The sequence below is a fragment of the Macrotis lagotis genome, chromosome 4 (genome assembly GCF_037893015.1).
Source record: "Macrotis lagotis isolate mMagLag1 chromosome 4, bilby.v1.9.chrom.fasta, whole genome shotgun sequence".
Lineage (NCBI taxonomy): Eukaryota > Metazoa > Chordata > Mammalia > Peramelemorphia > Peramelidae > Macrotis > Macrotis lagotis.
The window spans coordinates 84405234-84472727 of record NC_133661.1 but is presented as its reverse complement, the minus strand read 5'-3'; the positions used below and the strand labels follow the sequence as shown (position 1 = coordinate 84472727).

Below are 67494 nucleotides of genomic sequence, written 5' to 3'. Positions count from 1 at the left end.
AGTTTTCCTTTGATTCTCCAGGTGGCATCATGTAGTATCAAGGCATTTAGTGAAAGGTGGTCTCTTTAACCTTAGCAACATTGGTAACCCTATCCATATGACAACTGTTGCAGAGTCTAAAAATTCTTGTGTTTAGATTCCTGGCTACCTAGCTACCTTTTCTGCTGTTGTGTTAATTGTATCCTAGACTTAGGAAAATGAGAAGTAAGATATAAATACTGTCCCTTTAAGATTTGTTGCAGTTAAGTCTGATCAGAATTGTAGGAGAAGCAATTATTGTAGCAGTTATACTTTGATTCAGGCTTTTTTTTTTTTAAGGTTTTTGCTAGGTAATAGGGTTAAGTGGCTTTGCCCAAGGCCACACAGCTAGGTCATTATTAAGTGTCTGAGACCAGATTTCAACCCAGGTACTCCTGACTCCAGGGCCGGTTCTTTATCCACTGCACCACATAGCCACCCCTGATTCAGGCTTCTAAGCAAATTGTGTACCTTTTCAATGTGTTAAGCTGTTAAAATACTGAAGAGAAATGAACATAGAGTTCTATTATTTCAGGACAAATGTAATTCATTCAATTGAAGACAGAAACTAAATTTTGATATCCTTCAAATAAGACAGAGAAAAATAGGATGAGAGGAGGTTGCAGGGTGAAAGACCAGATTTCACAATTGCAGGACCTAAGTATGAAACTAGAAGTGATGAAATTTACAGTTGCTAAAGACTATTAGCACTAATAGTCAGTTGTCCTGACTGAACAGAGGAAAAAACTGGAAATAGAGAATCAGAGAAGACACTAGGCAGATCAACCAGTTTGGCTGAGAAGTTAGACCCAGTAAAAAATAAATCAGATTTCCTTAATTTAGCCAAGGAAGCTATCCAGTCAGCACAGAAATTATATCCACCAAGGAACTTGGTTGTAAACTTGAGGTTTACATTTCCAGAGTTGTGAATTATCCTAAGCACATAGGTTTTCCTCACACATATTTTCTGGGCAGATTTCTGAATATGTTCAGTTCTTCTCAGAGATATTAAGTACATTGGTGGAATAGTGTGACTTGGATAGAATATTGTGACTCAAGTATAAATTGTGATGTGTTTATTATTCCTAAATTCAATTTATATTGTAATTATATCATGATATCAAATTGTTACTGTGTTTAAGATCTAAAATCATCATTACTGAGAATGACTGGCTTTGTATAAAAACGAACCACTGAAGCTTTGAGATAGTATAGAGAGGAGGGTAAGTGCATTTCCCCTCAAAAGAGTTAAAACTAATGCCCTGAGACTGAAGCAGGGAGAATTGACTTTGGAGAAAGAACTTTAAGGATTTAAAGGGAAAGAAATTTAAGGGAAAGAAATCACAGAAGGCTCTCTGTGGGTTAACAGGAGGCTAACAAAAGGCTTAAATTTTAATTCATAGGTTTTGGCAAAAATTCATAGGTTGTTATAAAAAATTCACAGATTAATTCACAGAGTTCTTTAGTAATGTAAAGAAAGTGAGTTTTCAAAAAGATAGCAAGTTTAAGCAAAGGAAACATACAAACTGAGCTGATGAGAACATCAAAGACAGTTAAGAAAGGGAAAGGGAAGGGAAAGGAAACAGCCTCAAGACAGCTGGGCTGGGATCTTGTGCATCCAGTAGTCTGCAGAAGAGGATAGGCAGAACCTTTACAGAGGATCTAACACACCTCTTGTCCAAGGAGGACTCAGAGGGAAGGATCAAAGTGTACATGACTGGAGTCAAAGGCTAAGAGCAGACAGGTGAGGAGAGATGGGGGAAGGAACTGGGATTGCTTTCTTAGTGAATTTACATTTGAGAAGTGGGGACAATAATGGAGAGAAAGTCAGAGGCCTGTGGAAAGGAAAATGCCAGACAAGCACAGCTAATAGTTCCCTAATATTACAGGAAAGGCTAGCCAAATATTTCTCTAATTTTCTCCTTCAACATGACAATAGTAATGATCCTTTATGGGAACCTATACCTGCTAGTATAGGAGCAGCTTAATTTGCAATACAGAAAGTAGGTTTGTTTTAAAGTAATTTCAGTATTGTCCGATTCTTCATTACTCCATTTAGAGTTTTCTTGGCAAAGAAGTGTTTAGGTATCCCCAAGCTCAAGTGAGAGGTTTGAGATTATTAAAATATGGTATCCTATGTACCCATTTCACTGAGTTGAGGTATCCAGATTTTATTTTTTTTTTAGGTTTTTGCAAGGCAAATGGGGTTAAGTGGCTTGCCCAAGGCCACACAGCCAGGTAATGATTAAGTGTCTGAGACTGGATTTGAACCCAGGTACTCCTGACTCCAGGGCCCGTGCTTTATCCACTGCACCACAAGCTGCCCCCTTTCCAGACTTAAGGAAAGGAAAGGAAAAATTCTCAGCAAGTTCCAGAACTCATAGAGAGAATGGTTTACTGACAAGAAGACTGGTATAAGTCTGACCATTTTACCAGTTAAGTTCTTTAACCAAGAGTTGTCAGAATAGTGCAGAACCAAAATGAAATACAAAATGTCTAATCAGTAGTCTTGCAAATTGTTTTATTGTTCTCTGAGATATGTTTCATCTCTTAGCATATTATAATAACTCATTGAATAACAGTAGTTAATGAATCTTGTTTTAAATTGCTGAGAATGTTTAACATCTATTATGCATAGAAATAGATTATCTGTCTCACACTCCATTTGTATTGTATATTGAGTTTTACTCAATTTTACTCCTTCTCCCCACTACACCCTCTTTTTAGAGGAAGACCTTGAAGAGAGCCAATTTATTCACTAGGATGGAGTATACTGAGCTGAGACAACTCTTCTCATTAAAGGTCAGGTTCCAACAAGACTATAAAGAGTCCCACCTCAAATTTGGGTCCAATGAAACAGCATTCTTCTGTGGAGGGAGAGGCACAATGCTCCAGTTGCTGTGGCTCCAAGCAGCAGTGCCTCATTGTTAGAATGTAAGTACCAGCTCACCTCTATTTTGTAGAATATTCACTTTAAAAAACAAACAAAAAAAAATATACAAAACATTTGCTGATCACCCCAATCAGTATAAATTAATTTCAGTTAATTGAAGGAGAAAGAGCTCCTTCAATTCACTTAAATTTATTTTTCTGTGGCATATTTTATTTTCTCAATAGAAGGCAAGGTACTCAAGGTCAAGGACTATTGGGTTGAGTTTTTTCCCTCTTTATTATCTCCAGTATCTGTGAGCCTTGATTTGTATCTAGCTAGCACTTAATGAATTCTTGTTGAAATTAATTGAATCAAATTCTAAACTGATTCCATGGTCAATGCAGCTATTAGTCAGTGAATCATTTATCCTCGTGTCAAGTTAAGGCTTGGTAAAAGTCCAGAGTCCTACTTATTTTCTATAGAGCTAGTATGCCACTCCAAATATCTTTAGCCATGCTCCTGAAATATCCCTTCCTTTTTCTAATATTCATTGTTTTCACTCAATTAGTCTGTATTTTATTCCTCTTTTTAAAAAGATCATAATACCTCTATTAAATCTGTTACAACCTAAACATAGTACTAAATATGTAACTACTATCCTGTTAAATAAGAATAATTAGAGCAGGAAGAGATCTCAGAAGGTGTCTAGTCCACATCATTTTACAGTTGGAGAAACTGAGACTATGGGAAGTGGTGACATTTCCAAAGTCATGAACTAGTTAATATCCTAGTCCAAATTTGAAACCAAATTCTCTGACCCCCAAGTCATCATTCTTTCTTCTGTAACACGTTTATATAACAATTGAATTTGGAGTCAAGGAGATATTGGTCTGAATCTCACTTCTGACACTTCATAGTCAAACAACCTTTTGGGAATGAATGACTTTCTAAAATTTTCTACTAAGTTACTGATGAGTTATGATCATAGACATGTGTAGATTATAATCCAGGTGTGCCTGTGTATACCAGCATGCCCAATCCTTCCTCTATGCCTGTTCATTGTTGTGATATGAGACACACTAGAAAAAGGACTGCTCCTTAATGTGCAACAAATGTGTAAAACTGTGTAATAAATATCCTCCTGAAAGTTTTGATTATTTAGACACTGTGGTTCTTCCTAATTTACTAAGAATCAGAATAAGCTCTCTTACTTTTAATTTTTGATTATTTATTTTATTTTATTTAAAATTTTTACTCCAGCTATGTGCAAGAAAAAGTTTCAACATTTACTTTCAAACCCTGAGTTTCAAATTCTCTCCCTTCTTCCCTCCTCAATCCCCCCACCCATTGAAAAAGCAAATTACTTGTTATTGGTTAAAAATATGTAGGTAATCATTACATTACTACAACAGTCATATTGTAAGAGTAAACATAACCCCCCCCCCCACACACACACACAAAGAAAGAGAAACCTCAAGAGAAATCAAGAAAACAAAATGAACTTCAGTCTGTATTCAGGTACCATCAGCTCTTTCTTTGTGATGGATAGCATTCTTTATCATAAGTTCATTAGAGAAATTGCTTTAATATTTTTTCCCAGTTACTATTGCAAGCTGTATTTCCCTTCATCCTATCCCCCCATACCCATTTATTCTATTCTCTCTCCTTTTGCCCTGTCCCTACTCAAAAGTGTGTTGTATCTGACTACCCTGTCCCACAATCTTCCCTCTCTTCTTTCACCTACAACCCTCTCCCCTCCCTGTTCCCCTTTCCCCATTCCTTTTCTCTCTCCAATTTTCCTTTAGGGTAAGATAGATTTCTATACCCAGTTGAGTATGTATGTCATTTCCTCTCTAAGTCACTTCCAAAGAGAGTAAAGACTTACTCACTCTCCCTCAACTTCCCCCTCTTCCATTCCATTACAAAAATTTTTCCTTATCTCTTTTATATGAAATAACTTAGCCCATTCTACCTCTCATTTCCTTCTCCTAGTCAATTCCTTTCTCACCCATTAACTCCATCTTTTTAATGTATTATACCTTCAAATTCAGCTCCCTCCTGTGCCTTGTCTACATACACTGCTTCAAACTGTCCTAATAAATGAGAAGTTCATATGAATCATCAGTATCATCTTTCCATGCAGGAATACAAACAGTTCAACATCATTAAGTCCCTCACAAGTTGCCTTTCCCAACTGCTCTCTCTATGTTTCACCTGAATCCTGTACTTGAAGATCAAACTTTCTGTTCAGCTCTTGTCATTTTAATAGGAAAGTCTGAAAGTCCCCTATTTCATTGAATATTCATCTTTTCCCTGAAAGAGTATATTTAGTTTTGCTGGGTAGTTGATTCTTGATTGTAATTCAAGTTCTTTTGCCTTCTGAAATATCATATTCCAGTCCTACAAGCCCTTAATGTAAAAGCTCTTAAATCTTCTGTTATTCTGATGGTATCTCCATGATACTTGAATTATTTCTTTCTGGCTGCTTGTAATATTTTCTCCTTAACTTGGCTATACTATTCCTGACAGTTTTCATTTTGGGATCTCTTTCAGGAGGTGATCAATGGATTCTTTCAATTTCTATTTTACCCTCTGCTTCTAGGATATCAGGGCAATTTTCCTGGAGATTTTCTTGAAAAATGAAATCTAGCATCTTTTTTTGGTCATGACTTTTGATACTCCAATAATTTTTAAATGATCTCTCCTGAGCTGTTTTCCAGGACAGTTGTCTTTTTCAATGAGATATTTCATATTTTTTCTAGTTTTTCATCCTTTTGATTCATTTTTTTTTTGTTTCTTGATTTCTCACAAAATCATCAGCTTCCCTTGTTTCACTCTACCTTTGAAGGAATTATTTTCTTTCTGGGATTTCCTTTTCCATGTGACCAATTCTGCTTTTTTTAGGCATTCTTCTCTTAATTGGCCTTTTGGACTGTTTTTTCCACTTGAACCAAAATGATTTTTAATGTTATTTTCATCAATATATTTTGTACCTCCACCAAATTGACTTGGTTTTCTTGATTTTTCTCTCATCACTCTCATTTCTCTTCCCAATTTTTCCTCTACCTCCCTTATTTGATTTTCAAAATCTTTTTTGAACTTGTCCATAGCCTGAGATCAATTCCTATTTTTCTTGGAGGTTTTGGATGCAGAAGCTTTGAATTTATCTTCTAAGTGTGTATTCTTTTCTCCTGTTGCTTGCTTATTTACCCAGCCAATGACTTGATTTTAGCTTTTTATTAATGCGGGGTTCTGCTTCCAGGATGGAGGACACACTGTCTCAAACTTTTGAAGGTTTTTGCAGCAGTTTTCAAGGGACACTCCTCAGGGACCTCAATTCCTCCAAGATCTTATAAGAGGCTCTAAATGCTCTCCTGGCCTGTACTCTGGCCTATGGAAGACCACAAGCACTCCTTTCTGCTCTAAAACTATAAGGAAAACTCCTTTTCCTGATACTGCAGCTGCAGACTGAGACCTGGATCTGAGTATGGGCAAGGTACAGTCCTACCCTAGGGATAGCAGAGTGACCTCTACAATCTCCCCAGACCACCTTGTAACCCATGGACTGAGCACCCTGGAAGCAGCTGCAGGGTGACTCTCCAAGCCTGCTTTTGATTCCAGAAGCCAGGGCTGTACTGGGCTCCGTGTGGCAGTTTCCCTACTGCCTTTCTCAATTGTCCATGGTACTCTTTGGACTGAAGTCTAGAAACTGCCACTCCTGCCATGGACTGGGCACTCCCAGGGTCCCAAGTGCCCTGCAGGCGATTCCTGGATGGCTTAAACCAGTTCACTCTGACCCCAGCAGGCTGTACTGCACTGCAGGCCTTTTTTTTTTTTTAACACAGGTTTAACTGATCTTTCTCGGGGATCTTCCAAGTTTTCTTGGGCTGAAAATTTATTTTACTCAAGTCTTTTTGTGGGTTCTGCTACTCTAGAATTTTGTTATAGTCATGTTTTAAAGGCATTTGAAGTGATCTGGTGAGACCTCCTGGGAGTACCTGCATTTACTCTGCCATCTTGAAACTTGAAAAAATTGTGGAATATTGTAGATATTTGGTGACTAGTTCTGTTCTTAGAATAAGCTATCTTAATAAATGGTGAAAATTGCATCCCCAGCCCCCACCCGCAAAATTACATCTTATTTACAGACCATACAAACCGCAAATCCAATAACAAAGACATTTAATTAAGGTAGAAGAGCAATGAAAATAATGAGAGAAATTCAAGTAAAACAGAAATAAATACAATAGATGCAGATGAGAGACAGAATACATAATACCAGAGGAAAGACAGGAGGGGGCACAGAAACCATCAATCATTCTCCTATCCTCTCTCAGCACCTTCCTAGTAGCCAACACAAAAATCCATTAACTTCTTATGGCAGGTAAGAATCTGCTTAAGGAATTGGCTTAGCTCAGGAGACACTGAGATCCCACCAGAACTCCAGGGTCCAGGAATATCATGTGAGCTCCAATTAACACATTCCCCCCTCCCAACTCAGCTGTCAGATCACAGCTGGAACACTGCCACTCTATATCTACTCATCAAAAGAAAGTAGCTTTTCTTACTTTTTTCCTCCCCCTTCTCCCCTGTTTTACTTTTTTCCCCAAGTCTGTGCCTCTTAATATGATCATTGTGTGTATAGGCACAAGTCTATACAGGAGGCTAATATCCTGGAGTTTTCTCCAGCTCCCTTTCCTTGCCACAGTTAAAAGGTATTTGAAGGCTCTCAAGAGAGAACTTCCATTAAGCTCTGGAAGTTCCTACCAAAGATTTCCACAGCAAAGTTTACCTAGGCAGTTAGTGTTTGTATTATCCAGGCCAGTGAATATATTATACAAATACAATATCTAGTGGATAAAACACCAGGTCTAGAGTCAGGAAGACCTGAATTCATATCTGACTTTCAATTATTTTATATCTTGGACAGATCATTTAACCTCCATTTGCTTCAATTGCCTCAACTGTAAATTCACTTACCTCCCAGGCTAATTGTCTGGATCAAATGAGATAATATTCATAAAGAGTTTAGCCCATCTTTGTCCCATAAAAGACACTAATATTCCTTATTTTACACTTTTTAAAGTTAATTCACTTTGCAAAGCCAGACAAAATCTTATCAAAACCTCAAAATTAATTTAGGAAAAAACCATCTGCCAGAAAATCATTTGAATCCGAAATTCCTTAGATTTCCCTACAGAGGGATTTTCTCAAAACTAAAATAATCCATGTGCACAACCTAGTGGTGAATCTTATCAGTTCCACAAGACTCTAGTCTGACAAGTTTCTGCTCACACTTTAAGAACTAACAGAGGGGACTTCACCAAGCTTCAATAAACTATAAAGACTATTCCAATTAAAAATGGGGGAGGGGTCTAAATGAAAAGGTAAAGTTCATTTTGATAAGTTTAGATAAGAAATAATACAGTGTGGCAGTAATGATATCAGAAATATAATGGAGAAGATAGTCCATTTAATTCAAATTCAATAGATATCTATTTTTATTAAGCACCTACTGAATGGTAAACACTGTTTCTTAGCAGGCGATAAAATAAAATTTGGATAAAAGTTCATCTACTCATGAGGTTTACAATATCATAGAAGAACAATAATATATAGGAGCTTTCAAAAGGAACCCAAGTACTATGTGAACCAGAAAGGTGAAAAATTATTACCAGATGGAGGAGAAAAAAACAGGGACAACTTTATAGATGAGTAGACCTTTTGGTTGGATTTTAAAGACTGGGAAATAATTCACCATTCAATTTGATAATCTAATAAGATTACTTACTATATTTTCTTGGCCAGCATACTATATTTTTATTTTCTGTAGTAGTAAAATGATATTTTAAAATAAGGATCAATAAACAACCATTTTGTAAGTGCTAACTATGTGTAAGATATTGTGCAGGACACTAGGCATGCTAAGATAAAAACGAGTCTTTGATCTGAAAAATTCTATTAGGGAAAATGAGATGAACATAAATAAATGTCTATAAAATTAACATCAGATAATTTTTTGCAGAAAGGAAAATAAAAACTGGGGAATTAGGAAAGAATTCATTTAGAAACTTGCATTTAAGCTGAGTTTCTTTTTTTTATTTGTTTGTTTTTTAGGATTTTTGCAAGGCAAATGGGGTTAAGTGGCTTGCCCAAGGCCACACAGCTAGGTAATTATAAAGTGTCTGAGACAGGATTTGAACCCAGGTACTCCCGACCCCAGGACGGTGCTTTTATCCACTGCGCCACCTAGCAGCCTTAAGCTGAGTTTCTAAAGAAATAAGGGGTTCTAATAAGTAGAGATGAGGAGGGAGTATATTTTAGGTATGGAGTGATAGCCAACCCCCAAAACTGAGCTCTCTGGGGAGCAGAGTGGTATGTGGAAAAAAAAGCAAAGAGGCTAGTTTGGTAGAACAGTATAGATGGTGGGCAGGGAAACAATAAGACTGGAAAGATAGGTTGTTGCCAGGTTGCAAAAGGTTTTAAATGCATAACAGGGGAGTTTATGTTTCATTATTGTGGCAATCAGGAGCAGCCAAGAGGACTCTCTCCACTTCAGATTCAGCCAATAGGACAGTGCAAGAACATCTGTATATGTTCTAAAAATCTCTCCAAATCACTTTATGTTTCATTATGGCTCTCCTCTCCTGCCTCCATTGACTCTTTCTCTTGGGGACTTACTTCATCAGAGAGGACACTACTCTTAGCCTTTAGGGTAAGTAGCCAGAAAAACTTCATGTGAGAGTTAGCCTCTTGAAGAAAGAAAGGGATTCTTCTGTAATGGGGGATGAGATGAGGAGGAAAGGTATGGCAGAAGCAATAAAAAGAGGCATAAGAGATGGAGGCAGTGAAGACAATAGAAAGACTAGTTGGATTGGGCGTAATATGTGAGTCTTGAAAGATCGACTGGAGCAGGAGGGAGAGAATTATGAACTCAAAATTTTAAAAATAATATAGAAGGAAAGGTTGGGGCCAAGTTGCAAAGGACTTTAAAATCTCAAAAGAGGAGTTCATTCTTTTTATCCTACAGGCAAGAGTCAACTTCATTTCTAGAGAAGGCATAGAGAGTAACTTGCCTAATAGCTATTAGCAAGTGAATATTTATTAAATGCTTACTAAGTGCCACATTCCAGGGGCCTGTGTAATATTAATCTTTACAACATCGGATGTTTATCTCCAGACACAACCACGACTGAACTTCTTTTCAACTTTGGCCTAGCACTTCCTTAATTTTGGAGTCACTTGGAGTTTTCCTCCAATTTTCCCCTGTAGTATATTGGAAGGGAAGGGAATAAATTTAATTCAGGTGCTCAATATACATATACTACTGTTAGCAAAAATCTCCTTATAGGAGCCCTCATAATCAATAAAAGGTTGAGAAAAGCAGAACTGGGATAAAAGTCAAAAATGACAAAATAATGTTTGAATCCAAGGCATTCATCACAGTAATATAAGTCTCTTCCAACCATCCATGTCAAGGAGGTAAAAATTGATGTTATTTGAAGATCTACAACATCTTCTAGAAATAACATATCTCTCCTCAAAAAAAAAAAGATATTAGGTTCATTTTAAGGGATTGGAATGCAAAAGTAGGGAATCAAAACATAAATGGAATAACAGGCAAGATTGACCTTGGAGTACAAGATGAAGCAGTACCGAGATTTAATAAACCTCTTAATAGAGGTTTGTCATAGCAGATCCTCTTTTTCAACAACTCAAAAGACATGGACAGGACATATGGATATCACCAGATAGTCAATACAGAAATCAAATTGACTACATACCTTATAGACAAAGGTAGAAAAGCTCTATACAATCAGTTAAAATAAGACCTGGGGCTAACTGTGGCTTAGATCATAAATTTCTTATTGCAAAATAAGACTTCAATTGAAGAAAATAGGAAAAACCATTAGACCATATAGGTATGACCTAAATAACAGGAGGAGTCTTATACTACCATGGGCAAGAATCTTCTTACAGGAAATGGAGAAGCAGGAATTAGGGTTGCCCAGAGAAATATCAACAATCTGAGATATGCAAATAATATTACACTGATGTCTGAAAGGGAAAAGGAATTAAGAAGCCTCTTTATGATTTAGTGTTATTAGAAAGCTATTGGAAGAGTATAAAAGCTGGCTTGAAAATTAACATTAATAAAAACCATTAAGATCTTGGTTACTGGTCCCATCACTTCCTGGCAAATACAGGGGAGAAGAAATGGAAGAAGGATCAGATTTTATATTCTTGGGTGCAAAGATCCCTGAAGATAGAAATGGCAGCCCTCGAATTAAAAGATGCTTGTTTCTTAGAAGGAAAGGCAGCTAGGATAGAGCACTGGCTGTGAAGTCAGGAGGGCCTGAGTTCAAATGTGACCTCAGACCCTTAATAATTCCTAGCTGTGTGGCCTTGGGCAAGACACTTAAACCCATTGCCTTGTAAAATCTAAAAAACAAATAAATAAATAAATGGAAGTCGTGACAAATCTGGAGAGCATACAAAGGAGCAGAGACATCACCTTTGCTAAACAAATTTCCCTATTGTGGGAGCTTCGGTTTTCCCAATAGCAATGTAGAGCTGTGAGACTTGGACTGAAGGAAAGTTTAGAGCTGCAGAATGGAAGCTTTTTTTTTTTTGCAAGGCAATGGGGTTAAATGGTTTGCCCAAGGCCACACAGCTAGGTCATTATTAAGGGTCTGAGGACGGATTTGAACTCAGGTCCCCCTGACTCCGGGGCTTCTATCCACCTAGCCACCCCGAATGTTAGCTTTCTAATTGTGGTGCTGTGGAGAAGACTTTTGAGGGTCCCTTGGAGGGCAAGGGGATAAAATCAGTCGATGTTTAAAGAAATCAATCCTGCTTATTCCCTGAAAGGTCAAATACCGATGCTGAAGCCACCTAATGAGGAGACGGGAGCCACTGGAGAAGGCCCTGGGTCTTTGGGGCAGATGCAGAGGAGGATGGCGGGGGGGTGAGGTGGAGACTTGCGGACAGTGGCTGGCAGGCCGGACATGACACTATACATGCGAAGGCCGAGGACAACGGCGGCCCGAGCTCTCCGGGGGCTCCCGGCCTGGGCGGGGAGACAAGGCGCCGACCGCCCCGGCAGGCGCGCTTCACGCAGGATAACGGGCGAAGGCTCCACAGAGGCCGGCTGCCGCTGGGGGCCGAACCCGCAACTTCCCGACTCGAAATGTCCACTATGGTACCAGGCGAAAGGGTGTGACTCGTGTGCTCCACCAGGTTGGCGCAGCCCTTCCTGCAAGGCGTGGCCGCACCATCTCTCCCAGGAGCCCCCCGGGCTGGCACCGACCGCCCCTTCCGGCACCGGCCGCCCCTTCCTTCCGGCCTGGGCTAGTCCGGAGCGGAGGGGGCGGGGCCGGAAGCCCGCAGAGAACTAGCGTTGACTTCCTGTTTGCCATGGAAACGAGGCCCGTGGAGGCCTGATTGGGGCGAGCTATGGTGTGGAGGCGGTCCTTTCTCAATGGTACCAGATTCAGGGAGGAAGGAAGCGGTGGGCGACTCAAAAACATTATTTTTTTCAAGGCGCCGCCTAGTGTAACAACAAAAAGTCTCGAGAATTGAATAGTATTCCCTGGGTTGGGGAAAAAGAACGGATAGACGGGAGTCTGGGTTGAGGCCAAAAAGGAACTACGATTCCCATAATGCAAGAGGGAAAGGAAAGGAAGGGGCGGGGTAAAGAGAACGGCTGCGCAGACGCCCGGCTGGTTTGTCACGTGATGCCGGCATGGCGGTGTTTGCGGATTTGAACCTGAGGAAGGGCTCTGACACGAGAGCGCTTAAAGGGCTTCTGGAGAACGCGGCTCACCGTGAGTGCCCTTGTGGGAGGCGGATGGGGTGAGCGGGCCCCGGGGGGCGGGAGCCCACCTGAAATAGTGGGATCCCAGCCTCTGCCCGGGGGGGGGGGTGAAGCCCAGGGGCTCCCGGGGGGGGGGGGGGGCGGCGGCACCGGCTCTGCCCGGGCCCTCGCAGGGACCCCAGCAGCTCAGCAGTCCGCCCCCCGGGTTCCAGCATCAGTTTTCCTCCCATGCAAAAGGAGGGCACCAGCTGCTTTGCCTCCCTTTTAGAGTTTGGGGGGGGGGAGGGTCCGGGGAGAGGCCGAAATCGTGGCCAGCGCCGACCGGCACCAAGGAGAAGCCGAGGCTGCCAGCAGGAGCTGCCCCTGGAGGACCGGGTCAACACTCCAGGGCAGGGGGGGCAGTGGCAGCGACGCCCCCAGAACTGCTTGATCCCTAACGAGGGCACCCACGCTGGCTCCTTGATCCAGCTGTTTTCTGGTCTCTGTATGGAGTCAGATTTTAGGATTCTCGATTAAAAAAGCCAAGTCGCCGGGTCTGAGCCCTTCATTTTACAAATTAGGAAACTGAGGCTCCATAGATGAGCCTGGAGGTCAAGTAACTTAGCAGCTCTCACACTGGAGAGTAAGTAAGCAGAGCCATGATTTGAATCTAGATTATTTGATTAAGCATCCTTTGCTCTCTGTCACACCATTTTCACTGGGTTTCCCTAGTTGAACATTTAGCTTTATGGGGTTTTTTTAATCACTGTAGTAAGGAACTATAAGGGAATTAATACAGGGATACTTTCCAAACATATCTGTTTATGAGAAATGGGAGATACTTGGTTTACATGCCTTTTCTTTTTTTTTAAGTTTTTGCAAGGCAATGGGGTTAAGTGGATTGCCCAAGGTCACAAGGCTAAATAATTTTATATATATATATATATATATATATATATATATATATATATATATAATATATATATATGTGTGTGTGTGTGTGTGTGTGTGATTATTATTTATATACATGGCTAATTAATTATTAAGTGTCTGAGGGTGGATTTGAACTCAAGTACTCCTGACTCCAGGGCTGGTGCTCTATCCACTGCGCCACCTAAGCCGAATTTGAACTAAAGGCTGGTGCTCTATCCACTGCTACACCTAGCTGCCCCCTTAATCATTTCTTTAAAAAACAAAATGCTGGGGGCGGCTAGATGGCAAGGTAGATAGAGCACCAGCCCTGGAGTCAGCAGTACCTGAGTTCAAATCCACCCTCAGACACTTAATAATTGTCTAGTTGTGTGACCTGAGGCAAGCCACTTAACCCCATTGCCTTGCAAAAAGAAACCTAAAAAAAAATGCTATTCATTAAACTTGTCAAGAGTTGTTCTGTTGACTGTTCTACAGTCAAATTTATTGATTGTACATTTTTATGCAGAAAATCGTGTTTGTTGGGGGTATGTAGAAAATAGAGCCCTAGTCTTCGGTGTTGTTCATGAAAGAAGCATAGTTTGTTTTCTTGCCCAAGGTCACATAGCTCAGTGTTAAGTGTTTGAGGTCCAATTTGAAGTGAGGTCTTCCTGACTCCAAGGCAAATCTCTATCCTCCTGCCACATAGCTGCCCCTAAGAAACTTGTAATTAAACCACAGTTGTGGGTTGATTAGTGCTGGGTCAGTGTCCTATAATCTTGAGATCTAGATGAGAATAAAGCTGGAGATTGTGTTTAACTTTGTCTTTAATTTTTTAGTTGGATTTTCGACTGTTGCCATTAATCATGTGGTGGACTTTAAAGAAAAGAAGCAGGTAAATTTCTCAGTGTTTGTATCTGAGTCACAAAGTAGTATTGGGTTTCAGCTGCTTTGTATTTTTGTCTGGTAGAAACTACTTAAAAAATAAACATTTTAATTAAACCCAGAAAACTTGGACTTTTTCCAGTCTTCCAACAAAGATTTATGAAGTCCCTAGGATGTATACTTACTTTGAGTCTGAGCAAAGATTTTAGTGTATTTAAAATAGAGATTAATTCAATGTTTCAAAATACCTGTGACATAATGAGGATACTTTCTCTACAAAGCCCAATCCCATACAAGCACCTTATATATGACAAGTACTGCCTTTTTCAAGAAACCCATATGACTTGAAAGTGACTCAGGCCTCCCAAAAGATAGACCAGTGGAATACAAGCTGTGGCACATCCTTGGGCAGACTAATCTAATGGATTTCAGGATGCACTGATAGAAAACAATGCATAAAAAGTGAACACAGATCTTTTGAAGTCTTGAAGACTACCTTTTTGTGACGTCTAACTATTCTGTGTATGAAGATGCTCACCCTTATCTGTTACAGGAATATGCATGCTAAATTGTAGAAAAACAACTGAGATAATCCACAAATAGATGCTCTTGTAACATGACTTATTAACTACAAGGTAATATATGATAGAACAATCTTACTAAAAAGTTTTCTGACTTAAGTCTTGGTCATGAGGACATATGCTGAGTTTATACAACTAGAAAATAGTTGTTGGAATGACTTATTAGGTTTAAGGAAATTTCTGAGTAAAAGTTTTTAATATATTCAAGGCTTCTCACTCTTGTTTACATATTAAAGAGCTAAGTATGATTGCACTGAATTTAAATTCTTTTTAAAATTCAAGCCACGTTGTTATTTAAATGTGACCTTCTATGTGTATTCAGCATTCATATTGTATTATAGACTATTCCTTTAACCTGAGAGTTATGGTCCTTCCATGTGGTTCAATTTTTCTCATCATCTTCTCTCATCAGATTTGTTTCCACTAATTTTTGAAAAGACATTTGGCAGTACCTAGTGAATGCACAATAATATATTTATCTTTTTTATGTTCTACATCTTAATAATACTTTTTGATTAATTTAAACCTATTTTTCATAGGAAATTGATAAACCAATAGTTCCTTCAGAGCTGTTTTCATCTTTGCCTATTGTACAGGTAGGTATTATTTTCATGTTCAGAGATTACTCTCATCTACAATGATTTCCTATTTTCTAGTCCACACAGACCCCATTAAATCTCAGCTTATTCAGTTAACCTCTCCCTCATGTTTTCTCTTCACTGTTCTCCTGTAACACTTATAGACTGTAGTACAAAAGATACTTAATCATAAAATCTTCCATATCAGTAATATATCTATCTACATATAGATAGGTATATTAGACTTTTGGTTATCTTACTGTATTGGATGAGTCTTGGGGATAAGAGTAGCATTTTATTCTTCCACTCTTCTCAGAGGCCTAATAGTTCAGTGCTTGCTCAATAAATGTAATAAATAATTGTTGATTTGCTTTCCTGTGCTGTTTCTTTTAGTTAATATGTTTTTTCTATTGAAGAGAAAAACAAAACAATTTCGCCTTGTACTTCTTTAATAGATTCTTTTACCTACAGGGGAAATCAAAACCAATTAAAATTTTAAGTAGACTGACACTTATAGTATCAGATCCATCTCACTGCAATGTTCTGGTAAGTCAGTTTTAGTTTTTTCCTCTCTTTAATATCCATCTCATGATATGCTCATGATTTTTTTCCCCTTCAAGTAATATTTGGTAATATTAAAAGAAATAGCTTTTTATCTTTTCATAGCTTTAAGGTATGTCTCTCATCTGTTCCACAAAGATTTATCTGACATCCATCTCAAAGTATTGTCTTCCTTCTCTAAATTCTTTTAGCATGCATTGTCTTTACCACTCACAGGAGAACTTTCATTGATCAGTAGATTCTCCTTTGAGTAGAAATTTCTTTGTGACAAAATGGAAACTTTTTTTAGTTTCATGAGTCAATTTGAAGTGGCATTAACTTGTAGCCTTTGGCTCACTGGCATGCTCCTGCTCAGCCATACATGTCATTGCAGCTGATTCGTTTCATTTTGCAGAATCCAACTGCTGTAGAAAAATAGGGAAAACTCAAATAGAATTGTGATTTAGGAAAAAGTTAGCACTTTCTGCCTCTTCACAGCATTGTAAAGTTGGAAGGAGTTTTAGAGAAGGCTTGATCAGTTTCCTCAATTGTGAAATGGGTCTGGGGGAGAGTTCAAGCCAGAGGATTGAGGTGATATTGCCAAGATCCATACCTGGCAAGCTGCCGAGCTTTCAAAAAAGCCCTGAGAATTTATTTAACACAGCCTAGGGCCAGACACGGTGCTAGCCACAAATGCAAGAAGTAAAATCATCCCTACTTTGAAGGGGAGACCATTATACACATGTCAATATATGCATAATAGATGTAAAATATGCAAATGCACCATAAATGTAAGAAAAATGCAATTGTACAAGGTAGCTGGGAAGGAAAAGTGTGCATTCCCCTGATTTGGCCTTTGTTTCTTCTCTCACAGAGAGCAACATCTTCTCGTGTCAAGCTATATGACATTGTTGCAGTTTTCCCTAAGACAGAGAAACTTTTCCATGTAAGTGAAAAAAATATTAAATTAGTTTTTTTCATTATGATTATACTAACTTGGATCCCAGTGCTATTTATTTAGCTTCTACCTGAAGACCACTAAATCACCAGGAGGAATCTTCCTTCTCCATGGGCCATACAGCCACCTTTTACTCAACTCTGATCATGAGAGGCAAGTTTGCCAGATTTCAAACCTGTACTGCTCTCTAACAACCTCTACATGTTGTTTGTGAAGAAAAGCAGAAATTCTCTATTCCCTTGGAGCTTTTCAAAGAAACAAGTCTTATCCCTCTTTTGTGTGACAGTAAGCTTGATCTCTCCAGTTTTTTCTTTCCTTGAGGCTAAATGTGTCCAAGGATCTTTATCCTATAATTTGGGACATTGTTACTTTTGGCTTTTACTGTTTCCATTCTTATTCTTTTCGACTATAACATCATTTTTCTCATCCTACTCTCCCCTAGGTCTTCTCCACCCTGCCATTTCTCCTTTTCTTCTCCCTTTCATTCCACTTTACCTTTTCCCCCATAACTAATTTGGATTTTTGGTAACATTTATACAATAATTTTTTATATTCCCTATTGATTTTAAAGGGCAGACTGAACTGTATTTTTCTCTCAACATACTTGAGTATACCTCTTAATAAAATTTGAAACCTTCCATTGACTTTTTTCTCCTCTCAGTTCTGTGACCCCTGATAGAAAAATGCTTTTGAATTCTTATGATATATGTACTCTGCTTGTTAAGAGATCATGTAATCAAAATCTGGGTATAAAAACTAACTATTGGGGCAGCTTGGTGGTACAGTGGATAGAGCACTGACCCTGGAGTCAGGAGGACTTGAGTTCAAAGTCCAGCCTCAGACACTTAATTATTACCCAGCTGTGTGACCTTGGGCAAGTCACTTAAACCCACTGCCTTAAATAAATAAATTTTCAAAATTAAAATAATAAGACCAACTGTTGAGGGTTAGTAGTCTTTCAGAAGCAAGCTGACCTTTTCCCCCTGATTTGCATAGTATACTTAGCAAGAGGGTCTTGGAAACAAAGTGGTCTCTAGTTTTTAAAAAAAAAAATTTCCCCCCTCTATCAATTAGCAATTATTTGGGGGTGAACCAGGCCATCTTTTTTCTTATAAAAGGGTAAGCTGCTTCATTCATACCTTTAGTATGAAATATTTTAAACAGGTTTCCTTCCCCTACTGTCTAGTTCAGAAAATGCTCTTTCTCAGAGGAAAAGATCATTTTAGATGATGGACCTCTTTGGGTCCATTTATTTTTAATATTTTATTTGTTTTTCCAACTACATGCAATGGTAGTTTTGCCAGTCTTTTTTTTTTTTTTTTGGCAAGGTTTTGAGTTTTACATTTTTCTCCCTCCCCCTAACAAAAAGTATTCTGATATAAGCTTTATATTTATAAGCATACTAAACATAGATCACTCTTGAACATGTTGTGAGAGAAAAATCAGATCCAAATGGGAAGAAAACATTAGAGAGAAGAAAAAGAGATAATATATAAGACAACTTTCAAAAATTGAAGATAATAGAATTTGATCTTCATTTAAACTTCACAGTTCTTTCTCTGGATATAGATAGTATTTTCCATCACAGGTCTTTTACAATTGTCTGATTACTGTGCTGCTGAATGAACAAATCCATCATAGTTGATCATCACCCCCCAGTGCTGTTAGGGTGTACAATGTTCTTCTGATTCTGCGCACCTCACTCAGCATCAATTCATGCAAGTCTTTGAAGGCTTCTCTGAAATCCCATCCCTCGTGATTTCTTATAGAACAATAATGGAACAAACGTTTATTAAACCTTTTCTTTATTCCAGGACCCTGGCAGATAGCTTGTTTGGTCCTCACAATAGCCCTTTGAGGTAAATGCTCTTTCAATTCAGGAAACTGAGACTGATAAAGGTGAAACAACTTTCCAAGCATCCCACAGCTAATCTGAGACTGGATTTGAACTCTAAATTTCCTTCACTGCAGACCCAGCATTTTGTCCCCTGCTGTGCCTGCTTGAACCTCTCTAAGATGTCAGACCAGGGATTTTGGGCAGCCAGAGAGATGTACCAGAGCACAGAAAATGGATCAGGGAGAGTTTACACTGAAAGAGGCTGGAGAAGAGACCAAAAGCAGCCTTTTGTAGGGGGCCTGTCACCCTAAACAGCTGAGTTGCATAGCCAGCATTAGGTTACCACTAAATTCCTTTAAATTACATTAGCATCATATTAAAATAATGATTGTCATTTTGAAATTTTGATGATGTTTCTCCAAAGATGTAAGCTTTTATTGTCCACTTTCAGATTGCTGAAAGGCAGAGTCTTTTGTAAAATTCTGAAAGTCATTCTAATCTCAATTTTTTAATTGCCCATCATTTAGCATTTGACATTTGACAAAAGTTTCCAGAAATGTTAGTGATAGTCTCTATATTTTTGTAAACCAACTCCTGGATTTTTAGGAGAGAAAAATAGATTTGGTTTCTTCTAAGCAACATCTGAGATTTTTAGTTAGCTCTCTGTTTTATCCAATAGATGGAGCTGTTATCTGAGAGAAGGTTGTATGATATAGTCAATTCTGCAATCACTGTCAACTCTTTAATTTTCCTTAACTCTGCTTACTGACCTTGTTTATTCCAGAGTATGAAATGGAAGTTTTTGGTGACCACTCCATGAGATAAAGTTTCAAGAAAAACACAGTTCTTCCTACCAGTTATTCTAGTGCCTTACATAAAATTATCCTTTTGGTAAAGGTTTATGTTCACTCTGAGTTGGTCAAGATCTTTGGAATAATAAAATAAATATAAAAATCAATTGGTGTGTCTGATCCCTCTTAGCTTGCATTATGGTTTAGACAAGAATAAGTATATTTTGTTAATACTGTCAATGATGAAGACTTTTTCTAAATGTTACAACTCTTGTAACATTCATATTAGTGGAGCTGTAGAAAGCCCTGATAAGACTACTGAAGTTCAGCTTTCCCCAATCAGGAATCTGGGCAAGGTGGGGGGGGGTATGCTATGCTCATAATTCTTGCTAAAATACAACTTTTATCCTAAAGTAGTTCAGGTCAAGCATTTTCTTCTCTTAAGTTTCTTTATCTTTTTATAATTAAAGGGTACTTCACATGATTTCAGTTGAACCTTTCATTTTGAGAATGAATTAATAAAATTGCAAGTTGGATTTTTAATACATTCTTTTTTTCTTTTATGGCAAGGCATTGGGGTTAAGTGGCTTGCCCAAGACCACACAGCTAGGTAATTATTAAGTATCTGAGACTGGATTTGAACTCAGGTACTCCTGACTCCAGGGCCAGTGCTCTATCCACTGCGCCACCTAGCCACCCCTTTTTAATGCATTCTTTATGTGACATGATGGGTGTACAGTGCAGCTAGGACCAGAGTAAATGTAATTGGGAAATGACTTAAAAGGAAGTAAAAAAAATACATCATAGATAATCTTTGTGGTTTTTTAAGAAAATGTAGAGCCTACAAGGATCCTTATGTTCAGTTTAGTGCCCCATGTCCCAATTTCAGTACAGAGAAGAGGCTGATTTGCCTTCATAGTGGAGCTGCCTTATCTAGTACTTCCCTGATGCCAAGGAAAGGACAGAGCTGGTCCTTCAAATGAACATCTCAGTTTGCATCATACTATTTGTCCCATTATCTCTTATTTAAAAATACATTTTAAAAAAAAAATCTTTATTCTGCTTATACAGGTTGCTTGCACAAGTTTAGATGTGGATTTAGTATGCATAACAGTAACAGAAAAATTGCCATTTTACTTCAGAAAACCTCCCATCAATGTGGTAAGTGTGCATACTTTGTTTTTTTCTTTTAGGTTTTTTTTTTGGCAAGGCAATGGGGTTAAATGACTTGCCCAAGGCCACACAGCTAGGTAATTATTAAGTATCTGAGGTCGGATTTGAACTCCAGTACTCCTGACTCCAGGGCTGGTGCTCTATCCACTGCGCCACCTAGCTGCCCCAAGTGTGCATGTTTTGATCAGAGCTGTGTTTTCTATTAAAGCAAAATTTAAGAATGAGTGAGTAGAAGATAATTAGAACAGAAGAGGATTATTCTAAAACTTCTTTTTTCTGGCTGAAGAGGGAGGAAGTTCAGCCTTTTAAGATATAAACTACTGATGTGAATGTGTAAAATAATGATATGAATAAGGTAACCAGTAAAGCTTCTTTAGAAATGCATTTCTTCAGAAAGAACTCAAAAATTATCAATATGTGGAGTAAGAACACTGGAAAAAAGAAATCAAAAGAGAAGGAAATAAAGATGCTTGGTCTTTCCAGACTGCCTGAGAATTTTTCGTCACCTCAGAGTATGGACAAGGGAGAAGCTCTGAGGAATCAAGATAAAAGGAGCAGAGATGCAGAGCTTGGTTGAAGGCCTAAGAGGGCAGGGTAGTTCAACTCCCTTGTTTCACAGATGAGAAAATTGAAGTTCAGAAAGATGACAGTCTCAGGTATAGTAGAACTAGGACCAAGCCTCTGTCCTTGCTGTCTTTGTAGCACAAAGAACTTCTTTCTGGGTCTTTCATCTCCAAATCCATGATCCTTTAAATCCAAATCCAGTGTGGTTTTTACTTCATCTTATAGGTGACCTTATTTTAAAAAAAAGTTTTTCCCTGGAAAAAACAACCCATGAAAGAGCTAAGAGCTAATGAAGTCGTAATATATTTTCTCTTACTCTGTTTCTCCTGGTTTTCTAATTTGTTTCCTGTTTTGTCCTATTCTGTCTTTTTCCTCCAGGGTTATATTTGTACCAACTGTGATAGAGAAATATTTATATAGATAGATAGATAGATAGATAGAGATATACAGCTCCCTATATAGTTTTACATATATATGTAAAAAAATAGAGCAGGGCTTTTAATTTATATAATATATATTTTGACAACTATTTCAGTATAAGTGATTTTCTTTGAAATCCTATGTGTTTCATACATTTAGAAACATTATTCTGGGAAGGTTCAAGGCTTTACCAAACTACCTCCTCTAGGAGTTCCCTATGCCAGTGATGTCACTGAAATAACACAATGAAAAAAGTTATTAAGAGCCCTTGAAGTCTTTATAGCTGTAGTTCAGTATAATTGGTTTCCATTATATAAATTTATTTTCTGTTCTGTATTTGAAAACATTTTCAGAAAGGGATCATTGGCTTCATCAGACTGCTAAAGGTATCTTTATTAAAGAAAAAGATTCAGAACCACAAATTGAAAAGGGATTAGGCAAGATTTTTTTTATTTTTCTATAACACCCGTTTTCATAAACAGGTATTATGAAAGTATAAGTCAAAGGTGAAATAAAAGGTGAAGGGCAAGTTCCCTTCTTTTGCCCTCTAATGAATTGTTTAATAGCATATATGAGCTGAAGACAGATATAGATCCTTCATCTTTGAAAGAGATGCAAGAGTGAAAGGAATGCAGCTTTGCTCATTGATTATTGTGATGACCGGTCAAGTTGTGTTTAGGGGATTCTCAGGATTCAAGGATCAATTTTTTCCTTTGTAAAAGTGGTTGGCAAGCTTTTCACATTAGCACATCCTTGTTAGTGCCTCATTAAAAATACCGTGAATCATTAAATAGTAACATGACTTGTTTCCTTTTGGAGTGATATTTGGATAAAAATAAAATAGACAATTTTTATTAGTCCAGTGGGCTAAAAAGAGAACCTTTGACTTTGAAGGAACCGGCATCCTAAAAGAGTATTAAAAATCACACTTTATTAGAAATAAAGGACACTGGATTTAGAGTGAGAAATTCTGGATCAGGATCCCAGCTATAGTACTCTTCTATTGATTATTTCCTATTTATCCTGTGTAAAGCATGCTTGTACACAGTTGATTGCATGTTGTCTCCCTCATTAGACTGTACTCTCAAGGAGTTGAGCTATCTTTTACCTGCCTTGTCTACTAGTTCTTAGCACATAGTGTTATTGTTCAGTCATGTTGATCATACTTCCTGAATCCACACTTTGCACTCTCTCCACTGTGTGACTGAGCTGCCCCAAGCACAATTAGACAACTGGTTATCTGAAAATGATCTGCGTGTTTGGTTGGGAAACTGTAGGTTCTGTGTGGGTCATCACCAACATCATGGGACTAGGCTATATTGAGAGGCAGTGTCCAGGTAGTAGTTGTTCTTCCTATTCAAAGAGGACCATGTCATTATAGATGATGACCTGACTTGCACATTATGTTTATTAGCATGAGGGGAGTGTTGTACAAAGACATCCTTGCTGCCTTTCTGTTTCACTTCTTGACCTGATTTGATAGGAAACAGGGCTTCTGGTGATGTCTGGATACTGCAGGAATCCTTGGCCTTATGGATATAGTTCCCTCGTTCCCTCCTATATTAGTGAGGCACCTGGTGCTCCAGCAACACCAGGTAAAGCACCAGCATATGATTTTCTGATGACAAAATTGTTGACAGCACAATATATTCAGGTCTTTTTTCCTATGGTCTAATCATCAGGACAGCCTTTCCTATCAGACCTGCAATCATACTCCCCCTGGAACCTAAAGACTTTGGTTTCCCGGTAACTGCTAACAGGTCAGAGGAATAATACCACCATATCACTAGTTGGCATAATTTATGATCAGAACTACAACGGTATCTGATCATCTTTGAATCTCCAACTTCTCATTCTTGATTAAGGATAATATTCTTGGCAAATGCTTTTGCAGGATCTGAGGCTAGAAAGATAGGTAGCAGGAGTACTGGACTCTGTTCCAATCAGACCACTGGGAGTATTGTGTTTATTTTGGGCCTCCATATGTGGAAGGATGTTGAAAATCTGGAGAGTGTCTAGAGGGTCCAGCCAGACTGGCAAAGAGTCATTGAGTTCATGTATCTGAAAGATGGTCATATGGAAAAGGGATTGTATTTGTTTTGACTCTGTAAGACAAAGCTAGGAGCTAAAAAGCAAATTTAGATTTGATATAAGGAGAACTTCCTAGTTAGTAGTACTAAGAGTTTTTCAAAGCTGGACCAGGTTGCTTCTGGAGAGGAGGCTAGACTTTCCTCTCCTTTGAGGTCTATGTGCCAAGGCAGGAAGACTATTGGCAGCTATTAGTAGAGAGGATTCTAACTTAGGGCTCCTTTGGAAGAGGTGGCCTGTGAGGTCTGTCCCTTCCAATTCAATCATGATCTTCCTCTGTATTTATTTACAGTTCAGTTTTATTGCTACCTAAAGATGGTTTCAAGTGTATTTAGCTTTTTCAATGATGGTTTGCATATTTACTTTCCTTCTCAGATTAATGCTTTCTTGTTATCAGCTAAGATTCCTTTCTATTACTTGATTAATTCTCTTAGAGATGACCAGGACTATTGAGAGAGCAGAAGTCTGAATCAAAAGAAGAAATTTATCACCTACCTGAATGCTGAAGGGATCAGTAGAGCTCCATTTTTCATTATATATAGCCTTTCATTTCAATTGAAGAAGTATATAGTAAACACCTACAATATGCCAGGCACTTATATGTTATGTTATTGGATTGATCCAAGACTGTTGATTTTCTCTAGAGCCAACAAACAAAAATTAAAGATTGCAAAGTAATTTGTCAAAAGAACATTATTTTTTTATGTAATGAGCAACTAATTCCTGTTATTATGGAATAAGCAATGCAGTACCCATTTTAATGTCATTTTTCTCTGAAGCTCTGCTTATTACTTCTGAGAATTTTATTACCAGTATGACTTGATTGTAAATATTGTGCACCTGTTCTGAGTTTATGATGCCTTCTTAATTCTTATTACTCATTAGGAAATAAGATGAATTCATAATGGCAGAACTTTTGGTCAATAAGATTAATAAAGACAAATCAAGCAAACGCATTGCCTCTGTTCATGGAGAGAGCCATTATGAATGATGAGCATAAAAAAAAAGATTGAATTTAAATGTACTTAAAGGCCCAAGGTTGTCAGTGGGTTTGTATTTTAACTCAATGCAACAAGTAAGATTATTTGAGAAATACTAACACCACTCATTAATACTTTATAAATTCTTTATCCCTGAACTGGATTTAGAGAATAGTAGTATGGTATATTCATAGTTTCTTAAGTAATAACAGCATTTCCTCCAGAGGAGGACCTCAAGGATCTATATTCAGTCCCATGGGGTTTAATATTTTTATTAGAAATTTGGATAAAGATACTCTTCAGATTTTCAGCTGAAACAGAACTGGGAGAGATTGCTAACATGCTGATAGTCATCAGAATCCAAAAAGATGTTGAGAAAAGCTAAAAGCAGTGGATGGCATTAATCTGATGGAATTTAGGGTAAAGTCTTACACTTGAATTAAAAAAAAACTCACAGGTACAAAATGGGGAGAGGCATGGTTAGACAAAAGTCCTCAAAAAAAAATCTATAGAATCCCAGGGAACTAAAAACTCAAAATGAATAAGCAAAATGCTGTGGTGTTCAGAAGAGCAAATGTGATCTTGGATTTCATTTAGTTAAGTATAGATAACTTTGTACTCTACTCTAGTCAGACTCCATTGGGAAACTTGTGTCCAGTTCTGGGAGCCAAAATGAATAAAAGGGATATACACAGAAAGGCAGTCAAGGTGAAGAACCAAGTCCTCTTTTGTGAGGTCACAAGAAGAAAATGTTGACCCTGAAGAAAAATATGTTCAGTGATCTGAAGAATTGTCACATGGAAGAGTCTGGCTCTCTAGGCCAAAATAAAAAGTGTTGAATAGAACACACAAAGATAGAACTTTAGGGTTGATGTCAAGAAAAATGACTTGATCCATATGAACTCTCCAAAAGTGGAATGGGCTAGATTTTTGGTAGGTTTCTATTCATTTGATAGAGATCTTTCAACAGGCCTCATAACCACTTGTCAAGTTGAATAGAGTAGGGATTCTTTTTGATTATGCTTTGGCTTAGGTGCCCATTCCCATTCTTGTTCTTTCCATCGTTCACATTTTGTGGTATTGGTTATAATGGGAAGAGCACCAAATTTGAATTGGGAGACCACACCAGCTGTGTGACAATTGTTACGTCCTAGCATCTTTCTGATTCTTTGTTTTCTAATCAGTGTAATGGTCACTTTTTTCCAACAACTCTGAGTTAAGAAAACATTTTATAATTCACAAAACCTTGTGTACATGTGAATTCATTATCATCCCAGGGAGAAAGGAACTTCCTTTGAACCATAGTAGTCATTCCTTAGTTTCATTCATTCATGTCAGCAATACTGTAATTTATTCTGTGGCAAGGCTCCAAATCCTTAACATATATTCCTCATTTTAGTCTTTTAATTTAGATATGCCTCTTGAAATTAGGTACTAAATGAAAAACAGATCTGTGGAATAGAGTAATGGAGTATTTTCTCATTATCTTCTTATTTTTTATCTTTTGGTCTAGGCAATTGAACGAGGCATTGGCTTTGAGATTACTTATTCTCCTGCCATCAAAGACTCCACGATGAGAAGATATACCATTTCCAATGCACTCAGTCTGATGCAGATTTGCAAAGGGAAGGTATGTCTGCCCTCTGAGAAAGTATTTCAAATTCTAGCAGATTAAGTCTTCCTGACACAGTTGGATCAAATTTCCTGCCTTTATACCTATAATCTAATGCAAAAAAAAGTATTCAGGATATAAAACTAGGTTATATCAATTAAAACTTGATAGGTTACTTTTAGGTTTTAATGGGAAGAGAAATCTTGAAGAGCCTCATTCCCAGACAAAATCCTGAAGTTACCATGCCTGCAGGGAGAATTTAGTATTGTGGGGAAAAAAAGTGGAAATGTTAGATAAGAAACAGTGTTTATCTTTAGCAGACCAAGTTATAGTCATCTGACCTTTCTCAACCTTATTGAACTCATGAAGCCTTTCTGAATTTTTCTGTTTGGAAAAAACCTATTCTTATTTTCCTTTTGTGAGCTATCTTTATTTTCATGTTCTTTTCTTCCCTCCCTTTGATACTTACCTTATTTTTCTAAAAAAGTCTGTGCTTGACTCACAACTGATAAAAGTCAGATTATTTTCATTGAGCTTGAATAATATTGTATATGTTTAATCAATTATCTGAAATTAATTTTGATGACTTTTATTTTGTAGAATGTAATTGTGTCTAGTGGTGCAGAAAGGGTAAGTATCATTTTGTATTTTTTTCATGTCATGGCTTAAATTTTTGAAATATTACATTGTAAAGAACAAATTGAAGTAAAAACATTATCAATGTTGAGGGACCTGGTCCTAGTGAAAAGAGTCCTTATTCTCCTTGGATTCAGAAATCCCAGGTTTAAGCCCCAGGTCTCTGGGCAGGTCACATGGCCCCATCTCTAAAATGGAGGTGACATTCAAGTTCCCCTCCTCACAAGTATGTAGCAGGGGAAATTTTTTTTTTTTAAAAAACCGGAAGTCTCAAATAAATATCAGGTATTGTTGTACCTGAAATGATCAAATGAAATAGCAGTCAAAAAGCATTTATTAAGAACTTAATTTGTGCCAGACATATGCAAAGTAGTTTGCTAATCATTATTTGCTATAGAAATGACAGTTATGGCATAAACATGTTATTTTTGAAGCCCTTTATTTTTTTCAATAGCATTGCCTAGATATCTCATGTAAATTTCAAAGAATTTGTGGATCCCCGGTAGAACCCTGGAATTAGAATTAGAACCCTAGAGATCATCGAATCCAGTCCCTTTATTTACTCTCATAATTATGAAAAATCACAGCCAGTATGATAACAGTGGTATTATTATTTTTCTTGTCCTAACTATTGCCTTTTTGAGTACTCAATTATTTACAAAGCAAATTGTTGAAACGTTATAAATGGCCTTATCATAATTTTTAAAATTTTGTTTTTCAGCCTTTAGAAATAAGAGGACCCTATGATGTCGCCAACTTGTATCCTTTTTCAAAATCATTGTACCATTACAGATTTTGATTAGTAAGTAGAAATGGTAATGTAATCTAAAGTATTTCTTCTTCTTCAACATCTTATTTAAATCCTTAACATCTTCTAGTATAAGTGTAAGTTATTGACTCGATATTCAAATTATTTAATAGTTACTATTTTTGCTTAATTTGAGGATTAAAAAATATGTTATGCATTCAGTTAGATTATTTTAAGAAAATCTTTTTTCCAAAAAGTTCAAGATTTTCTTTGGGTGTTATAGGGGGATAGGTTGTAAATGGATGGAGATTGCCAATTAATGGTTTAAAAACAAACAAACTCAGACTAAACTCGCGTTATGAGTTTTATTTTTGAGTTCTAGCCCACGTTAAGGCATCTTTTGTTGGTGTGACATTGAGACCCTTAATGAAATTGGCAGAGGATTATTGTTCGGGCTTTCTGAAAGTGATGCCAAGGCAGCCGTGTCCACAAACTGCAGGGCCATGGCTCTTCATGGAGGTGAGTGGGGGTGCCGATTCCCAGACTTTAAGTAGACAAGAGACCTGTATCTGCTCAGAGGAGCCGATTAGTCAACAATCAGCAAGCATTTATTAAACACCTGCTGGTTTTCAGGAACTGTGCTAAATTCTGGGGATCTAAAAAGAGGGAGCAGATGTCCCTGTCCTCCAGGTTTGGTCTCTGGGCTTTTCCCTCACACAAGATACTCTCCTCTTAGGTTCAGGTATATATACTAGACAGTTTTCATTTATGATATCTTGAAATACGGTGTCCTGATTTAAAATTCCTAGGGCTTTCAGGGAGTCCTATAATTCTCAAATTTTATCTCCTTGTTTTGTTGGGGGGGTAATTTCAGTTATTTTTAATATGTCTTTTTTTAGCATCCATTTTTCAGACTTCTGATTTGGTTCTAATATTTCTTGCTATCTCATAGAGTCATCAATCTCTGCATTTTATAAGTCTTGTAAGAAGTCCATTTTTTCTTTGAGCCTTCATTTGTGGCTATTCTTATTTTTAGGGACTCTCTGGTCATGCAATAATGTTTTTATACTAACCAATTTCTTTGTTTTTCTCATCTCCCCAGCTTTCATTCTTAAAAATTCAGTCTTGATGCTGGGGCCAGACTGATCCTATTATTTATGATTTTGGGGTAGGATGATTGCCTTTACATGGGCCTGGTCTGAATCCCCTTGGTTCTTGCCCTGACTCTTCTGCCTGGACTTTGGCCTCTTTGATGCTGTGAGTTTGAAGAGCTTCCTTGGGGGCCTCAGAGCTCCTGTGCCATCTGGGGCTGAGCCTTGACTAACGTGCTGTACTGTACTGGTCATTTTCATCCCCTGAATCGTCCTGGTCACTGAGCCATAAGGGCAACACATGTGTCTCTAACCTCTCTCTTCTCATGTGTAGAAGCTGATAGCCTTGACAGCCCCCATTGCTGTTGCCCGGGGCTCCTGGCCAACTTCTTAGGCAGTACTTAATGCAGTGACATCATACTGATTCCCTTGATCATTATCCAATCTGCTGTGAATTTCAGGTTTTTTGCTAGAGTAGGTTGTGAGAACAGGACTTCCTCCATTCAGGGAGCCATGTTGACTGGAAATCTGTTATCGATTAAAATCAATGAGCCATTGGCTGAAAAATAAAACACTTTTCAGTCTTCCTCACTTGAATAAAAATCTGCCTATATGAAAGGTAGCATTTTCATGTGCCTTATATATTTAATGTTGGAAGGGACCTTAGGTGGTGTTATCTGGTCCAGATGACCACCCCCCACCGCCCCACCTTTATTTTATGTTTGAGGAAGCCAAGGCCCAAAATCACACAGGAAATACAGCACTAGAAGCCATTTGAGAGTATTTGCCTGAGTTGGCAAGTTTATTTAAAGAGTTCTCCATCAAAACAAACAAACTTCTCTTCAAAGTTTAAAATTAAGACTTGTAATATTTTGGTTTTTTTCCAAATATATGTTAAAAAGAAATTTAACCATTTTTCTAAAAGTTTTGATTTCCAGCTTTTCTTCCATCTCTTCCCCTCCCCTATCATTGAGAAGGCAAATAATTTAAGATTCTACATGTACAGTCATGCAAAATGTTTCCATATTAACCATGTTGCTAAAGAAAATACAGACCAAACAAAAAAAAATGATAAAGGAAGTAAAAATTGTATGTTTCTCTTCACATTCAGGTTCCGTCAGTTCTTTCTCTGGTGGTGGATAGCATTATTCATCATAAATCCTTCAGAATTGTCTTGGGTCTTTGTTTTGATAGGAATAGCTATTATGCTCAGTTGATTATTATACAGTATTACTGTTATTACGTCAGGGTTCTCCTGGTTCTGCTCACTTGATTTCATATCAGTTCATGTAAGTCTGCCAGGTTTTTCTGAAAACATCCTGCCCATCTTTTCTTACAGCACAACAGTATTTTGTCACTAAAGAAGTTGATATTTTATATAGTAACTAGAAAATGTTTAACTAAATAAAAAATTTTAATTTGTGCCCAAGTCAATATACTACAGCCAGGGATCCATTTCTTTTAGAGTTTGACACTACTAGTATACCCTGTTTAAATCACACATCTGAATCAAGAAATCAGTCAATAAACAAAACTTATGCCATCTAGAACATTCAGCCTGTTGTTTTTTTCTGTGTGTGTTGAAAGATGGCATTGAAAAATTATTCTTGGTAAATATTTTGTTGCAACTTGGGTACTTTAATTCTAAAAAGCGATTTAAAAAAATCTGCCAGCCTCTGACAGTCTCAATATAATTGAGTTTTGTGTAAATTAACCTGTATGTTGAATATGTAAAAAAAAAAGCAGTCTAACCTCTTTTTTTCAACTTATGATGTAATGAATTTTGATTATTCTAAAGTTAGTTCATAAAACCAAGAGAGGGTTACATTTTAAAATTTGCTACTTTTAAGATGAAATTCTCTTTTTTTTCTTGCAAGGATGCTATCCAAACCTAGAAACACTAGCAGAATATAAAAGAATCTTTTCTTCTCCATAATAAGCTAATTTCATGCTGTCTTATTTCATTTTTCACAAACCTTTCTAGGGGAGCTTTTCTGCAGTAGATTCTTAACAAGACTGTTCCTTAGACAAAACTTAGTGTGATGAGAGGGTGCTTTTTGTTTTCCTTGCTCATCTGCAATAATACAGTTGATTGAAGTATGAGGGTGAAGGGACTATTATGATGTAGAAATGGGGGTGGACTAGAGAAAAGTAATGCTACCAGAAAAATCCTCCTGCAGATCTTAAGAAAGAAAAGAATTGCTTCTTGGTGAAATATAGACTATTTCTAAAAGAAAATTTTAAGGTAATTTATTTAATTAAAAGTGAATTTTATTTTTTTACTTTTACAATGTTGGTTTTAATACTATCTATTTATTTAGCTATTATTCTGTTCCTCATGGTCTTGATATTCTGAATAAACATTTCCAAATTCAACATTTCCACTTTGGAAAATGGAAATCATTAACATTCCATTTATTTCAAAACTTAATCCAGAATTATATGTTGTATTTTAATATCTTTGTCAGAGACTGTATCTCTAATATAAATCAAAGGCCATTTAAAATGAATGATGGGGTCTTAGATCCAAACAATGCCATGTTAAATGGTAAGGAAGCATTCAAGCTTTTCTTTGTCATTTTTTTTCTTATCACTTAAAGAATAACATTTAAACAGATCTGTTGTCTTCAACAGTTGATAGTGAAGGCTTACTGTATATAGGGCATTCATTGGGTTGAAGGATTAGGAATCATGGAAAGTATAAAATGGACAAGTGTAGAAAACCATTGGTAATGCAGTATAGTATCTATGCTAAATACTATCTTTCCTTGGTAAAGACATCAAGTGCTATATAGATTGCTCTTTATTAAGCATTGCTATGCTTGCCATAGGCCTCATGATTAAAGTGGAATTTAAGGTGGAGCTTAAAAGGAAGAGATGGGCTTAATAAGTGGTGAGGAAAATCTTCCCATTGGAAGAAATGGTACAGAGAGTAAATAGGCTTTCCATTGCTGAGAGGATCAAATCTGATTTCCCTCACTTGGCTTTCAAAGTGCTTTAAAGCTTTAGTCCCTATATTGTCTTTCAGTATTCCCTTCATAAACCCTGTACCTCTCCCCAGATTCTTTTAAGGAGGAAAAAAAAAAATTAGAATCAGAAGCAGAAGCCTCAAATTCAGAAATTTGCTGGTTGTGTAACAAGTTACTTAACCTCTCTGATCTTATCTATCCCGAGAGCTTAGCCCAGTTCCCAGAGACACAGAGACAGCACTCAATAAATGCTTTTGACTATAAGAGAATAACCACAAAGCAAACTACTTGTGGGTTGTTGTAAAGAAAGCTCTTTGAAAATGTTAAACATTGTATTAGTGATCTATTTTTCCCTGAAGTAAAACCCTTGAGATTGGGGACCTTTTTAGACATAGTCTGCACTCAGTAAGCGTCTCATTTATGTGGATCCTCACAAAGCAGTGAAGGGAGTCAGTACAGTGTTGGGACCTTATCAAGGAATGCTTGAGAGCTCAGGAATAGACAGACATTAGGCAGTGATTTTGGATAGACAGATATCAGCATGAAGGCCCAGAGCAGAGAAAAAGGCAGTGGAAGAGAGATGAAGGGAAGGAACTGGGCTGCTGACAGAGATATTACTGTTCCTAAGGCAGGTTCCCTTAATTTGGAGTATTGATCACATTCCATGCATGAGTCAGTATCCCTGCATAAATGGGTGTTGCTAGGACTTATAAGGTTGATCAGGGTCCTATTAATCAGATAATGATGATAAAGTGCTAGTTGGTGATGGATCTCTTATGATACCTGCTTAATGCTGTGAAACCTGATAGAATGGATGTCATCAGACCCATAGCAGTTTTTCATTCTAACTATATATAGTAACTCTTAGTAGGCTACTGGTGTTTTACTAGCTCTTTCATGTATAGGTTAAGTTCAAGCAGCACTTTTATGTATTTTTTTTTAATTTAATTCTAGAAACAAGAAAGACTGCTTTTGGTATTATCTATACAACAAAGAAGCCAAGAACAAATGAAGAGGATGAGAATGTTCCAGCTTGCAAAAAAGCCAAGTGTGAGGACTGAGTGAAAGGTATCTTGACTTTCACTAACCCATTCCTCTCCTTTCAGTAACTGTCAAGAACAATCATGAAGAAAATAATTTACCAGGCTCCCTGCTGGAATGTTATGTTGGAGTTAATTTGTTTTATAAACCTTATTTTATGTCCCAGTCAATAAAAAAGGAAATGGACTCATGAATCACTTTTGTATCAATTTAGTTAAACATTGTTTAAAAATAAAAGAATGACATTGCTCTGTTTGCAAGTTAGGCATTGTAAAGGACATAAATAATTGACAAAAATTTTACTTTATCCCTTATCTCTAACTCTTGTTTTTCAAATAATTTTATACCTTTTTATACAACAGTATTAGTAATTTATTTTTTCCATATCACTACTCAAGATTAACAGTGTACTTAGGGGCATATTAATGTTTGTCTTCTCAGTAAAACTTTTGGTAAATTTATTTTGAGATGCACTTGTCCTTTTTGGGGGGGATCTTTTTTGTTTTAAAAGTTTGTTGCAGAAAAAAAATAGAAATTATTTATTTTGAAAAAAAAATGGATTCTTTCCAACAAATATTCCTTTAAAAAGAGTATTCCCAGGGGCAACTAGGTGGTGCAGTGGATAGAGCATTGGCCCTGGAGTCAGGAAGACCTAGGTTCAAATCTAGCCTCAGACACATAATACTTACCTATCAGTGTGACCTTGGGCAAGTCACTTAATGTCATTGCTTTGAAAATAAAAGTGTACTCCCCTCATGTCCAAGAAGCCAGATTCATTATTAACAAAAAAAGGAAAGAGATGTCTTTTAACTTCATAAAACTTAGACTGACCAAAGTCAAGCAATTTGTTTTTTTCTCATTGACTTTCTGTTGTTGGAGAAATCATGTACATGTACCTCAGCCTTCCTCACTTCATGTCTTCTTAAGTCTTCCCATGTTTCTCTGAATTCTTCACATGTCATTCTTTACAGTGCAGTGCATTAGTTCATTATATTTTTATAACATAATTTGTTCAGCCATTTCCTGAGCATTTGGTGTGCATTCTGTTTCCAGCTTTTTGTTATCTTAAATTATTTGACTTTGCACATTTTTTTGTACATTTAGGTAATTTCTTGCTTTCATTAACTTCCTGGGGATATTGAGTCCTTGTATTGGAATCTTAGGGTCAAAGTTGTATGAACATTTTAATAACTTTCCTTCTATAATTCCAAATTATTTTCCAGACAAATAAGTGAATTCATAGCTCTACCAGCAGTAAACTAACCTGCTGAGGTAATAGTTATTTGAGGATCATTAGGTTTTTGAGGATTATTGATTAGGTGTTGCTGTCAATAACCACATCAGCAATGTAGATAATAGATATTGCTTAGCACAGGTTTATTTGTATTAAAATAAGAAAAGCTAAATAGCCTAGATCATCAGTTTTAACAACCTCATATAGAATGTGAATATATAAACAATATGGTCAGTAGGTGACAGTGGATAGTGTCAAGCCTGGAGTCAAGAAAATTCAGCTTCCTGATTTAAAACTGGCCTCAGACATTAGCAAATGGGCAAATCACTTAACCCTGTTCACCTCCATTTTCTCAGCTATAAAGTGAACTGAAGATGGAAATGACAAAACATTCCAGTAGCTTTTCCAAGAAAATTCCAAATGTAGTCATGAAGAATGGACACAACTGGAAAACAGCAAACAGAACACAAAAGGGGAAGATGTTTGGAAACAAGTAACAGGAGCAAGACAACTGGTCAACACAGGAGCTGTGGCTTCTTTCCCAGCTTTGATTGTGCAGATGTCATAATCTGAGTTTCCAGGATCATCATCTGGAGACTGGAAATAGACTGGGACCATGGCCTCTTCTCTTGGTGGTGGCAAGAAGCCTGAGCCAGTTTCTCATCACGGTCTTTCTCTTACCACAGTAGCAATAGAATTGAGCCAGAAAATCTCTTGGCTTTACTTCCTTTCTGACCCAAACCATTCTGCCATTGGGTTTTCCCATCAGCTAGGACTTTTACTAGTTTGCTGAGTAATGCCTCGGTGTATTTGTTTGCCTTTTTTTAGTGATTTAGAGCATTTTTAGGTAATTATGATAGCTTGTGGGTTTTTTTGAAAACTTAGGGAATGGCTTATGATCTACAATTTGTATATACTTTGTAATATCTGTAGTTTTTTATTGTCAGACTTTAATATAAAAAAATTATTCTTACCCCCCACCCCCACCCTACCACGCCATCTGTCTCTTCTGATTCTGGTTGCATTGCTATTTAAATTGTAAGATTTCTCTTCCGACCCTCATTTGGTTATGAATTTTTTTCTCATTCCATAATTATGAGAGTTAACTTTCCATTAGCCTCTAATTATTCTGTGATTTAAAATTCCATTATCCTCTAATTTTTCCTATGGTTTGATTTTTTAATGTTTAGATTCTTTGTTCTTGTTTACATACTACTCTCGGTTTTACAGGTACATTAATATCCTCCCTTCTGCCTTCTCTGGCATTGTTGTCAGTCAACATACATTTAGTAAATCATCAGCAAACATTTGTTAAATTGTCTTAACAAAAGTCAGTTCCCGTACTAAGTGCTGGGACTACAAAGAAAGGCCAAGAATACCTGCTGTCAAGGTCAACATACTATCAACTGTGTACAAACAAGATTATATACAAGATAAATTGGAACTAATCTTGCAAGGAAGGCCCTAGCATTAAGGAGGATCAGGAACAGGTTTTGGTAGAAGGTAGGATTTTAGCTACAACTTGAAAGAAACCAGAAAAGTCAGGAAGCTGAGATGGGGAGAGATTCCCCAGGATGGGGAGCACAGCTGGTAGAAATGCCTGGAACTGAGAGGCAAAGTGTCTAGGGGCACAAAAAGGAGACTGGTATAACTTGATCCCAGAGTTTATTGGTGGGAAAAGAGTGTAAGATATAAGAAGAGTTGGAGAGGGAGAAGTACATTATGAAAGGGTTTTAACAAAGGGTTTTGAATTTTATCCTGGCAGTGATAATGAATTGAATAGGGTTGGGAGGAGGGGATAGTATGGTCAGATCTTCACTTTGGGAACACCTCTTTAATACCTGACTGGAGGATGTACTAAAGTGGGAAGAGACAAGACAGAGAAACCAATCAGAGGGCTATTGCAATTGCCCAAATGATGAAAACCTGCACCAGGATAGCGGTATTGTCTGGGAAGAGATGTTACACAGGTATAATCAATAGGACTTGGCAACGGGTTGAAAATGGAGTGGGAAGGAGGTAAGAGTGAGGAATCTATGATGTATGTAGATGGCCAGCCTTGATAAGTAGTAGGTCACCTTCAGCAATAATAGGAAAATTAGGAAGAGGCAAAGGTTTGGGGGATAAAGATCATGAATTCTGTTTTGGACAAGTTGAGTTTGAGATGTCAGTAGCCCATACAATTTAAGATGTAGAGGAGACAGTTGGAGGTGTGAGAATTAAAGTGGGGTTATTTATCTTGATAAATAAATCTTGAAAATCATCTGTATAGAGATCATTGAAATTGAAAACACAAGAGTTGATATCACCCAAGCAAAATAGCATAAAAGAGACAAGGTCCTAGGACAGAACCCTGACTTAATACAAGCTTAATTGGTCTCTAATTTCTAATCTCTGCCTCCCTGCAAACCATCATACCACTGGAAAATTATTCTTCTAAATCAGTTCTGATCCAACCATTCCCTTACTGGGAATTTTGAACCTTCATTCTAACCATATTGGAAATTAGATATCTACTAAAACCAGGCCATTTGCTGCTTTTGCACTTTTATTTAGGCTTTTTTTTCCTCCCTGAATTGTCCAGCTATCAAAATCCTACTCATCCTTTAGACCTAGATTCCTAGTTTAGACCTAGTTCTACTTACTACATTAAGAGCAGCATGACCTTTCAACATGACCTTCTAAAGGCTAATAGTGGTTGATTTATACCTTTCTTATGGTGCTAATAAGCCACAAAAACTGCCCTGTTCATATTTATATCTCATTGTGAATACAGTAGCCATCAACTAAGTATTTGTTGAAGTACATGGAAAGCTATTCACAAGCTGGAGATAATAAATTTCTAAATAATTGAGACTTGATTGTGTTTGAAGAAACCCTCAAAATGATCCTTTGGCAGAACAAGAAGCTTACAAATCTAATAGTCTTATTCTTTTCCATTAATTTCTTCCCATTGTATGCTATATAAACAGCTTGTTTCACTTTGGGAATATTATTATTAGGATAATTCAGTGTTTTTTCCTTGTATGCTGAAAAAGCATGAGATGTTTCATAAATTAAAAACTACATAATAGCAGTCATGAAAATTGGTATTGATTGGTTATGGTCCCAAATTTTATGCTCATTTGAATTAGAAAATGTCTCTGAATCTAAAGAAAATAAGACTGGGAAAACAATATTCCCCCCTCCCATTAAAATTCAGAATAATTTTCTCTTGATTCAGTACTCAGAATCCTCCAACTATACTCAAAATACATTTATATTCCCCTGAGAAAAAATACTCTTTAGTACTTTAAGTTGCAGACTCACCTTGCCTGACCATAGTTCTGCACTGATGCATCCCATAGTGTTATACTTTAAAGATATTGGTGAGAATGTGCATCTTGGCAAAATCAGAGTACTGGACATGTGGAACTTACCCTGGGAGATCATTTAAAATTCAGGGTATTTAGGTGATGTCCTTAGAAATTTTTTTTTGGCTATACTATTTTATAGATTAATTATTAAAAAAGAATAATTATTGGTGGGGGGGTGGGGAGGAGAAATCATGAAATAAACCAAAAGAGATTGAAGTGAGAGTGATTATTAACATTCCTTAAAAATATCCTAGAACAATATAAGCAAACTAGAAGTTCAAAGAGTAGTTTACCTGTCAGATCTATGGAAAGGGAAGGAGTTTGTGATCAAGGAAGAGATGGAGAACATCATTAAAAACAAACTAGATAATTTTGATTACATTAAATTAAAAAACTTTTGCAAATCACTAGCCAAGATCAAAAGAAATGTAGTAAATTAGGAAACAGTTTTTACAAAAATATTTCTGACAAAGGACTCATTTCTAAAATATACAGAGGATTGAGTCAAATTTTCAAAAAAGCAAGCCATTCCCCAATTGACAAATGGTCAAAGGATATGTGAAAGCAATTTACAGATGGGGAAATCAAAGTGATACATAGCTATATGAAAAATTGCTCTAAATCATTAATTATTAAAGAATGCAAATTAAAGCATCTCTGAGGTACCACCTCACACCTCTCAAATTGGCCAATATGACCAGAAAGGGCAATGATCAGTGTTGGAAGGGATATAGGAAATCTGGGAAACTAGTGCATTGTTGGTGGAGTTGTGGACTTATCCAACCTTTCTGGAGAGCAATTTGGAATTATGCCCAAAGGGCAACAAAAATGCACATTCCCTTTGATCCAGCAATATCACTACTGGGTCTATACCCTGAAGAGATGATGAAAGAGGGTAAAAACATCATTTGTACAAAAATATTCATAGCAGCCCTGTTTGTGGTGGCAAAGAATTGGAAATTAAATGAATGTCCTTCAATTAGAGAATGGCTTAACAAACTGGTATATGTATGTCATGGAACACTACTGTTCTATTAGAAACCAGGAGGGATGAGAATTCAGGGAAGCCTGGAAGGATTTGCATGAACTGATGCTTAGAAAGATGAGCTGAACCAGAACATTGTACATGCCTAACAGCAACATGGGGTTGATGATAAATCTTAATGGACTTGCTCATTCCATCAGTGCAACAATCAGGCACAATTTGGGGATATCTGCGATGGAGAATACCATCTGTATCCAGAGGAAAAGATTGTGGAGGTTGAACAAAGACCAAAAACTATTACCTTTAATTTTTTTTAAAAAAAAGCAACATTATCTTATGTAATTTTGCTCTCTCTTATACTTGATTTTTTTTTCCTTAAGGATGTGTTTTCTCTCTCATCACATTCAACTTAGATCAGTGGTATACCATGGAAAAATTGTAAAGACTAACAGACTGCCTTCTGGCGGGGGGGGGGTGAGGGAAGCAAAGATTAGGGGAAAAATTGTAAAACTCAAAATAAATAAAATCTTTCTTTAAAAAAATCCTAGAATTCTCAAGCTAGAAGTGACATTAGAAATTATGTAATGTAATCCTCTCATCTTGCAAACAAAGAAACGGAGTGAGAAAGGGAATGTGACATACCCAAGGATATAAGAAAGGAATGGGATCTAAATCTTTTAACTAATGATCCTGTTACGATTCTGAAGGTAAAACATTATTATTCTATGCTTCCTAAATGAGTCCAAACTTATTAATAAATAGAGTGAATAGTCCATGGAAGTTGTAAAGTGTAAATGAAAAAGAAAGCTATTATTGCCTTGAAGTTATGTTCAATTAGGTCCAACTCTTCATGATCCCATTTGGAGTTTTCTTGGTAAAGATCCTGGGGTGGTTTGCTATTTCAGCTCATTTTAGAGGAAACTGGATTAAGTGACCTGCCCAGAGTCACCAAACTAGTAGAGGCCAGATCTGAATTTAGGAAGATGAGTTTTCCTAATTCCAACTCCATATTCTATCCACTTGAAGTACAACTGGGGATTTTGTGAGTATTCTTTCCTATTAACACTAAAAAGAATAGTTAAGAAACTGGTCAATATTCTAACTGCCCACATAGATTTAAATATGTTTGTAAGGTACATTTTGAGCTGTAAGACTAGTCATAGGATCATAGAGTTTTAGCTAAAGGGATCTTAAAGACCATTTCACATATGAGAAGAATGAGGTACAAATTGGGGAGGAGACTTGTAAAGTCACCACTAGTATGTGTATGAAGTGAACTAAATCCAAGGATCCAAACCCAAGTCCTCAACTCAGGTACAGTGCCCTATCTGTATGCAGCCTTCTCATTTCACAAATGAAGAAACTCAAAGCCTAGAGATGTTTTGATTCACCTAAAATTGCACTGGTAGTGTCATATATACAGTATGTAATTCTACTGGAAAGAGTAATGGTAGCATGCTGAAAGGATGTGACTGTAGTTAAGGAAGTCTTTAGTCTAATCCTGATTCATCTGTATAACCCTAAGCAAACCACTTTGTCTAGATCTCAGTTTCCTCAGACACAAAATGTCATCAAGGTTAGAAGGACATTAAGAGGACAGATAACTAACATCCACCACTGATGGAAACCATTCTGGAAAACAATTTAAAAATAAGTGAGAAAAGGTACAAACTATTCCTAAATCCTTCAATTCAAGGATCCCATTATTGGGTTTATGTTCCACAGAGATCATTGAATTAGAATTAAAAATGTTAAAAGATTAAATAGCTTCATATTTAATAAGAAAAATCTAGAAGTTCATTGGAGAATAAATGCTGAACAAATTGTGTTAGGTGAATTTAATGGAATGCTACAGAGAAATAGGATGACTTAAAAGACAGGAAAATCTGTTTGTGTGACCTTGAATGAATTATTTAAGACCCCTCGGGGTCTCGTTTTTCTCATCTATAAAAATAAAAGGTTGAACCAGTTCTTTCAAAATCTGCCTTTATGGTCCTCTGCAGTATAGTGGGGAAAAGTAGAACCAGAAGAATAATGTACACAATGATTGCAACAGAGAGAGTGCAACACAGAGACTCCACTAAAAGGAAACGATTCAGGTCAAATATCGTAGTCAATGTTAGTTCCAGATGACTGAAGCTAAAACACGTCCACATTTTCTGTTAAATGATAAAATCACATATAAGAATGGAAAGTTTTAACTTTATTTCAGGGGTGAAGCAGGTGCTTTGCAAAACTTTATTAGGAAGTGACTGATAGGCAAAATGTATCAGTAATTTTTTAAACAGAATGAGTTTGGAGTCTAGAACTAAAGATCTCAAAGCCCCTTCTAGAGACATCATAGGTACACTTTAGAAAGCACTATTTTGAAGTCAGAGGACCTGGGTTTATCCAAGTTTTGGCCTCAGCCAAGACCTTTTTTTAAAAGCACATTGATCCTCTCAAGTTTCCTTATTTGTTTAATAACTTATCTGAATCTAAGTCCTAGGCTATGATGTTTTATTCTACATATTTTAATGCCCAATGTGACTTCATACACCTCTAATTATGATACATCTAACAAGGGAGTTTGTTTTCCTTCAGTAATCCATGCCAGACTCCATCCTTTGTATGTCCCTTTGTGGTGTTCAGTAAGTATTTTCCAACTTTAACCCATAGCAAGGAATTCTTTCTTGGGTTCTCTTTCTTTTCTTTTTTTCTTTTTCTGATCATTCTCTTTCCCTACCACTAGATGCCTCCTGCTACCCATCTCTGAGGCTGCTATGGGTCATTGTCATTCTCTGTCAGCCTGTTGGGGTGAGAGGTGGGAAGGAGGCTGCCTCTGGTTCTATGAAATGTCCTTGTCTTTTTCTGAGTTAATAAGGACCGAAAACTAGGATTTTACAAGAGCATTCAAGTTTATTGTTGTAATTAAGAATACAAAATGTACATCCAAAGCAATAGAAATTTACACATTTACAATTTGAGTGCCTTTATGTTGTGTTTTGCATTCCTTGTGTAATATAACACTTTGGCTTTGTTCCCTTCCCCTGCCTAAATACTCACATTCATAACAATCTCTCTGAATGAAACACTTCCCTGATCTCACTAAAGATTCCTTAGACTTGATCAAAATACCAGTCAGTCTAGTCCATGGAATAAAACTGCATATTTGACTTTTAATATTCTTAGACTTTAATCACTTTCCTTTCCTTTTTCAACCAGTCTCCTTTCACTTCCCCCCCCCCCCGAAAATAGCAATAGCAGAAAAACTTCAGGAGAGAAAACAGACCACAATGCCCGCCTTGAAGTTCCTTACACTCATGTTGGCCAGGAAAATGGCCACTGTCTAATATCAATGGGCGTTTGTAATGCCACTGGCTAATTAGATTTAGCAACTATGTACCGGAACTCTCTGGAAATTTTACACAATAATTAAGCTTTGATCACCAAAGCAGTGATCTTGAAATCTATGGCTCTCACTAGCAACCAAATAAATAAATAGGAATAAATAAGAAAAATAAATAAAGCAAATTCACATTGACCTAAATGGAATTTTTACATGTCTCTCTCTTTTTTGCAAATTGTGCATCTCGTTCACATTTTAGCACTTTCACTAAACACTTTTGTAAAACTAGATATGTAAGGTGAAACAAATTTCCTGGGGATCCATCCAACCCCACTCTCAACAGTCTGGCAGCTCTTGGCTCCTTAGAATGTGGATATGCGAGAGGTTTTGTATGAGTTCTCTTTGAGACTGTCAAATATCGCCTTGGTACCATTCTGCCACTGAAGAACAAGATCCATTGGGGTTTTCCCATCCTGTTCAGAACAGAAAGGAACATTTTACTTCCAGGTGGAAAGAACTGATAAATTCACAGCTACAATAATTGTTTGCTGTTTCACAGAGCAATGAATTATGGTTCAGTAGAGATACTTTGCATGTTTTTCATGATGTGCACTTTACAGATTATGATGTTCAATCTCACAGTCCCATATGTTTACATGATTCCTTTCTTGTAAATTCGGGTCCAGAGAAGTACTTTTGAATTCCTCCAAGCCATTTAGGCAACAAAAATTCTAAAGCATAGTTTTTTCCCTTTTTTCTTTTGAGGGCTCCTACACTGGTGCTAAAATAGGTTAATTCATGTAAAATTATTTGGACTTACTATTACAAAATACATACATTTAGAAATTTACTTCTATCTTGTAATTCACAAATCATGTTTTTATTTCTGCTACTGGAAAAATAAAAGTAGTATTTTTTTTAGTCCACATGTAAAGATGAACCTTGCTTTAAGAAAATCTAAACTTAATAAAATAGATAAAAATCTAAGAAACAGAATACTTTGTGAGAACTGTGACTTATGAAGCCCAGGAATATGCCTCTGAGAACAACTTAGAGAGGATTATCTTCCCTCATGGTATCAACTTCCAAAGATTTGAGTCTATCTCAGAACATCTGTATTTTTTTCTCAGCATCCTTAGTAGCTGGCATTATAGGAGTGTGTCACCTTGCCTAGCTAGTAAACTCATTTTAAAAAATATTTTTATAAATTTATATATATATATATATATATGACTGGTTTCCTATATAATCCTAGGTTTTAGATTCTGCATTTCAAAACATAATTTTGAGGAGTCCCTAAGTATTACTGTATTTGCCAAAGGGAAAGTGGTTATTTATTTGACAAAAGGTTTTCTGCTCTACCAAAAGATTCTATGAAATAATGAGTTCTGGGAGTGCACTTTGATTTTTCAAAAAGGCAATTTTCACAAAACTTTTCTGGAGGGAATAAATACATTATGTAAAGTGAGGTACTCCTGTGGTTTAGGAAATGTAAAATGTTTTCAATAAATATGACATTTAGGGGATGTTATTTTTAATTAATTGCACTAATTAAAGGTAATGAGCATGACAAGGTAGCTCAAGGGTAGAATCATTCTATTTGTTTTACACAAATGAATCTACATAAACTAGGTCTCAATATTCCCTTTTTATATACACCTACTTCAGAATTTATTTGCAAAGGACAAACATTTAAAATCTAAACCATTTTAAAAGGAAGTTTTATCTTGTAGAAATAGTTCATCCTCCATTTTTGATATCTGTTTTCTAGGTGGCATTTTGACATCTAGTTTTAAGGGTCAGGATCATGCCTTTTTTATTTCTTGATTAAATTGATATAGTCTCTCCCCTACATATCGAGCACTGCCAAAGATTCTCAAGGAGTCCCAAAAATAAGACATAGCTCTTTTTTTAATGTACCTTGCAAAGGATGTAGATATAAACAAATAATCATAATACAGAATAAAGTAGAAGAAACATACAAATTAGTTGTACATAGTATGTATACAGTAGGTGTCTGATAAGTATTGAATGGATAAATTATGTTTACTTTTAGAGAAGATGATTCTGAGGAAATAATAGATACCCAACATTGCCTCATGTCAGGGAATTAGAAGGAGGGATGATTATATACAAAACTTAGAAATTAAATTAATAAATTATTTGTAGAGGGGAATGTATTTAACTCAAAAGGGGGAGGTAATGGTTTTTTATGTTATTAGAGGATTTGTCCTCTTAAAATAATTCACAGGGTTGGGAGGGGGTTCAGTGCTAACATTTCTATCATCTTGTTAATGGAATATTTAAGGGGTACCTGAAGGCAAGTTGAAATTGAGGATTATGGCAGCTCTCTCAAAATATAGACAAAAGAAGGTCTGGGGAGCTAGTGGCAAGTAGGAATAGGGCAACAGGGAGGATTGAACCTAAATTATTTAACTTGGATGTTAACATTAACTGAAATTCATTGCATCATTGCTCTGCTCTCTCTAAAATTTTTGAATATTTCGGGAAGAGAGCAGGGGTGGGAGGGGGAGCTATTTCTCCAAATGCCCCTTAGGCTTAACTCAGCTGTTCATATTGGAGTCAGGCAGTATTTCAATGACTCATGTGTTTTTCTGTGAAAATGAATGCTTCTGATTGCTCTCTTGTCTTGAAGGCCAAACTTAGAGTTGGGAAGGAAATATTTTGCATAAAAAAGAAGCCACTGTTGAAGTGGAAGCAGTCACTGTAGAACTATTCTTTTGTTGAATAAAAGACCAAATTAAAAGTCATCTAAATATCAAATGAAGGATTCACTTAATACTAGAGCAAAGTTTTTTCCCACCTCTGGCCAACTGACCTAAGTCTTCCCCACTGTCACTATGGAAACCATTGATGATTTTGGAAGCGACTATCAATTCTCCTGAGAGGGTCACAGAACCCCCTAAAACATATAGCTACATGAATTGTTTAAAGCCATATTTAGGACAGTGGCAGGAAGGGCAGGGCTCTTGTGTACCCTATAAAAAGTGTGAAAATTGTGCATGCCTTTTCTGTGTTATCATTAGTAGAAGCTTTGAGATTTTATAACTCTTTAAAAATATATTATGTGGCTATAACCCGTTACTTGACTTATCATAAAACAGAATAAATACATATTATAAGGGATATTCAAAGACTCTAAAATGTGTACTTTTAATATAAAAAGTAATATTGAAAAGTATTCTTAATTACTCTTGCCCTACTCCCCTTTCCCCTCAAATATGCCCACCGTGTGTTACAGTTTAGGTGGTCTCCTATTCTGCTCTACCCCAGCCCCAGTCCTGATTAAAGGGAATGGTCTACCAGAAAGCCTAGATCAAAACAAGAGCCTGGAAAATATATTTCAGGAAATGATCAGGGAAAACTGTAAAACTGTCCAAATCTGCTAGAGCAAGAAAACAAAATAACCATTGAAAGAAGACACAGGACTCCTCCAGAAAGAGACCCCAGGATAAAAACTGATTAATGATGACAAATGATATAACGGTGTACGAAGTACTCACGCAGTTCTTAGCATTGAGATTCGCTCCATACATAATCAGCAGTCTTATCATTTTGTAACGGTTGAGCCTGACAGCATCATGCAGAGGTGTGTCTCCTTCCTAAGAGAAGTAGGATAAACAAGCTAAAGGAAAGATACAACAACTCCTTATCCAATTGCAGTTAGAAAATCCAAGGGTTTGGAGGCAGAATTTCCATCCTTTTGACTTACCCGGTCTCTGGCATTAAGATCAGCTTCGCATGCAATGAGGTGTTCCCCACATTCATACCGGCCGGTCCTCACAGCCACATGCAGTGGGGTGCTGAGCAACTGGATAATCATAAGGGTTGACAAGTGAGAGATAAAGAGTAAGAAAAGAACCCACACAAGCTTCCTCTCAGTCACTAGTCTACTATGGCTGGAAAGAGGAGCCAAAATCGACAATAGAACTTTCATTTAAATAGTATGACTTTGGGGGAGGCTAGGTGGCGCACACTTAATAATTACCTAGCTGTTTGGCCTTGGGCAAGCCACTTAACCCCATTGCCTTGCAAAAAAAACCCTAAAATAAATAAATAAACAAACAAATAAATTAATAGTATGACTTAGAATAGGGGTTTCCATTGATAAGCCAATAAGCAATTGTACCTTAAGTAATATGATCTTAGAATAGGGTTTCTGTTGATAAACCAACAAGGAATTGTACCTTATCTCGAGCATTGACATTCGCTCCTTTGTTTAGCAAAAACTTCAGAGCATCCAAGTTCCCACCACGACATGCCCAATGAACAGCAGTGGACTCAAGCTGCATAAAGAAAGACACAGAATATGAGATCCTATATGCTGAAAGCAGCACACACAGGTGGGGCGAGGTCCCTAAAAATCTTGATGGCATGACTGTTGGAGGGGGCAACAGTTGGCATATAAGGAGACAGACCCTTTGTGACATTGAGATACTTCAGGTTGTTGAGGTCTTATTCATTCTTTTCATTGTGGTAGATGTTTCTCCTCATTTTTAGTTTTTAAAAAAAATTATGCTTCTACATATTAAAAAATTGTGTGTTCTGTACAATAAAAATACATAATAAATGCATGTTCCATAAGTTTAAAATGCACATTCCATATATTTTAAAAATTATGTGTATTCTATAGATTAAAAAATTTGTGTATTCCACACATTAAAAAAATATATATTTGTTTTCCTATCTGCTGGGCAGGTATCATTTCTATTTCTAAATATCTGAACAGCCACAGGCTCTTAATAAATGTTAGTGATACATAAGTAGACAGAGTGTGTACTCTCAGAAGTGGTTGCTAAAACACATAGAAGCTTAGTACAGATCTTAACTCCAATCTGACACTTTGTGCCTGCTCACTCTTTCTCTCACCCAATTCATTGATAAAATTTTCAGTAGTCAGGAATGCTGATGGCTTCCAGACCTTCAATTTACATTTCCTGCATGTTATACATGCTAATAGATCCTTCCACAACAGCAGCTAAATTTAATGAGATTTTGGGTTTTGGAGCTCCACTTGCACTCAGTGTTTAGTGTCTACATCCAAATTTCATTTAGGGACCCAGCTGCCAGTGACTTTTGTTTTTATTTGTTTGTTTGTTTATCTGTTTATTGTAATTTTTATGTTTCACTTAAAATTGAATGCAGAGATTTTTAAAAAATCTATTTCCTCCCACCCTCATTGTTACATACTGACCTACCTTTGTAACATACTACCAAATTCATCTTTGTTTAAAGAAAATATCATTCTCCCACCTATTGAGCAAATCTATAAAGTGAATCTTTGCAGAAATCACAGCCATTAAGCTACTGAGGCCTCTAGATGGGACATATATCACAAACCCATTTCATTTAGCATACCCTAGAGTTCAGAATCTCACTGATACATTAGCACATATGTGCATATGAGTGTACAGCCTCCATGTGCTGCAGATACCAGGTCAGCATTGATGAGTAGATGGTGAGATTGTATGTTATGAGAGGACAATGTGCTGAAAGGGATTTTTTTCTCTAAAGTACCACTGACTCAATCATGACACAGTGACCACAATAAACATGGCTCAAAAACAGACTTTCCTTCTTCCCTCTAAATATTCCTTCCTTTTTGGTTAGATTGTTAAGAAAATATATTCCCCATGTCTACGTTCAGCCACTATAGAAGAATTCCCTTCTTTATGATCTGATCTTTCTCAATTTTCTCAGACCTTTCAAGTCAGATTTTTCCACTTGTTGTAGCTTGTTGTTTTCTGTTTGTTTTATTTTTTTTTTTTTCCCTTAACTGTCAAATTCTCTTTTCATATTTCCTAAGTTTAAAGCCATGTGGCCTTGGACACAACTTGAACCTTCCTGGTCTTTGATTTCCTCATCTATAAAATTAGGAGGTTGAACTAGATAACTTCTGAGGTTCTTTACATGGAAGGAAGGAAGGAAGGAAGGAAGGAAGGAAAGATGGAAAGGAGGAAGGAAGGGTAGAAGGAGAAAAGGAGAAAGGAAGGAAAATATTTACCATATCACGGAATTCAATTTGGGCTCCAGAATTCACTAACTTTTCTATGATGGCCAGATGTCCTTGAGAGCATGCTCGGTGAAGAGCTGTCCTTTTGTACTATTGAAAAAAGACAAAGGACAAAAGAAGAATGACAATAAATATGAAAGCTCTGCAGAAATTCATTCCTTCCTCCTCAAAGTGATAGGTTACTTAACTCTTGAGTTTTCTAGTGTTTAAGATGTTGCTATCAAATTTGCTAAAATTCCGTAGCAAACTCTAAGTACCAAATTGTTTCTTAAGCATATAACAGTTAAGGAGTTGAGGTCTGTAGTGTGGCATCCAAATTTAAAAGTTTCAGCATTTACAGTTTTTTTTTCCTTTACTGTATATTGTAAATTCATTGTTTATTCAGTTCTTGCCATAAAAGATCAACCTTCCATCTTGGAATGTGGTTATGTCAGATGGAAGATTCATATTGTAGCTGAACTCAAAGACTTGTCTGTTTAATTTCATCATCACAAAAGAGAATTTTGAAGAATTTTCATAAAAATAATTTACATTTATATGGTGTTTGGTGATTCTTATACACATAAGCTCTCAATCTTATAATTAGGCATTACAAGTATATGATGACTTTAATGGTTCCTCCATTCTCTAAATATATGATTCCATGATCCCAATTTTGTAAGTAAGTAAAGAAAACAAATCTTGGAGAGTTTCAAGGTTTTGGTCAAAGTCATAGCTAATAAATGGTGCATCCAAGACTAGATTCTGTTTTCTGAATTGTTAAACTGCTCTATCCATAATTACTGATTGCCTCTGGAACCATACAATCTAGAACCTTCCGGTGAACTTGTTTCATATTTGTAGATTTATCTTCCTGGGAAGATTAGTTTATTTTAATCCGATTCATCTCTTTCTTTCTTTCTTTCTTTCTTTCTTTTTCTTTTTTTAGGTTTTTGGAAGGCAAATGGAGTTAAGTGGCTTGCCCAAGGCCACACAGCTAGGTAATTATTAAGTGTCTGAGACCAGATTTGAACTCAGGTACTCCTAACTCCAAGGCCGGTGCTTTATCCACTGTGCCACCTAGCCGCCCCTCCCTGATCTCTTTCAAACAAAGATGCGGCATAATCTATAATTGACTTGATTGGTATCTCCCTCTTCACACGTCTGAAGGACCTTTAAAAAAGTTCAACTATATATAACTGTTTCACTTTGTTAGAAGGAAAGGTTCCTTGGGTAGGTATATGATGGAGAGTAGAAGTAAAAGACTGATGGAAAAAAAAGCAAATGCATCAATAGAAAGTTAGTTTTTCAAAAAAATATTAAACTATTTCTAGAAAGTCAGACAATGGCAAGTAAGACATAAGGAGGAGAAGAGCGCAGATCATAGTGCAAGAAGAAGATAATTATTTGGGCTTTTTAAGTTCCTTCCTGTTGCATCCAGCTATTGGTGATAAGATCTGGTGAAAGTGTTTTCAGCTGCTAAATTTGGGGGTGCTTCCCAGTAAGGTTGTGATGAAGTATTGGAAACAATAAAGGGACAAGATCTGTGAAGAGGGGAGGGAAGTAATGAAGCAGATTTATTAAAGCATGGCTAAAGGACTTACTTCATCACAAACATCTGGATCCTTCTGGTCCGACAAGAATTTTTCGATTACTGGCAGCTTGTTCTCCAGCGCAGCCTTCAGAAACGTCTGCACATCTACAGGTTCTGTCTAAAGATCAAGAAAATTCCATGTATGTTATTGTGGATGCTCCAACAATCAACCAGTCACCAAGGATTTATTAAGCACTTAATATATGCAAAGTAATGAGATAAGTGTGGGGGAGGGGAGGGATTAAAAAAGGGCAAATATATAGTCTTCACTCTCCAGGAGCTTACAGTTTAATGGGGAAAATATGCAAATAATTATGTTCATATAGAAATACATAGTGTGAATGGAAAGTATTTTTGAAGGAACAGGCCACATCACAGGCTTACATATATTATCATAACAACGATTCAGATACTGGACCACAATTTTTACAGCATTCTTATAGCCCTTACTATAATTTCTGGTTCAGGTTCCTTTAAAACTGGAACTTTGATTTTCTTGTATTTTTTTCTCTTCTTTAGTTGAATGATAGTTTCAAGGTCTTGTAAATTTTCAAGCTTTGATCTTTGTTCCAGTTTTTTCTTCTTGAGCTGAAAAACATAACAAAAAACCTAATATTGCTTTCTCTGGTTACTCTTCTGCAGAAAGCATCCTAAGGACCAGTGTTCTGCACCTTTTTTGGAGTCCTGGTCCCATTTGACTAACTAGGGTCCTTCTCAGAATAATGTTACATATATATATATATATATATATTATATATATATATATATATATATATATATATCTCATTACAAAGGAAACCAATTATATTGAAAATTTTTCAAAAACATTTAAAAAGAAAAAAATCATGTCACAGGTAAAGCACTCCCTTCTCTATATACATGTAGAAGATAAATGATTAGGAGTGACTATTTCTATAGTTCAAAGAAATTTTGTTTTTCCCTTAGAATAGATATTTCCAATTAAAATAGAAGTCTGGACTTTACTTTTTTGGATAGCTGTCTCCATTCCCCATTTTACTCTGCATGTCTGTGTTTGGCTAAAGTCTCATCCTTCCATAATAGAATGTCCCCAGGTCTTCACAGAAATGGTTTTAGGAGGTCAAACAACCTAAAATACAATTTTGCCATTGTCTCTATCTAACTGTATGATCCTGGACAAAATGCTTAACATCTCTAAGTTTCAGTTGAACTGAAGAGATTGGGTTCCTTTGGGTCCCTTAAAACTCTACCACAAATTCTCCGAAATGCACTTTCCTTTTCTTTATTGCACATTTGAATTGAAAATACATCTCAAATAATTTTCAAAAGAAACCTGGTATCTCAGGACCTGGGTTAGAAATCTAGTTCTTCATTCATTGGCAGTTACCTTGGATAAATCATATAATAATGTTTGACTTCAAATTAACTCATTTATAAAATGAGAGAGTAAATTTGGATAATTGCCATTACCCTTCCCCCAGTTCTAAATCTATGATTCCATACCCTACTCTTTAAAACATATTTAATCCTGTGATTCTAACATTTATCTGTGTCTTCACATTTTATATCTTTACCAGTAGATTAATCACATTTGAAATGCCATTCTGTAGGTTGGTTTTCTACATAGGCAGGGAAATCAAAGAAAGCATTATCTAGACTCTTACTCTAGTGGACAATAAACCATGTAATTCAGGGCAAAGTCATTGTCTTGATTTGAATTAGTCAACCTCTGCACCTTATCACCTTCCCATTTCATTTTGTTGTATGCAAATGTGATCATAGAATATGTCAAAGGTGACTTGAGGTCCATGGTTATAGTCTTGTCTAAGACTACTTCTTAGACTATGAGGGAGATTCTTAACAATTTGTCTCTATTCAGACGATTGTTTCCATTTCTATTTTATTCTGCATGTCTGTACAAGCACAGAAAGAGACTGAACACTAAGTGTTGGTACTTTCATAGAAAAGAGACCTCAGGTCTTCACAGTTATTATCAGCAGCATACAAAGTGTGATGCAGTGGGCAAAAAAAAGTTTGAAGAAGTCAAGTAAACTAAGATACATCTCTGACTTTGCCACTATCTATCAAGCTTTGGGTATTGAACAAATCAATTTATTTGCCCATTTCAAAGAGTTTTTTCAAATGATTCTGTGCTATCTTAGGCAGGGGATTTTATAAGGAACTTTAGAAATCATCTAGTCCAACTCTCTCCTTTTCCAAATAAGTAAACTGAGCTTTAAAGAGATAAAACAATACACAAAATCAAGCAGAACCAGAATTCAAACCTAAATGACCAGACTCCTTCTACTCCTTGTACTATATCACATTATGTTCCTGCTTTTAATGATTTTCTTGTCCCCACTTTCACACAACTAAGATTCAGGAGGATAGAAAAAAAAATTATAGGATGCCACCAAACTTTTTTTTTCCTTCTTACCTCTGCCTCTCGCTGTTTCTCATTTTGCAAGGTTTGACTTTCCCAGTTTAATGAGTGCCTTGGAAGTGTCTTCAGGTCCTCTTGCTTCTCCAATGTCATAGCAGCTTCATATTCTCCATTTCTGAAGTCCTCTGGGAGGAAGTCCCTGGTTTCCCTGATGTCATTCTTCCCTGTCACCTACCAAGGGAAATGCAAGATTAAAGGCAAAAGGGCATTGTCTCAGGTAAATTCCCTTTCAAGGATGCTGAATTCTCTACTTGCTGATTGCCTAGGAAAATTCTGCCTTGGAAGAAAAAATAAACCTTGATTCCAAGATTAAAATATTTTGATGAAAGGGCTAGCCACAAATATTCTCAGGTTGTCATGAGGAAATTCCTTTTCAACATACTGAACAAATGAAGATATGATGTTAAAATATTTTGTTTTGCTTGCATGATCAGTATCACTTCATCCCACTTGTTCCCAATTATTAGGAATTCATAAATCTAATTCTTCAAAAATTTTACCATTGAGTTTTAGGCTGTTTTTAAAATGTTGTATTATTTAATTCATCCCAACCTGACTTCTATCAAGGATATCCTTTTTTCCTCAGATATTTTGATAAATATGAACATTCAGTTTTCAGCAACAAATCAAAAGAGGTAACCATAATTCAAAGTATGCCAATAATTTACCATCAAATTTCTTCATTTCCTAATCAATGCCATGTCCTATTAGGTTATAATAAACTTTTTTCACTTATGGTTTGGATGTATGAAAGAAAATGGCATCCTCTTTTCCCAATAGCAACTAGATCTGAGCCTCTAGTCTACATTCATTCTAAAAATAGGTTTTAAAAATTACATACAAACATATATACATACATATATGTTAATCTGTACCTACCAGATCCTCTACTTTCAGCAGCATCATCTTTGCCAGTCCTTGGTTTTTAGACAACAATCTTACTAGATGACCCCCTCAAATCAGTTCTACTGAGACTCACTCACCACTTAGGCCTATATATATGATGGAAGGAGGAAGGCTGAGTGAGATAATCTTCCAACCTGGGAACCCAAATAACCTCCTTGCCCCTCCCACCACTAGTCCACTCAGAGGCAGGTGAATGTTCATACCAGACCCAGTGTCTGGAAGTCAAGAAAGCACAGGGAGGGAGGGGTCTTGCAGTCTAACCACACCGAATATGTGAATCAGAGGGAAATGTGAGATGCCCATTCCACTGGCAGTGACCACATAGCTCAGCAATGCTAGTCATCTGATCCATCAAGTGCCCATGGGACAGCTGTCTGTTGATATTGCACCATATCTCTACATTTTTTTCCCCTTCCTTGCCAGCTTTTGTAGGAGTAACATATCAAGAAAGTGTAAATGTCCCATGTATCACACTCACAGTAATATCTTTCTGATAAGCAGACTTATCAGCACTTCCCTTAAGGGAAATGGGGCTTCGGGACATGTAAACAACTTTAGAGGACAGGATTGAAGTTCCTGATGGCACTTGTCTATATCTGTTTGGAATTCTCTCGAGGGTTATTGAACTAGAATGATGTCTAGGGCTAAAAAGACCCCATGACATGATACACTGCCATCATTAGGATAACTCAGAAGGATCCAGCTATGCATTTTGATTTAATGTTGTCACTGGACCCAATATAGCACACTGAGACTTTCAATCTCTGTATTCAAAAAAAGAAAAAAAGAAACATTTTGCCCTTTAAAAATATTTTCTGAGTTGATTCTATTGATCTATGTTGCCAGCAAAGAAATTTAGAACTGGAAGGGACCCTTTGAGGTCATTCCAACACCCTCATTTTAATGACTCATCCCAGAAGGATTCTTTCAGTTTTCCCACATACTTAAATGGAATTGGTGAAGTCCAAAAAAGGAATAGTAAACCCATTCTAGTATTAACCAGGGCAAAACTTTAGACTGGTGAAAGATGAAATGACTGAGGAAAAAAAGGTTCCCACTCCCAAGTATTTCAATTTATTAAGCAGCTCATACCAAATGTTTAATGAATTTGCACCAGGCCCTTTCCTCAACTTAGAGCTAGTCCTTAAAGACAGGGGAAGTCAGACTTTTATATATTAAAAAACTTACTCAGATGAGGTTAATTCATTAAAAGGAAGCAATTAACCAGGATACAACTTTAGGTGATCTGATTTCTAACTGGAGAAAAGATTAGAGACTTTCTAAGTTGGGAGGTGGAGAGTAAAGAGTTGGAATTCCCTGAAATCAGAAAAGAAGGTGACCCACTCCCCTGTCCCATGTCTGACCAATCAAAGGAAAATACAAATTATAATTAATTGATCATAACAAAACCAGTTTTCAGATAAGATACATGAGTTTCTTCAGATGTACCATTAGGAGAAAATTCCCTGCATCAATCTTCAGATCCTACTAGGTTTCTGGTCAGTATAATCCAGGTCCTTACTTAAGGGTCTCTAATCAGCAGGTAGAAGTGGTCCAGGAATAGATTAAAACAATGCAATAAGGTTTTCTAACTTCCCACAACTGAATAAAATTTTCTCACAAGACAGAAATTGGTCTAGATCTAAAATTAAATAGATAGGAAACTGATGTCTTATGTATTATGTTCGGTTTTTTCTCTCATGTATTTTTCTTCTGTTTGGATTTGATTCTTTTTTTCACAACATGATTATTAAGGTTATACATGGAGAGTCTATATTATTTTGCTTTCTGTCAGGGGGAGGTGGAGAGGGAGAAAAATATAAAACTCAAAACCTTGACAAAAATTATTGATGGAAACTATCATTGCATGTAATTAGAAAAATAAATTTAAAAAATGTAAAAATTTCTTTTAAAAGAAAGGGAATTGAGCTAGATCCAGAAATGAGTCCAAGATGGAGTCCCTGTGGTTCACTCAGTTCCTTGCAACCATTTGTTGCGCCAGTTCCCTTAATCCCCTCAATTATCAAGGGGCAAGATGAAATTGGTTCCTGAATAGCTTTGATTTCTTAGACCGTAGATTCCATGAGAATAGAGACCATGTCTTATCTAAACTTTGAATCTTCTTCAGAACAATGTTCTGTCCATAGCAGGTACACAATATTGAAGGAGGATTCCTTGAAAAAGGCTACTGGAAAGTTGCGTAGAAAAACTACCATAGGGTGAGTGTAGTGAGGCATAAAGCCATGGTTGTGAGAGACTTGAAAAGTCCTGGAGGGAATGTAGTTCATGATCCAGAGCAAATAACATAGTATATCTCGCCTACATATCCAGGCAAGCTTGTCCTGGAGCCAGACAGAACCTGTTGTGGAGCCAAATATTGAAGTTTTGGTATGAGCATTTGCACTTTGGAAAATGACAAACGATTCAAATCAGGGCTTGATTTCTTGTTGGCATGATTGTCTAGACTTAAGAAAATGATCAGAGAATTTTAATAATGTCGGTTAAATATCTACATTTTTCCTCCCAGAGAGTTGGTTGTTAAACATGTACTAGCATACCTCTGTCCAAGGAAATTAAGTCAAAATGAATACAAAGGGAATTATTTAATGAGGAAAGAAGTCAAAAAGGCATTCAACCATAGGGAAGCATTATGGAAGGAAGAGAAGCTAGTCTACCAATGTTGTCTTGTTGAAGGGAGAAAAGGGAGCGGTTATGGACTAATTGTGTTTTGATGAGTCTAGGTATTTTGTTTTGGGTTTTGGTTTGGTGGTTGTTATTTTTTTAGTATCAGTGGGCAGAGCTAATTTCTTCTACCAGTTGCTTATTTGAATCTCTTCCAATAGATTGGGGCTATCACTCTATTTATTATACCCTAGAGAAAGCTTTGAATGGAAGAATGTTTCCCAGTAGTCATTGCTTCACGAATAATATATCTTAAAAGCAATTGTATTGGAAAGAATGGTAAATTAGTAATCAAGAGACCATATATTAGTACCCAATGTTACCTTGAACAGATTTCTTAATTTCTCTAAGAAGTGAAATTGTTTTCTCACTTATAAAATAGATGTGTTATTATGGTATAAATTATAATTTTTACCAATGACAAATATTAAGGCATAAATTATTATTTGTATTTATTACAAGTTTTAAGGTGTAAATTCTTACTTATACCTATTATAAATATTAAGGTGTAAAGCATTATTTAAATCCCATGTATCTCCCATGGTCATCATAAATATAATAGGAACTCATACAGGGTTGTCCTAGCTTCTTCCCACTCAGGCCCCTACCTAAAAATGCATGGGTATGATAATATATTGCTCTATGGTTTAACTTTTCATTTCTATGATTCTCTAGACTAAAACTCCCTTCAATGGCTGTTATTCCAATGTCTGGGTTATATCAATCACTCTTTAAAAATATAAATTTCTTAAAGGCAGGAATTGTCTTTGTTTTACATTTTCATCTACACGGCTTATAATAGTCATTTATGTACTTTTTAAATTCATTCATTCATTCATTCATTTGGGGGTATTCAAGATATTGGAGAGTTGCATACAGTTGGACAAGGATGGATGTGAGGGGTCCAGAGTACAACTGGGGAAAAAGTAGAGTGCTCTTACTGCCTGGGTATGTCCCTGTAAAATGAGAGTTCTGCAGAACTAGGGTGCAAAGGGAGAACATTTAATTGAACTCTTTTTTTTGGGGGGGGGAGATAAGACATCAGAGTTGGAGTCAGAAAAACTAATGAAGTATACCTCACCTCTTAGAGACAGCTTTGCAGGAGGACTGGCCTGACAGGTACCCTACTGGCCTGAAGTGGTGGGAAAGGATCAACAAAGAGGAACTGAGGGAGATTTTCACAAAAAGTGGGGGGAATGAAGTAACACTATGCGGAAATAGACAAAGAATTTATGGGAAAGCTGCAGGAAGAATGAATTGGAGGTTCCTGAGGAAAAGAATCTGACCTCCTCAATTAGAGACATTCCAAGCTTCCAATACTAGAAAGATAATTTGGGAGCAGCACAAATAATTGATATTCTAGTTTCTGGAGAATTGTTTACTGAAAAGCATCTTTATCACTAATTGACTATAGTGGGGGCAGAGCCAAGATGGCAGAGTGAAGGCAGCATTTCCTGGGGAACCCTGACCCCCAACCCCCCCCCCCCAAAAACTAATTGACTATAGTACTGGTTTGTTTTTATTGACTTGTATTCATTCTTTGGACAGGAGAAAAGAAGGGAATAAGCTTTAATGAAATGACTTCTGTGTTAATCCAGTCACGGGGTTAAGTGATTTACAAATATTATTTCATCTGGTCCTCACAATAATCCTGCGAAGAAGGCACCCCATTTTACAGATTAGGAAGCTGAGGCAAACAGAAATTACATCTCTTGCCCAGAGCCATATCAAATTGAAACCTTCCTATTTCCAGATACAATGCTCTATCTACCCTGCCACTTGACTGTCTTAGACATATTGCTAAGTAATATACACTGTTCCAGAAGTGATCAATCAATCAATCAATAAACATTTATTAAGTCCCTACTATGTTAAGTATTGTGATAAATGCTAGGGCTATAAAAAGAAGCAACAGAAGAAAAGGGAAAAAGCAGTCTCTGCCCTCTAAGAGCTTAAAATTGAGTGAGGGAGGCAGCATGGACTTTTATTTGAAAAACTCAAGATTTAAACCAGTTATTCTTCTACAGAGTCTTCCTTCCAATTCTATGACTAATTTCTAGATATTGAATTTTGGGATTGCTATGAACAATTCAATGTATATGGCTTGAAATAAAAAATAGCAAGACTCCTTTTGAATAAATTGTAGCTGGGAAATGGTTTCTGTTTTGTCTCTTAACCTCTTCAGCCTCAGTAGCCATCCTCTTCTCTTCTTTCCCATTGATTGTTGAGTAAGCTGTGCCTGCCAAGAACCCAGATCAGACAGACATTTGTCACACAAATAACAGTCACAAAAGCCAAGCAAACATTGTTAAAACTGTTTTCATGCTATTTTCCTGGGTGTGAGGGAATTGGGAGAGATAGAAATGGAAACTGTTGTTCGTTAAAACTGGGAAGGGGCAGTTAGAGCAATACTGTGGCAGTTTTCCTGCCTAGTCTTCCTCCTTCATTCCCAAAAGACAGCATATGTACCAAGTAAATGGTACATTTATTTCAGGATTTAGAATGAGAAGTAGAGTCTTTAGGGGAACTCCAGAAATATCTTGTTTTTCTCTTACTTCTTTACTTCATTCATTCCCTTGAAGCGAAGGCAGGGTATGGATGGATAGAAGGCAGAATGACATATGGTTAGAATAAAAAAGCACTGAACAAGAAATTTGGAAACCAAAGCTCTAGATGATTTTTCTATTGGTTTGTTAAATAACCTTGGGTAAAAACAATATAACACAAGTCAATCAACAAAACATAAAGCAACAACAGTCACCAAATAAAGCATCTGTACTAGATCTGGGAAGGTACAGATATAAATAAAACAAATGTCTGATCTTCAAGGTGCTAAGAATTTAATGGGGGGGGGGGTTAAGGGGAATATCCTGCATACAGATCCAAGAAATCATTTGACCTGACCCTGCCAAGGCAACCAAAGGTGGGACTCAACATTCAATAAATCTAAGAGGTTTTTTTTAATAGTTAAGTTAATTAAATGTCTGATCAAATAGAGCAGCCTAATTTTTAAGTTGATAATTTTGTATGCCCCATAAATGATGCTATAAATATCTAAGCCAATCTTGGCAAAAATAAATTGTTTGCCACCCTAATAGTAAAGAGTTAAGATAGGAGCTCAAATAATTATAATACAAAATTGAATGGGAGGCATAGGGGAAGAAATAGTCACAAGTAAAACAAACTTCCAGATCCTGAAGGGGAGACTAGAAGGAGGGGGGAAAAGAGGGGAGAAAAGAAAAGCACGAGAATTTAGTGGGATTCCTACTTAAATAATTGGAGAAGTTAAACAATTTGTATACCACTGTGATAGAAAACTATTGTACTACAAAGAACAAGAAAAGATGATTTGAGAAAATCCTGGGTAGTATGAACTGATACAGAGAACCATGATCAGGAGAACAATTATACAAAGACATCTAGGACTCTGTTGGAAGCAATAACTAACCATGAGATATCTAAGATCAGACTTGTTACCCCTCTACTGAAAGTAGATGAATAGAAGGTCTATGTGAACATTTAGCAGCCATTGTGTGGATTCATTTTACTTGACTATGCTTATTTGTGAGGAGAATGTTTCCCCCTTTTTTTCTCTAGATTAAAGGGGAAGAGGAATTACCAATAGTGAGAGTCACTTAGAAATTTAAAAAATCATAGAGAAGAAAGCAAACACATTCAGAAGGGAATACAGACAAGCAGTTTGAAAGTAATATGTAGAATTTATTCTATACTTCTAAGTAAGCAGTGTGAAATGATTCACAATTGTATACAGAATCCTCATTTTTGTGTTCTTTTTTATTATAGAAATGTTCTTTTTGATATTTAAGTTCAGAATAAAACTTTTTTTAATTAAATGAAATTAGCAAATAGAAAAAGTGTAGAATGTGGATAGATAGATTTGACTGAATTCATAGTATTTCTGAATATGGAAGGATAGTTATCAAATGACTCACGCATATGCCACTAATTTGAGAACAAAACTGTAACAATGGACTAAGGTCAGAACTCATAGCCCTGAATTAAGAAAGGTTCCTCTCTCCAGTGTGGTCCTCATTTCACACATATGTTATAAAGCTAGGGGTACCAAGCAAGATAAGGACAAGGTCAACCACACTCCTCATGAGAAATTGAATTTAAATCTGTTAATCATTTTTAACAGAATAAATTTAAGAAAACCACTAATAGAAGTAACATCGGCACATCAGATAAAGTTTGCCCATTGTTCCTCTCATCTGTTTTGCTTCTCTCAAAGTTCCTGTTCCATGATTAACACATATACTGTCATAGACTTTGTTCATTCAAATGGAGGTTATCACTTATAGTCTTGTTCTCCAAGAAGGCCATGATATCATGAATTGGATTGGGGATTGGGGGGGGGGGCTGTGCTAAGTCTCCAATTTCACTTTCTCCTCAGGAGCCATCTGAGTCCAATGGTCAGCTATGAATCAGGATGACTGGAGGTGACATTGGATGTGAGGAAATTTGGGTTAAGTGACTTGCCCCAGGTCACACAGTGATTAAGCATCAGATTCAAACTCCCAGGTGGTCAGATTCAAACTCCCATCCCACAAGGCCAGTTCTCTATCTAAGGTGCCAACTAACTGCTCATACTTAGGTTCTGACAGAAAGGAACTACCTGTTGTGGCCAGCATCAGCTGCTTTGGGACCACTTCTCTTCTATCTTTGTTCTCCTCAAAAACCCTCCTGCTCCTCCCCAAATCACCCACCATTGTTATGTATGAATAAAAATAAAACGACAAGCCTCTTCCCTTCCTTTTCTGAGGACTGCTCTTAGTTTTCTCCCTTCTCAAATGGGGAAGTAATACAAATCCCAGAGGGGTTTTGACTATAAATGCAAAAGAGTCACTTATGTATTATGAATGGTTGGAGAAGTTTTTGATTTGTAGGAATCAGAGAAAAAGCTTCATATCAGACTCAGTGCCTGAAATGACCTTAAAGGAAAGAGAAGAATTGGTGAACTATTACAGTTTCCTTATCTGTAAAATGAAAGATTTAATTGTTAGGGATTCTTCTCATCTAAAATGGATTGATTTTATAAGGTTCCCAAGTTCAATGAATCAACAAACAGAAACTGTTCCCATCCTTTCAATAATGTTTGTTGACAGGAGGCTGTTTGGTGCAATAGAAAAAGAAAATGCCTCATATGAAATCCAAGGAATCCGAGTTCAAGTCCTGAGCTCTGCTACTTCCCACTTATTGATAAGACAAAACACCTTGGTGGCATCAGTTTTCCTGATTATAGAATAATAATAACTTATATTTCTAGAGTACTTTACTTACATTACCTTATTAGATCTGCAAAGGCAGTTGTGATTACTATCACCATTTTACAGAAGAGGAAATAATATCAGAAAGGTTAAATAACTTTCCAGGGTCAAATGGGTGGTGGCAGAGTTTGAATTCCAAGCTAGATCTTGCCAATTCCAACTAGAGGACCTTGAATCTTCCTTCTAAATTTAAAGCACTGATCCTATTCCTTTAGACTTGAGCTCCCCAAAGCTGAGAAACATGGAAATGGCCTATCAAACTTTCCCTGGCCCTTCGTCCTTTGCCAGTGTCAGTGTGATGATGGCAGTGAGCCCAGTCTTGTTAGCGACTGTTTATTAAAATTCTCACTCTCCCACACAAAGGTTTCTTTGGAGGCCGGACCATTGAGCCTGAGACCCGCACTAATTTCCATAACTTCATTAAAGCAGAGCTATAAGGGGTGGGGTGGGGGTGAAAGAAGGGTATGGGGGAAGGGGACGGGGGAGATTTTTTCTCAGCTATCAAAATACTTTGCAGTGAACAAAGCTAGCAAGCCCCAGCTATGGATGGAAACTAGGGGAAGAAGGAGGGGGAAAAATCACTTAGCATGTAAATGCAAAATGATTTGCTTCCCCCTTTCTGAAAAGCTAAATTTGCTTCATGAGATGAAGTTTCACTGCATGGGCAATGAGATGATACTGCATTTGTATCAGGGCTATTTTTAAAAAGTCTCTCGGATTGTCATAGTAACGCTCTGAAAAGGCTTTGATGCAACTTTGGAATTACCTCACATCCAATTACGTGTGGCACCCACTTGGGTTGAGTGATAAGTACTCCTGTGACTGCAAACAGAGAAAGAAAATCCATTTAACCTTTTTTAGCCAATTTGTTAAAGGTAGAGTAGATATTAAAAATGTAATTTTTTTAACTTGAACTTTAGGAGAACTGGTAAAATATTCTTCAGGTTGATTTGTAATTTTATAATTGAAGGCAAAATACTTGAGAAAATTTTAAATTTGAATTATTCAAAAATCAGCTCCAACTTAAAAAAAACTTAAAAAAAGAAGTAATTACTGATAGATGGAAAGATATTATATACATATAGAGAGATGTATATGGTTTTGTTTTTTTTTTCCATTATTGGCATTTCTCAATATACTTCCCTTCACTCCTCACTGAAATCTCCTTTGAAAGAAAACCAATCAACAAAGTAATCACATCCTACGGTGTGGGAAGGATATATTTTGTTCTCTGTTTTTCAGAGCCAATTGCAAATTGTTCATTGCAATTAATGAGTTATATTGACTTTTAATGCTGTTTCCTTTCCATTATTATTTGCCTAGTTTATTTTTTTCTATCAACTCACACAGGTCTTTCCATGTTTCTCTGAATATTTCTGCAACTGACCTCCTTGGCATAAATACCCTGTAATAGGGTTGGGTTGAAGCATATAAACAATTTAACTGAGCATATTTTTAAACATCATGATTCTCTCAACTAATTTTCAATGTTTAGCAAAACTGGAAATAGATTGCCCATCGAATGAGCAGAATGGAATAGTATTGTGTTAGAAGGGGAAAATGGGTGTGAAAAATACCAAAAAGTATAGGAATACTTATACAAACTCATGCAGAGGGAAATGGACAGAATGAGGAAAAGAATATATACAATTATCGTAACAATGTAAGTGGAAAGAACAATAATACAATATTCAAAACAATGTTATAAAGGTATCATGACCATATTTGGCTTCAAAGAAGAGATGCTAGGTGGAGACATCTTTCAAAGGTGAGGGATGACTGCATGTAATTTTAGACATTTTTGACATGTTTAATTTTGCTAGACTATTTTAAATTCTTTATTTTAAAGAATGGAAAACAAAATTGAGAAACGTATCCCTTTCAAAAACAAAATATATACATGCAATTTACTCTTTAAAAATTTCTAATGCCTAAAACTCTACCATCTGAAAATTATTTGTTTTTAAATTTGATATCTGAAAATTAAACTTGTGACCTCTTCTCAAAATAAATGATTCACATCATCTGCAAACATTCACTGGTACTCTTCTAGAAACAGATTTTCTTGCTGAGTGCTGAGAATGGGGGGGAAAGTTAGAAAAATAGAGGAAGGAATCTACTTACTATCCACCTCTGCAGTCTTAGATTGTAACATTTCCATCCTCAACTTTTTTCTCCACTCAGGCTATATTGGACTACCTGTGGTTCCCTGAGTATACTCTATATATTCTCAGTTCTGAACTTTTGCTTATATCTTTCTCTCTCTACCTAAAATATAATGTTCTTTTCACCTGTTGAATCCCCTAGTCATTCTTTAAAACCCAGCTCGAGGATCATTTACATTAGGAAACCTTTCCTAGTCATCCTAACTCTTGGGTAATCAGATGTGTGAATGACCTTTCTATACGTCTCTGATTCTAATATAATATTTGGCATAATAGTAATTTGAAGATATGTTTATTTTCTTACTTGACTGCAAAGTCCAGAAGGACAAGTAACATGTTTTTATCAAAATCTTGTATCTTTTTCAACGGTCCCAATGGTGCTCTGTGCATGGTGGGAGCTTACTAAATATTTGGATTATGTGAGGAGTTCTTTGTACCAATGAAACCACAATCTGACTCCTATTAGCATTGACTCTATTAGCAGAGCCTCTATCTTTACAGTATCTAGTTGCTGAATTTTCCTCCATCCAATTCACACTTCTCTTTGTTAATCTCAGAATGGATTTTCCAAAAGGTTGCTAGTAGTTACCTGCTGCTCGCTTCTCTTGCCAATGGTGATTTGCAAATTTATTTCATGATGGACATATCTCCAGCTTCAGGAATTCCATTTGTAGCTCCCCTATTTATTTGGGAGGGGGTTTTTTAGGTGATGGAGTTAAGTGACTTGCCCAAGGTCACCCAGCTAGGCAATTATTAAGTGTCTCAGGCCAGATTTGAGCTCAGGTACTCCCGACTCCAGGGCCAGTGCTCTATCCACTGTGCCACCTAGGTGCCCCTGCTCCCCTATTTTTTAAAAAGCATGAGCACTTGGAAGGAAAAGATAGACAGAACTATAACTAAGGTAGAAAAATTGGAGATTTATCCCAGTTTTTCCAGTATTTATCTAACTATCTGACTCCCCCTTTCAGATAGTCCTCATTTAAGTTATGGTCCTGCCAACCTCATGGCCTCTCCCATCTCTTGCACAACCACCTTGACCTCCTCTCCTGGTAATAGGCTACAACTCTCGGATGGTTTTGTTCCCATTTTACCCTTCACCTAGTCTGGAAATGCCTGGTCCAATGCACAGTAGGCTCATTACTGCATCCCTGAGTGAAAGGAAATGACTTCCACTACTACCTGCTGCCTTCCTCCTCCTCCTCCAGGCATTTGGAAGTGGGGAAAGAAGGGATTTATAAAATCATGGACTTGACTCTTGGGGATAGATTGATGTTCCCTTGGCTCAATTATCCTCAAATAGGGAGAATTTAACTCCTCACTCTGACTGCAGTGAAGGGGATGGGTAGCATCTTGTGGTCACCAAGTTAAGATGATGGGATCTTCCTGCACTAAAGATGAATCCCATGCTGCTGTGTTTTTTCCTCTTAGCAGAGTAAAGGAGTCTCTAAGCCCAAGGAAGTTCTTCACTCCAGGTCCTTCCCTTTAGCCCCATAAATACTAGTTATAGCTCCAAGGACAGGGAGATAACAAGATCGTGTACAAGTTGTCCTTCACCTCTACTATTGCCTGCTAGCTCACCATGCTTAGGCTCCCTAGGGCACACAGGAATGTGACAGTGTATACCCTTTGCAATCCCAGCTCTCCTGGCTACCTCACTTTTTGGTGCTGCCAGGATAGGGGTGGGATGAAGGGGGGGGGGAGAAGAGTCAGTCTGTAGAAATGACTTACTGGTAGGCTGTTCTGCACCCTCAGCTTTCCTGGTCCCCGGCATGATGCTCATAGAAATGGAATGTAGGAATTTCCGACCCTGGAGGATGGGAACTGTTACCGATCAGTTGACACATAGCAAGCTACCTTAGTGCATGCCTCTGTTTGATCCCTGATAGTCAGAGTCCTGTCATTCTCAGAAACTGCTTGTAAAAACAGGATGGGGGTATTTCTATCTGAAGCCTTCTACAGCTATGACCAAGACTTGTTCTATGATAGAGCTACAGCAAGAGTGATTTCTCATCTTTAATTTTAAGAAAAAGAGACAATATAGGGTAGTACAGTGGTATATCATACTCTGAATAGAAATAGACCTCCATATTGACTTAGAAAACCACAAATTCATATTATCTACACTGCATTATATTATTATTTTTCAATTTTCCCAAATTACATTTTAATCTGATTCATGTTGTACTTGGAATGGCTTCTAACTACAATTTTAATATCTCTGATGTAGCGTATAATAGGTTTAAATCCCATTTCAGAGGCCCCATTTTTGCTGGCCCTGGGCAAGTCACTTAATCTCTAGGCTTTCCTTATTTTCCTCATCTGTAAAATGAAGCATCAACACTTGATAATTTCTAAGGTCCTTTTAAGACTCTAAATCTATGATCCAATGAGTTAAAAGGTAATCATTTTTAAGCAGCATTCCCATGAGAAAAGAGAGATCTTGTTTGGAAGACCTGACTGTTGTTCCCTTGCTAAGGTGAGGGGGATTCTTGGGTGGGTGGGGTCAGGGGATGAAAAACATCTCCCAGATCTTTGCTCCTCTTTAGGACTCTAGGCTGCTCAGATTTCACCCAAGAATTTATAGTGCAGACTGACGCCTCTGAGCTTGGAATCATCTCAGCACTAAGTGGAGTGTCTGAGGAGGGACAGGCACTGTCTTCTCTGTATAAGCAGGAATTGTTTACCAAAGAAGAAAAATGCACTCTCACTGAAAAGGAATGCTTGGCAAGGAAATGGCCTCCGAAGGCATTGCAGGATTGCTCACTAGGGAATTAGTGTGGGTTAGTAATAGATCAAGCTGTTAACCTGGGTAAAACTTATGAAAACACTGGGAGGCTGTGATCTCTGATCTCCAAGGGACTGTTAAAATGCTGGTTAAAATTTCTACCACCCAGGACTTTGATGGACAGGTGCCTTTTACCTAGGAAAAGCATGTGGCAAAATAAAAAAAGATACAAACAAATTAGGAAATGAAATTGAAAATACAAAAGAAAGAGAGGCTTAATTTTTTCTTGTGAGTTTCTCCTGTCCATTTAGTTCAATTTAGTATCTGGTCTAAATTTTACTTCCCAAACTATATCATGGTACTATGGTTTCAGTAATGTCAAAGGGTGTCTGCCAGGACATTTAGAGGAACTGAAGAGAGTGAATGTCCTTACTTGGTGGCATCTTGAAGCCTCTTTGTCTCTTCCTCCTCCCTTTTTTCTAGGTTGAGGCACACATTCCCTAGTTCCTGCCATTGAGATTGTCTAATCCCCAAAGCTTCCCTGCCTCTATCCACTTCCAGACTCTTCACCCCGCTAGCCTTCAGCTGTGAAGGCTAGCAGATAACATCTGAGTAGCACCTCTCTCTCCCCCTTCTCCTCTCCCTCTCCCTCTCCCTCTCCCTCTCCCTCTCCCTCTCCCTCTCTTCCCCTCTCCTCTTCTCTCTCATCTCTGTCTCTCTGTCTCTCTATCTCTCTGTCTCTCTGTCTCTCTCTGTCTCTCTGTCTCTCTCTCTCTCTCTCTCTCTCTCTCTCTCTCTCTCTCATTCTCTGTCTCTATCTCTGTTTATCTGTATTTCTCCTTTCTGCACAATATTTAATTTCCTTGGGAGAAATTTTCTTTTTAAGGAGAAAACCAGAGGAAAACCACTTTGGACTCGTCAACACAAAAAAAAAATCCTGACTATGAATCCAGGATCAAATACTAAGACCAACAGCCCTTAGAAGCAAATGTCTTAGAATAATTTTCCAAAAAGGACTCAAGTGTTCTTCAGTATAAACTTCCTAACAATCTGGTAGTCATATTCCTCATGCAGCATTGCATGAAGTAGGAAGCACCAAGTTATAAAAGTAGTACCTGCCAGGTGTGGTGGCCAAAGCCTGTGATACCTGCTTCTGGAGGTGGCTGACCCTGTTGGATTTCTTAAGCTCTCCAGTTCTGAGATGCTGGAGAATCTTAAAAATAAAGCCATGCATACTATGTCTAACTTCTGGATGGGGAGAAATGACTCTTAACTTGGGAGGTTGTTCAGATGACTGAAGGAGGGACAAGCTGGTCCAAGTCACAATGAAGCAGATCAAAGCTTCCTTGTACATCAGCAATGGGATCTGGCCAGTCAATGGCTGCTTCATTTCTATCTGGGAGAGAGAAGAAGACATACAAACAAAACTTCACTAAATGAGATGAATTTTAAAATGCTAAAAACTAAGTGATTGGATGTATAAATGTATAAATCAGAAGGAGTAATTGGATGTATAACTATAAATGTATAAATCAGAAGGAGAGAAAGCCGAATTTCAGACTGGAAGACTTCAAATATTTAGGAAAGGGTTAAATATATATGTGTATATACACACACACACACACACACACACACACACACACACACACACACACACACACACATATACACATAGACTCATTTCCCCCGAGGAAGCAACAAATGGAAAT

General features: G+C 37.0%; 2 protein-coding genes across 3 annotated transcripts; one reads left to right on the top strand and one right to left on the bottom strand.

Annotated features, from left to right (window-relative positions):
• The first annotated feature begins 12314 nt into the window (after nucleotides 1–12314).
• RPP30 (ribonuclease P/MRP subunit p30) lies at nucleotides 12315–39113 on the top strand. 2 transcript variants are annotated; one of them, XM_074233395.1, is made up of 12 exons: nucleotides 12315–12717; nucleotides 14435–14490; nucleotides 15601–15657; nucleotides 16111–16185; nucleotides 17054–17125; nucleotides 20837–20926; nucleotides 26504–26620; nucleotides 27203–27232; nucleotides 27960–27997; nucleotides 28426–28505; nucleotides 33001–33114; nucleotides 34678–39113. In XM_074233395.1, the coding sequence occupies exons 1-11, from the start codon at nucleotides 12636–12638 to the stop codon at nucleotides 33105–33107; spliced, it is 804 nt and encodes a 267-aa protein (XP_074089496.1). In that variant the 5' UTR covers nucleotides 12315–12635; the 3' UTR covers nucleotides 33108–33114; nucleotides 34678–39113. The 2 variants fall into 2 exon arrangements, with proteins under 2 accessions (XP_074089496.1, XP_074089495.1); XM_074233394.1 differs by lacking the exon at nucleotides 34678–39113 and having other exon boundaries at nucleotides 12316–12717; nucleotides 33001–33281.
• A 2427-nt stretch (nucleotides 39114–41540) lies between these two features.
• Nucleotides 41541–53098, bottom strand: ANKRD1 (ankyrin repeat domain 1). The gene is made up of 9 exons (XM_074233393.1): nucleotides 52899–53098; nucleotides 52014–52190; nucleotides 50048–50185; nucleotides 49608–49715; nucleotides 48016–48114; nucleotides 46199–46297; nucleotides 45724–45822; nucleotides 45515–45613; nucleotides 41541–42463 (listed from the first exon to the last, which is right to left on the bottom strand). Exons 1-9 carry the CDS (start codon nucleotides 52923–52925, stop codon nucleotides 42353–42355), a joined length of 957 nt encoding a protein of 318 aa, XP_074089494.1. The 5' UTR covers nucleotides 52926–53098; the 3' UTR covers nucleotides 41541–42352.
• Between the last annotated feature and the right edge of the window lie 14396 nt (nucleotides 53099–67494).

Excerpts from the sequence above, each read along its gene's own strand:
- RPP30 (XM_074233395.1), top strand. The coding sequence starts at position 12,636 with ATGGCGGTGTTTGCGGATTTGAACCTGAGGAAGGGCTCTGACACGAGA. Across the intron at positions 27,233-27,959 it reads TGTCTAGTGGTGCAGAAAGG|CCTTTAGAAATAAGAGGACC; the intron begins GTAAGTATCATT and ends TTTGTTTTTCAG. Across the intron at positions 27,998-28,425 it reads CCCTATGATGTCGCCAACTT|AGGATTATTGTTCGGGCTTT; the intron begins GTATCCTTTTTC and ends TGAAATTGGCAG.
- ANKRD1 (XM_074233393.1), bottom strand. The coding sequence starts at position 52,925 with ATGATGCTGCTGAAAGTAGAGGATCTG. Across the intron at positions 48,115-49,607 it reads ATCCAGATGTTTGTGATGAA|TACAAAAGGACAGCTCTTCA; the intron begins GTAAGTCCTTTA and ends TTTTTTCAATAG. Across the intron at positions 46,298-48,015 it reads AAATTGAATTCCGTGATATG|CTTGAGTCCACTGCTGTTCA; the intron begins GTAAATATTTTC and ends TTCTTTATGCAG.